Here is a 72089-nt window from a genome sequence, read left to right as displayed (position 1 = left end):
GTATGGATGAGAAAATATGGCCGAGCGTTGATTAGTCCTTCACCTAATTAGTGCAGCTGTTCTGGTGTCAAGAAAGTAGACCTTCCTTATTTCTTGTGTGACCCCTTTTACCTGCCGTGAAATATTTTCTTAAGTGTGAGACCTCCATGTGTCCGGAACATCTTGCTGCCCCTACGTCAGTGAATCACTCACTGATTGAGCACTACATATCTTTCGATGATAAGAAATATCAAACAAGAAGCCCCTGACATATTACGACTTTTCCTGAAAAAAGCACAAACCATAGCTGCAAAGAAAAGGATCCATCTGTTTGTAAGCATCAGGGATTATACAGTTGTATAGCAGAAAAGCCCCTCCTCAGAAGTACTCAGCCCTCTTCCTCAAAATCCAGCTTCTCCACCATGACAGAAGATCATCTCTCCACTCTACTCTCAAGATCACATCTAACCACCTGTACACTTGACCCTCTACCATCGCACCTCATCCCCAACCTCACCGCAGTCTTCATCCCACCCCTAACCAATCTCTTCAACCTATCACTAACAACTGGTGTATTCCCTTCATGCTTTAATGCTTCGATAACACCCATCCTCAAAAAGCCCTCCCTTGGCCCTTCCTCTGTGTCAAACTATCGCCTCATATCCATTCTCCCCTATGCCTCAAAACTACTGGAACAGCATGTCCATCTTGAACTGTCCTCCCACCTCTCCTCCTGCTCCCTCTTTGACCAGCTACAATCTGGCTTCCGACCCCATCATTCCACTGAAACTGCCCTAACTAAAGTCACTAATGACCTATTAACCACCAAAGCCAAGCGACACTACTCTATCCTCCTCCTCTTGGACCTGCCGACACAATAGACCACTCCCTCCTACTACAGATTCTCTTGTCTCTTGTTATCACTTGGCGCTATCTTGGATCTCCTCATACCTAACCGGCCGAACTTTCAGTGTCACCCATACTCACACCACTTCCTCATTTCACCCCCTATCCGTCGGTGTCCCCCAAGGTTCAGTTCTTGGACCACTGATGTCCTCCATTTACACCTTCGGCCTGGGACAGCTCATACAGTCCCACAGCTTTCAATATCATCTCTACGCTGATCATCCGCAGATCTACCTTTCTGGACCTGACATTACCTCCTTACTAACCAGAATCCTACAATGTCTGTCTGCTATTTCATCCTTCTTCTCTGCTCGATTTCTAACACTGAACATGGACAGAACAGAATTCTTCATCTTTCCTCCTCCTCACTCAACCCCCCTAACTAACATATCCATCAATGTCAATGGCTGCTCACTTTCCCCAGTCTCATATGCTCGCTGCCTGGCAGTTAAGGCCGCTTTACACACTGCGATATCGGTACCGATATCGCTAGTGTGGGTACCCGCCCCCATCTGTTGTGGGACACGGGCAAATTGCTGCCCGTGGTGCACAACATCGCCCAGAGCCGTCACACATACTTACCTGTCTAGCGACGTCGCTGTGACCGGCGAACCACCTCCTTTCTAAGGGGGCTGACCGTGCGGCGTCACAGCGGCGTCATAGTAGCGTCACTGAACCGCCGCCCAATAGCAGTGGAGGGGCGGAGATGAGCGGGACGAACATCCCGCCCACCTCCTTCCTTCCGCATTGTGGCCGGGAGGCAGGTAAGGAGAGGTTCCTCGTTCCTGCAGCGTCACACGGAGCGATGTGTGCTGCCGCAGGAACAAGGAACAACTTCGTTACTGCTGCAGTAACGATATTCGAGAATGGACCCCCGTGTCACCAATGAGCGATTTTGCACGTTTTTGCGACGATGCAAAATCGCTCATAGGTGTCACACACAACAGCATCGCTAATGCGGCCGGATGTGCGTCACAAAATCTGTGACCCCAACGAGATCACATTAGCGATGTCGTAGTGTGTAAAGCCCCCTTTACTCTAGACTCTGCTCTCTCTTTCAAGCCACACATCCAAGCCCTCTTCACCTCCTGCCGCCTCCAACTCAAAAATATTTCCTGGATCTGTGCATTCTTTTCCCAAGAAGCTGCAAAATCCCTAGTGCATGCCCTTATTATCTCCCACCTGGACTGTTGCAACCTCCTGCTCTGTGGCCTCCCCTATAACAGTCTTGCACCCTTACAATCTGTTCTAAACTATGCTGTCCGACTAATCCACCTCTCCCCTCGCTACTCCCCGACCTCTCCTCTCTGCCAATCCCTTCACTGGCTTCCCATTGCCCAACGACTCCTGGTCAAAACCCTAACCATGACATACGAAGCCATCCACAACCTGTCTCCTCCCTACATCTGTGACCTAGTCTCCCGGTACCTACCTGCACGTAACCTCAGATCCTCACAAGATCTCCTTCTCTACTCCCCTCTCATCTCCTCTTCCCACCATCGCATACAAGATTTCTCCTGTGCCTTCTCCATACTCTGGAATGCTCTACCACAACACATCAGACTCTCGCCTACCTTGACAAGCTTCAAAAGGAACCTAAAAACCCACCTCTTCCGACAAGCCTACAACCTGCCGTAACCCTCAGTTTGATACAGCGCCGCACAATCAGTTCTACCCTAACCTACTGTATCCTCACCTATCCCTTGTAGACTGTGAGCCCTCGCGGGCAGGGTCCGCTCTCCTCCTGTACCAGTCTGTACCTTGTTTAGTTCATGATTATTGTACTTGACCCTATTTTGTATACCCCTTTCACATGTAAAGCGCCATGGAATAAATGGCGCAATAATAATAAATAACAATAATAACAATGTGCAGTGAGATCTCCAGATGGAAAGATCAGGCGTCGCTGTCGGTCTCCGATCTGAGCAAATAGCTGGAAACCCAGAAAATGGCTCAGTCTTGGCAAACTAACAAATCAGAAGAGTTCATACTATTACTGTCACTACCACCATGATGACAGTGGTGACATCATCCACATCATTTGATGTCAGCCTTTAACATCAAGACGCTGTGTGGTGCTATCTGTATAAAGAAATAACAGAGCGGTACTTATTCTTCTGCAACCATTTTTGCATTGCTCCAATGCATCTACAGTGAAAACCCCCCAACATAATTTGCATATAGGGTTTCTTAAAACCTCATATCGTTTTGTGTATGCAGCTCCTATGCTAACCTTTGTGTCTCCATAGTTCCTGTCTGCAAGCAGGCACAACACAGAGCCTTCACCGCCTGGCCAATGGAGACTAAAGCGGGCTTTACACGCAGCGATATCGCTGGTAAAAGCACTCGCCCCCGTCGGTTGTGAGTCACGGGCAAATTGCTGCCTGTGGCGCACAACATCGCTTACACCTGTCACACGGACTTACCTGCCTAGCGACGTCACTGTGACCGGCGAACCGCCTCCTTTCTAAGGGGGCGGTCCGTGCGGCGTCGCAGCGACGTCACTAAGCGGCCGCCCAATAGAAGCGAAGGGGCGGAGATGAGCGGGATGTAACATCCCGCCCACCTCCTTTCTTCTTCATAGCGGCCGGGAGGCAGGTAAGGAGATGTTCCTCGTTCCTGCGGTGTCACACATAGCGATGTGTGCTGCCTTGGGAATGACCAACAACCTGTGTCCTGCAACAGCAACTATATTTAGGAAAGGAACGACGCGTCAATGATCAACGATTAGGTGAGTAATTTTGATCGTTAACGGCCGTTCGTGCCTTTCACATGCAACGACGTTGCTAGCGAGGCCGGATGTGCGTCACAAATTCCGTGACCCCAACGACATCTCGTTAGCGATATCGTTGCGTGTAAAGCCCCCTTAAGGCCCCAATTCATCAACACCCCCCAGTCTTAATGAGGTGACGTGGTGGAGTCAGACTCTCCTGACTCATTATGTGGGGCACACCTCCTTATGAATCTGAAGCATCTGACGCCTGCCGTGCACCCCTGAGCGCCACGTCAGAAATCTTACTCCAGTTTTTGACTGGAGTAAGATTTCTTGTGTAGGAACACCACAGTTCATCATTAAGTAGATGAGCTTCGCCATCACAGCCCCCATATCTTTTTCAGGCCCCACCCATTTGGCAAAATTTGGAGAAATTAACGTTTAAACGCCAAAATTTGCTACATTTTTGCGCAACTCAGTTGTGCCGGAATTGCTATGATGAATGAGAGCCTAAATGTCCGCTCCTTAAGCCAGCATCTTCCCTCACCTCCCACATTACAATGGAAGGCATGTTTTCTGCATCCTTCGCAAAAAGTTTTTCATCCGTTTACTTTTATCCATTTTTATTTACTTTATTCACTAAATAGCTTCAAAATGTTAGAACTCTTAATTTATACAATATCTTCTCTGAAACAGCTATAAACAATATAGTCCTGGCTACCTGAAGCCACCACTAGAGGGAGCACACTGCATACAGTTTATGTATTATATAATTAAACAGTAAGTGCCCTCTAGTGGTGGCTGCAGGCAACTCTAATTGTATTAATTAATGAATAACAGTCGTTTAATTTTTTTCTCCCCAACAAATGAACGTTCTGTGTTTTATATGGTTCAGTAAAGGTCTGTCCACTATAAATGAAATGTGCATGCGCTGTATATGGGTAGATCAGTCCACTAGGAACTCACTCCACAGACCAACTAATGCATAAAATGATGGGTACAATCGAGCGGGGGCCGAATCCTCAATAGGTCCATCGGTGGGATGGTATTTGGATGGTGCAGTTCCTTAAAGGAGAAGTCCAACCAGAAAGTATTCTTCCCCTGCCCCTTGTAAGAACCTCCTGCTGCCTATAACAATGTGCGGCCTATCATGTGACAACTAAGCTCCACCCATAATGGGAAAAATGTATGGGGTTGACTATGTTTTACATTTCCAAAAAATATCAAGTCTGGTGTCCTAGAGGGGCGTCAGTTTGTCACCTTACTATCAAGGACATTGTGAAAAATGTTCATCACTTAAATCCCGTAAGTCCTGTCCTGCCACCGTCGGAGGTCTGGCGCAGGTGATGTTGTTGTAGATATAAGTAGGAGGACTGGTATCATAACCCTCCGATACAGACTGTACAAATCTGGGCACAACGGTGGTATTTCTTAGGCAGATGTCTCTGAGGTCTTTTAGGGAACAGCCACAATCCCAATGGTTCCCGTGTAACCACAGCTGTTGGATTGGAGAACTCATGAATGAGGAGCTAATCGAGATGGTTTTCATCGGATTCCTTTGAAGGCCAAGATACCGAAGACGAGAAAAGGGCTGAAAGGTGTCAGTAGCCACAACATTCAAGAGGTTGTCCGAAAGATCAAGCCATTGTAGCCTTTGAAATGAACTGAAGGTCTCCGTAGAAAGAGTCTGCAGTTGGTTGTTGGCCAGAAGAAGGTATGAGAGATCCTTGAGTCCCACAAAGGATTTAGCTGAGAGTTGAGTCAACTTATTGAACCGAAGGTCCAGTTCTAGCAGATCTTGAAGGTCAGAAAAGCTGTTGTCATCAATGACTGAGATGTCATTACGCTGGAGAAAAAGCCTTCTAAGATTCGAGAGGCCCAAGAACATGTGAGGCTTTATCCTGCTGATACAACTGTTCTCCATGTGTAAGCTATGAAGCTTTCCGAGTCCTCGGAACGAATGTTCGTAAAGAGTCTTGAGGCAGTTCCCTGACAGATTCATCACCGCCACATTGAAGAGTCCCGTGAACGCTCCTGGACGGATCTCCTGAATGTTATTGTTATTCAAAGATAAGAACTCAAGTTGTCCAAGACCGTCAAACACTCGTTCAACGAGAATCCGGAGCTTGTTGTAGCTCAAATTGAGCTCTTCTAAAAACTGGAGATCCTTGAAGACCCTTGGGCGTAGGCTGATAAGAGAATTGTTGGACAACCTAAGAACATGGAGACTTAGTAAACCGGTGAAGGTGTCTTCAGAAAGGGCAGCCAGGCGATTTTGTGACATATCCAACCAACGGAGTGACTTCATGCCAAAAAAGGCTCGCAAAGCGATGGTGGAGATGATGTTGTGGTTGAGATACAATTTCTGAAGCTTATGTAATTTGATAAAAATTTGAGTTTTCAACCCTCGTAACATATTCCCACTGAGGTCCAGTTCCTTTAGTTCCACCAAGCTCACAAACAATGGAGACTGAACGTAGGATAGATGGTTTCCGGCCAAAATGAGCTCTCTAAGGTTAGGCAGGTCATGAAATACAGTGTCCGGAAGGGCCACCAATGAGTTCCAGCCCAAGTTTAGGTACCAAAGGTTTGAAAGACCCGCAAATAAGCCATCTTCAATTTTTGTGAAGTAATTATTATTGAGGCTCAAGGAGACCAAGTTCTGGGTGTGAAGGAAGGTGTTAGGGGCCAAGAACCGTAATGTGTTTCTTTCTAAATGCAAATGGGCCAAAACTTTGAGGCCATGAAGAGCGTGTGGTTCTAGACTAGTCAGGTGGCTACTCTGCAGGTTAAGAAAGTCCAGCTGGGATAAGTTTTTGAAAGCTTCTGTGGGTACGATGGTAAGATTGTTCCCATCCAGCCATAAGGCTCGGACATTTGTGGGCAGTAGATCTGGAATACGGGAAAGGTTCCGTGAGCTGCAGAAGACGCTGTAGTCTTCATTGTAGTCATAACTACAGATACAAAATGTTGGACATTTGGTCTCCGGAGATGATGACGCGGCGTCTCCTTCATTAGTTCGAGAGTCTGAGGAAACACAGGTCCTCGTCATAAAACTGCAGAGAAGGATCAAGGTTACAACCTCTGTGGAGAAGAAAACGGGACACGGAGTAAGTCAAAAGAGTGGTCTCTCCCTCATTCTTTACACTACAGCTCAGCTTCTGCAGATTAATGATGTTTATAGGCACAAACTCTGAATTCTGATAGAGTATAAAATACAATCAGGATGCTACTACCTATAGCTAGAGGGGAGGAGCCTCAATGAAGGGGATGAGCCTGGAGGGTAGCCTTAAAGGAGACTTATCACCAGAACAAAAGTGGCTGGTTTTTGTTCTTACTTTATTCCCACTGATGCCCTGAGTATTGCGTCGTTTTTCTTTTTTAAATCCGCCATACGGTTCCAGAGATATGGGGGCTTGTTTCTTTGTTGCTACTTTTTATGGCCTTCCCAATGGGGCGTGGCTCACAGTGCAATGATGCGCAACAGCCATAAGACACGCCCCCAGGGACTCCTGTAAGCCACACCTTAAAAATTGCCACTACATAAAAAGATCCATATCTCTGGAACCGTATGGCGGATTTTAACAAAACAAAAACCAGATTACTCAGGGGAACAGTGGGAATAAAATAAGAGCAAAAAATGGACACCTTTTACATGGTGACAGGAACACTTTAAATTTCGCAATGATGGTATGATGAAAGTAAGTGATGGGGGGGGCTGGCAGTGTCTAAGGGACCAAAGTCCAAAAACGTTGCCCAAGTTGACCTTATTCAATCCTATCCTTCCATGGGTCATCGTGCAGCTTTCCTATTTGTCAGTGACACCTCTTTCACCGTCTCACGGTCTGGCGATATATATATATATGTATCCCGCCAGTGCAGGGAACGTATCTATTACATTATAGGACAATATTCACTATTCACTCCTGAATTTTGGGAAGGTGTCAAAAACCGCTGGCATCATGCCGCCTGCTCCTGACTCAGCGTGTCATGTGAGCCCACAGGAGGGAATATTGGGGGGGGGGGGAGGACGGTAACGTGGATTATATTAACCCCTCACTTCCACAGCTGAAGTTTTAATGCTGAGATTAGAGGCGCCAATGAATACGAATTATCATATATGTGTGGAGCTCATCAGCAAGGAGGTGGAGCTTCTTATATGGGGTAATCTATGGGTAAGACCCCAAATGTACACCCCCAGCCCCCCTCTTCCATTGCCCATAGTCTGTCGGACCCTGGTGGGAGGATTCTTAGCACAATTTTAGGGGTACTTAACCATACTGTGTACGTATACAGATTTATGGAAGTTGGGGACCCCCTAAAATGAATTTTAGGAACTTTAGGGGTCCCGATGCCTTATATATATAACCATACAATACATCCAGCAGGTAGTGTGCGTGAGTGGGTGAGTTAGCAGCAGGCATTGGGGGCAGTTTCGGGCCACACCCTGGAGGGGAGACCATCAGCAGGTAGCCCTGGCTCTAGTAGCATTAGGGTATCGAGGGCGGCTGTGGTGGTGACAGGTCTCCTACTTCCCAATCCCCCCCCCTCAGCCCTAGGACATGGGTATTGGGGCGTATCCTGGACTTTTTAGGGTCACCTACCTGCGCCTGTAGGTCCCATACTGGCACATAGCAGAGTGGACACTGCGGCTGCGGGGGTCACTGCGAGCACTGAGCGGGGTGATAACAGCGAGCGCTCCTGGCCGGCTGCAGATAGGTTGGGTCCTGGAAAGCGCTCGCCTCGTTAACCCTCTCACTGCCGGGGTTAACACCTTGGTTACTAGGTGGCTGCCTATTCATAGCCCATGATATCATAGACTGGGGAATTAAAGGGATGTGTCCTGGAAAGACTTAGTGCATCGTTAACGGATTCACTACCTGGTAAAAGTAGAGGAGGACGGACGGGGGGTGCATTGTGACCCCCTCTATTAACCCATTCACAGCATGGATGGAAACAGTCAGCAGGTTGCTGTTGCTGGATCTGTTTCTTGCCGTGTGGCAATAATGAATGGTGGATCTGATCAGTTTATAATCCCTGCTGCTATCTATCCTGCTTGCTGACGGTTTCCATGCAGTGACATACACACTGGTGGCTGGCTATACAGTGGAGCCTCTTCCTGTATACTAGGTATATACCATCAGGGACGCAAATAAATGGAGGGAACGCGCCTGATTAATATCAACCGTTATGTGTACACAGGACCGCGGCCGCCAGAGGCGAAACCGGAGAGAACAAGCCGCTAATCACCACCATAGAAGCATGCAGTTACCGGGGTCTGCCAGCGGGGGCAGCTGCTCAGAGACAGTATCACACGGGAGAGGATTAGATACACAGCTCAGCAGACAGTATCACACAGGATAGGATTAGATACACAGCTCAGCAGACAGGATCACACAGGATAGGATTAGATACACCGCTCAGCAGACAGTATCACACAGGAGAGGATTAGATACACCGCTCAGCAGACAGTATCACACAGGAGAGGATTAGATACACCGCTCAGCAGACAGTATCACACAGGAGAGGATTAGATACACCGCTCAGCAGACAGTATCACACAGGATAGGATTAGATACACCGCTCAGCAGACAGTATCACACAGGATAGGATTAGATACACCGCTCAGCAGACAGTATCACACAGGAGAGGATTAGATACACCGCTCAGCAGACAGTATCACACAGGATAGGATTAGATACACAGCTCAGCAGACAGTATCACACAGGATAGGATTAGATACACAGCTCAGCAGACAGGATCACACAGGATAGGATTAGATACATGGCTCAGCAGACAGGATCACACAGGAGAGGATTAGATACACAGCTCAGCAGACAGTATCACACAGGATAGGATTAGATACACAGCTCAGCAGACAGAATCACACAGGATAGGATTAGATACACAGCTCAGCAGACAGTATCACACAGGATAGGATTAGATACACAGCTCAGCAGACAGAATCACACAGGATAGGATTAGATACACCGCTCAGCAGACAGTATCACACAGGATAGGATTAGATACACAACTCAGAAGACAGTATCACACAGGATAGGATTAGATACACAGCTCAGCAGACAGTATCACACAGGAGAGGATTAGATACACAGCTCAGCAGACAGAATCACACAGGATAGGATTAGATACACAGCTCAGCAGACAGAATCACACAGGATAGGATTAGATACACCGCTCAGCAGACAGAATCACACAGGATAGGATTAGATACACAGCTCAGCAGACAGTATCACACAGGATAGGATTAGATACACAGCTCAGCAGACAGTATCACACGGGAGAGGATTAGATACACAGCTCAGCAGACAGGATCACACAGGATAGGATTAGATACACCGCTCAGCAGACAGTATCACACAGGATAGGATTAGATACACAGCTCAGCAGACAGTATCACACAGGATAGGATTAGATACACCGCTCAGCAGACAGTATCACACAGGATAGGATTAGATACACAGCTCAGCAGTCAGTATCACACAGGATAGGATTAGATACACAGCTCAGCAGACAGTATCACACAGGAGAGGATTAAATACACAGCTCAGCAGACAGTATCATACAGGAGAGGATTAGATACACAGCTCAGCAGACAGTATCACACAGGATAGTATTAGATACACAGCTCAGCAGACAGTATCACACAGGATAGGATTAGATACACAGCTCAGCAGATAGTATCACACAGGATAGGATTAGATACACAGCTCAGCAGCCAGTATCACACAGGATAGGATTAGATACACAGCTCAGCAGACAGTATCACACAGGATAGGATTAGATACACGGCTCAGCAGACAGTATCACACAGGAGAGGATTAGATACACAGCTCAGCAGACAGTATCACACAGGATAGGATTAGATACACGGCTCAGCAGACAGTATCACACAGAATAGGATTAGATACACGGCTCAGCAGACAGTATCACACAGGACAGGATTAGATACACAGCTCAGCAGACAGTATCACACAGGACAGGATTAGATACACAGCTCAGCAGACAGTATCACACAGGACAGGATTAGATACACAGCTCAGCAGACAGTATCACACAGGATAGAATTAGATACACAGCTCAGCAGACGGTATCACACAGGATAGGATTAGATACACGGCTCAGCAGACAGTATCACACAGAATAGGATTAGATACACGGCTCAGCAAACAGTATCACACACGATAGGATTAGATACACGGCTCAGCAGACAGTGTCACAGGGGAGGATTAGATACATGGCTCAGCAGATAGTATCACACAGGAGAGGATTAGATACACAGCTCAGCAGACAGTATCACACAGGAGAGGATTAGATACACAGCTCAGCAGACAGTATCACACAGGAGAGGATTAGATACACAGCTCAGCAGACAGTATCACACAGGATATGATTAGATACACGGCTCAGCAGACAGTATCACACAGGAGAGGATTAGATACACAGCTCAGCAGACAGTATCACACAGGAGAGGATTAGATACACAGCTCAGCAGACAGTATCACACAGGAGAGGATTAGATACAGAGCTCAGCAGACAGTATCACACAGGAGAGGATTAGATACACAGCTCAGCAGACAGTATCACACAGGAGAGGATTAGATACACAGCTCAGCAGACAGTATCACACAGGAGAGGATTAGATACACGGCTCAGCAGACAGTTTCACACAGGAGAGGATTAGATACACCGCTCAGCAGACAGTATCACACAGGAGAGGATTAGATACACAGCTCAGCAGACAGTATCACACAGGAGAGGATTAGATACACAGCTCAGCAGACAGTATCACACAGGAGAGGATTAGATACACAGCTCAGCAGACAGTATCACACAGGAGAGGATTAGATACACAGCTCAGTAGACAGTATCACACAGGAGAGGATTAGATACACAGCTCAGCAGACAGTATCACACAGGAGAGGATTAGATACACAGCTCAGCAGACAGTATCACACAGGAGAGGATTAGATACACAGCTCAGCAGACAGTATCACGCAGGATAGGATTAGATAGACGGCTCAGCAGACAGTATCACACAGGATAGGATTAGATACACAGCTCAGCAGACAGTATCACACAGGAGAGGATTAGATACACAGCTCAGCAGACAGTATCACACAGAATAGGATTAGATACAAGGCTCAGCAAACAGTATCACACAGGATAGGATTAGATACACAGCTCAGCAGACAGTATCACAGGGGAGGATTAGATACATGGCTCAGCAGATAGTATCACACAGGAGAGGATTAGATACACGACTCAGCAGACAGTATCACACAGGATAGGATTAGATACACAGCTCAGCAGACAGTATCACACAGGAGAGGATTAGATACACAGCTCAGCAGACAGTATCACACAGGAGAGGATTAGATACACAGCTCAGCAGACAGTATCACACAGGAGAGGATTAGATACACAGCTCAGCAGACAGTATCACACAGGAGAGGATTAGATACACGGCTCAGCAGACAGTATCACACAGGAGAGGATTAGATACACAGCTCAGCAGACAGTATCACACAGGAGAGGATTAGATACATGGCTCAGCAGATAGTATCACACAGGATAGGATTAGATACACCGCTCAGCAGACAGTATCACACAGGATAGGATTAGATACACAGCTCAGCAGACAGTATCACACATGACAGGATTAGATACACAGCTCAGCAGACAGTATCACACATGACAGGATTAGATGCAGTGTTGGGGTGGCGTGCGGCTCTTGCGGTGCCCGTCAGGTCATGTCTTGTACTTGTGGCGTCTTTCAATCAATAAAAGTTTGTTTGATTTCTGTGATTTTGGCAGCGTCTTCTGTGTCCAGTGATGACCGTGCGGTCACTGCCCCGAGGAGAGCAGAAGCTCGTCACAACAGCCGCCGTGCAGACCCCGAGCAGCGCAACAAAGGGTTAATGGGTCCTGGAGGACAATGTATGGGGGGACAAGGGTATGCAGATATCTCCCCACCTACTGATAGGATTAGATACATGGCTCAGCAGACAGTATCACACAGGAGAGGATTAGATACACCGATCAGCAGACAGTATCACACAGGAGAGGATTAGATACACAGCTCAGCAAACAGTATCACACAGGAGAGAATTAGATACACGGCTCAGCAGCCAGTATCACACATGGTGGGATTAGATACACGGCTCAGCAGACAGTATCATACAGGAGAGGATTAGATACACAGCTCAGCAGACAGTATCACACAGGATAGGATTAGATACATGGTTTAGCAGACAGTATCACACAGCACAGGATTAGATACACGGCTCAACAGACAGTATCACACGGGACAGGATTAGATACACAGCTCAGCAGACAGTATCACACAGGATAGGATTAGATACACAGCTCAGCAGACCGTATCACACAGGAGAGGATTAGATACACGGCTCAGCAGACAGTATTACACATGATAAGATTAGATACACAGCTCAGCAGACAGTATTACACAGGACAGGATTAGATACACGGCTCAGCAGACAGTATCACACAGGAGAGGATTAGATGCACAGCTCAGCAGACAGTATCACACAGGACAGGATTAGATACACGGCTCAGCAGACAGTATCACACAGGAGAGGATTAGATACACAGCTCAGCAGACAGTATCACACAGGAGAGGATTAGATACACAGCTCAGCAGACAGTATCACACAGGACAGGATTAGATACACAGCTCAGCAGACAGTATCACACAGGATAGGATTAGATACACAGCTCAGCAGACCGTATCACACAGGAGAGGATTAGATACACGGCTCAGCAGACAGTATTACACATGATAAGATTAGATACACAGCTCAGCAGACAGTATCACACAGGACAGGATTAGATACACGGCTCAGCAGACAGTATTACACATGATGGGATTAGATACACAGCTCAGCAGACAGTATTACACATGATGGGATTAGATACACAGCTCAGCAGACAGTATCACACAGGATAGGATTAGATACACAGCTCAGCAGACAGTTTTACACAGGATAGGATTAGATACACAGCTCAGCAGACAGTTTTACACAGGACAGGATTAGATACACAGCTCAGCAGACAGTTTTACACAGGATAGGATTAGATACACAGCTCAGCAGACAGTTTTACACAGGATAGGATTAGATACACAGCTCAGCAGACAGTTTTACACAGGATAGGATTAGATACACAGCTCAGCAGACAGTATTACACATGATGGGATTAGATACACAGCTCAGCAGACAGTATCACACAGGATAGGATTAGATACACAGCTCAGCAGACAGTATTACACAGGACAGGATTAGATACATAGCTCAGCAGACAGTATTACACAGGACAGGATTAGATACATAGCTCAGCAGACATTACACATGATAAGATTAGATACGTGGCTTAGCAGGATCAGATACCGCGTCTGCGGCCAGTGATGGGGTAATGGTCTGCGGGTCTGTGTCTGCTGGTCAGGACACTGATAAGTGGTTCTCCCGCTGTTTGCGGATCAGGTCGGGGTCAGATAAGAGCGGCCGAGACGAGACATTTCCAGGATTTTGGTGGAACACAATGTTCTGGGGCGACTATCCCCTCCTGTATTATCCACGGCCATATCCCGGGAGCGAGGATATCGAGGAATATATCACCCTGCAAGAGGGGGAAGAAATATACACAGGGGCGTACATAGAAATCATGAGACCCCATAGCAGAATTTCTAATACCCCGCCCCAAAAGAATAAAAAAAATATTCGGCTGTGTCACAGAAGAGCGTAATTTCCCTCCTATTGAAGCCCCTAGATTCCCTTTTCATTGCAGCCGTAAAGTATGATGCCAACAGACACTGTATGATGGCCCTACTGTACCCCCTTCAACTACCACAGCTATAAATGGTGACCCCCAACACAGCAAGATCCCCAACTGTGACCCCCACACAGCCCTCCATACAGTATAATATCAAATATCTGTAGATAAAGTATAAAGGCTAACTCATAGCCTTCCAAATAACAGAATGGCCCCACAAAGCCTTCCATATAGTATAATGGCCCACACATAGTCCCATATTCCACCATATAGTATTATGCAACCCCCCTGTAGTATCAAGTAGCCCCCATATAGCATTATGCAGCCCCCATATAGTATTATGCAGCCCCCATATAGTAGTATGCAGCCCTTATATTCCTCCATATAGTATTATGCAACCCCCTTTAGTATCATGTATCCCCCATATAGCATTATGCAACACCCATATTGTAGTATACAGCCCGCATATAGTATTATGCAGCCCCCATATTGTAGTATGTAGCCCCCATATAGTAGTATGCAGCCCCATATAGTATTATGCATCCTCATATAGCTTTATGCAGCCCCATATAGTATTATGCAGCCCCTATATTGTCTTATGCAGCCCCAATATAGCATTATGCAGCCACCATATAGTAGTATGCAGCCCTTATATTCCTCCATATAGTATTATGCAACCCCCTTTAGTATCATGTATCCCCCATATAGCATTATGCAACACCCATATTGTAGTATACAGCCCGCATATAGTATTATGCAGCCCCCATATAGTAGTATGCAGCCCCCATATAGTAGCATACAGTCCCCATATAGTATTATACAGCCCGCATATAGTAGTATGCAGCCCCCATATAGTAGTATGCAGCCCCCATATAGTCTTATGCAGACCCCATTTAGTCTTATGCAGCCACATATAGCATTATGCAGCCACCATATAGCATTATGCAGCCACCATATAGTAATATGCAGCCCTTATATTCCTCCATATAGTATTATGCAACCCCCTTTAGTATCATGTATCCCCCATATAGCATTATGCAACACCCATATTGTAGTATACACCCCCATATAGTAGCATGCAGTCCCCATATAGTATTATGCAACCCCCTTTAGTATCATGTATCCCCCATATAGCATTATGCAACACCCATATTGTAGTATACAGCCCGCGTATAGTATTATGCAGCCCCCATATAGTAGTATGCAGCCCCCATATAGTAGCATACAGTCCCCATATAGTATTATACAGCCCGCATATAGTAGTATGCAGCCCCCATATAGTAGTATGCAGCCCCCATATAGTCTTATGCAGCCCCCATTTAGTCTTATGCAGCCACATATAGCATTATGCAGCCACCATATAGCATTATGCAGCCACCATATAGTAATATGCAGCCCTTATATTCCTCCATATAGTATTATGCAATCCCCTTTAGTATCATGTATCCCCCATATAGCATTATGCAACACCCATATTGTAGTATACACCCCCATATAGTAGCATGCAGTCCCCATATAGTATTATGCAACCCCTTTAGTATCATGTATCCCCCATATAGCATTATGCAACACCCATATTGTAGTATACAGCCCGCGTATAGTATTATGCAGCCCCCATATAGTATTATGCAGCCCCCATATAGTATTATACACCCCCATATAGTATTATGCAGCCTCATATAGCATTATGCACCCTCAGTTGTCTGGCCATCGTGATTACATAAATACTCACTTCTCCTCACTTCACTATTCCCCCACTGCTCCGGTCTCCTCAGCATGTCCACTGTTCTACTGCTCTGCACATCTCCGTACAGCAGGCGCGCAGTAGTGATGTCATCATGCTCCACAAGTCAAAGCGCTGCAGACACAGCTGGAGAATGATGAGTGAGACAGTGCTCCGCTCCTTCTCTCATCATTGCTTTTAAATGCATCGGTATCTGTGATGCTAATACAACTGAAAGTGTGGTCCTCGGCGGGGGGGGGGGGGGGCCCGGTCCCAGAGCTGGTATTGGGGCCCCTTTGACTCACTGGTCCCATAGCGGTCATGTGGCCTGCCACCATTGGTCGTATGTCAGTGTCTGCAGAACATCACATCCTAGAGAAGACACAGGGGGCAAAGACAGAAAAGCGAAGTGTGATGGCTGATAACAGGAAGATATAGATTGTAGTCTTGTCCTACAGTCACCTCCCCCAGTAATGGCTGACAACAGAGAGTAAAGGATTGCAGTCACCTGTGCTACAGTCTCCTCACCCACTACTGGCTGATAACAGAGAGTAATAGATTGTAGTCAACTGTCCTACAGTCTCCTACCTCAGTAATGGCTGATAACAGGGAATAATAGATTGTACTCACTGGTCGTCTAATCTCGTCCCTCATTAATGGCTGATAACAGGGAGTAATAGCTTGTACTATCCTGTTCTAGTCTCCTCCCCCAGTAATGGTTGATAACAGGGAGTAATAGATTGTAGTCACCTGTCCTACAGTCTCCTCCCCCAATAATGGCTGATAACAGGGAGTAATAGACTGTAGTAGTCACTATCCTACAGTCTCCGACCTCAGTAATGGTTGATAACAGGGAGTAATAGCTTGTACTCATCTGTCCTACAGTCTCCTCCCCCCGTAATGGCTGATAACAGGGAGTTATAGATTGTACTCACCTGTCCTACAGTCTCCTCCACCAGTAATGGCTGATAACAGGGAGTAATAGCTTGTACTCACCTGTCCTACAGTCTCCTACCCCTCCGCCCCCAGTAATGGCTGATAACAGGGAGTAATAGATTGTACTATCCTGTTCTACAGTCTCCGCCCCCAGTAATGGCTGATAACAGGGAGTCTTAGCTTGTACTCACCTGTCCTACAGTCTCCTCCCCCAGTAATGGCTGATAACAGGGAGTAATAGATTGTACTCACCTGTCCTACAGTCTCATCCCCCAGTACTGGCTGATAACAGGGAGTAATAGCTTGTACTCACCTGTCCTACAGTCTCCTCCCCCAGTACTGGCTGATAACAGGGAGTAATAGATTGTACTCACCTGTCCTACAGTCTCCTACCCCTCCGCCCCCAGTACTGGCTGATAACAGAGTGTAATAGATTGTACTCACCTGTCCTACAGTCTCCTCCCCCACTAATGGCTGATAACAGGGAGTAATAGATTGTACTCACCTGTCCTACAGTCTCATCCCCCAGTACTGGCTGATAACAGGGAGTAATAGCTTGTACTCACCTGTCCTACAGTCTCCTCCCCCAGTACTGGCTGATAACAGGGAGTAATAGATTGTACTCACCTGTCCTACAGTCTCCTTTCCCAGTAATGGCTGATAACAGGGAGTAATAGCTTGTACTCACCTGTCCTACAGTCTCCTCCCCCAGTAATGGCTGATAACAGGGAGTAATAGATTGTACTATCCTGTTCTACAGTCTCCTCCCCCAGTAATGGCTGATAACAGGGAGTAATAGCTTGTACTCACCTGTCCTACAGTCTCTTCCCCCAGTAATGGCTGATAACAGGGAGTAATAGCTTGTACTCACCTGTCCTACAGTTACTTCCCCCAGTAATGGCTGATAAGAGGGAGTAATAGATTGTAGTCACATGTCCTACAGTCTCCTCCCCCAATAATGGCTGATAACAGGGAGTAATAGACTGTAGTAGTCACCTATCCTACAGTCTACGACCTCAGTAATGGTTGATAACAGGGAGTAATAGCTTGTACTCATCTGTCCTACAGTCTCCTCCCCCAGTAATGGCTGATAACAGGGAGTAATAGATTGTAGTCACCTGTCCTACAGTCTCCGCCCTCAGTAATGGTTGATAACAGAGAGTCATAGATTGTAGTCACCTGTTCTACAGTCTCCTACCCCAGTATTGGCTGATAACAGAGAGTAATAGATTGTACTCACCTGTCCTACAGTCTCCTCCACCAGTAATGGCTGATAACAGGGAGTAATAGCTTGTACTCACCTGTCCTACAGTCTCCTACCCCTCCGCCGCCAGTACTGGCTGATAACAGAGAGTAATAGATTGTACTCACCTGTCCTACAGTCTCCTCCCCCACTAATGGCTGATAACAGGGAGTAATAGCTTGTACTCACCTGTCCTACAGTCTCCTCCCCCAGTAATGGCTGATAACAGGGAGTAATAGATTGTACTATCCTGTTCTACAGTCTCCTCCCCCAATAATGGCTGAGAACAGGGAGTAATAGATTGTAGTCACCTGTCCTACAGTCTCCTCCCCCAGTAATGGTTGATAACAGAGAGTAATAGATTGTAGTCACCTGTCCTACTATCTCCTCCCTCAGTAATGGCTGATAATAGAGAGTAATAGATGGTACTCATCTGTCCTACAGTCTCCTACCCCAGTAATGGCTGATAACAGAGAGTAATAGATTGTACTCACCTGTCCTACAGTCTCCTCCACCAGTAATGGCTGATAACAGGGAGTAATAGCTTGTACTCACCTGTCCTACAGTCTCCTCCCCCACTAATGGCTGATAACAGGGAGTAATAGCTTGTACTCACCTGTCCTACAGTCTCCTCCCCCACTAATGGCTGATAACAGGGAGTAATAGCTTGTACTCACCTGTCCTACAGTCTCCTCCCCCAGTAATGGCTGATAACAGGGAGTCTTAGCTTGTACTCACCTGTCCTACAGTCTCCTCCCCCAGTAATGGCTGATAACAGGGAGTAATAGATTGTAGTCACCTGTCCTACAGTCTCCTCCCCCAATAATGGCTGATAACAGGGAGTAATAGACTGTAGTAGTCACCTGTTCTACAGTCTCCGCCCTCAGTAATGGTTGATAACAGGGAATAATAGCTTGTACTCATCTGTCCTACAGTCTCCTCCCCCAGTAATGGTTGATAACAGAGAGTAATAGATTGTAGTCACCTGTCCTAAAGTCTCCGCCCCCAGTAATGGCTGATAATAGAGAGTAATAGATGGTACTCAACTGTCCTACAGTCTTCTCCACCAGTAATGGCTGACAACAGGGAGTAATAGATTGTAGTCACCTGTTCTACAGTCTCCTCCCCCAGTAATGGCTGATAACAGGGAGTAATAGCTTGTACTCACCTGTCCCACAGTCTCCTCCCCCACTAATGGCTGATAACAGGGAGTAATAGCTTGTACCCACCTGTCCTACAGTCTCCTCCCCCAGTAATGGCTTATAACAGGGAGTAATAGCTTGTACTCACCTATCCTACAGTCTCCTCCCCTAGTAATGGCTGATAACAGGGAGTAATAGATTGTACTATCCTGTTCTACAGTCTCCTCCCCCAGTAATGGCTGATAACAGGGAGTCTTAGCTTGTACTCACCTGTCCTACAGTCTCCTCCCCCAGTAATGGCTGATAACAGGGAGTAATAGATTGTAGTCACCTGTCCTACAGTCTCCTCCCCCAATAATGGCTGATAACAGGGAGTAATAGACTATAGTAGTCATCTGTCCTACAGTCTCCTCCCCCAATAATGGCTGATAATAAAGAGTAATAGATGGTACTCATCTGTCCTACAGTCTCCTACCCCAGTAATGGCTGATAACAGGGAGTAATAGATTGCACTCACCTGTCCTACTGTCTCCTCCCCCAGTAATGGCTGATAACAGGGAGTAATAGATTGTACTCACCTGTTCTACAGTCTCCTCCCCCAGTAATGGCTGATAACAGGGAGTAATAGCTTGTACTCACCTGTCCTACAGTCTCCTCCCCCCAGTAATGGCTGATAACAGAGAGTAATAGATTGTACTCACCTGTCCTACAGTCTCCTACCCCAGTAATGGCTGATAACAGGGAGTAATAGATTGCACTCACCTGTCCTACTGTCTCCTCCCCCAGTAATGGCTGATAACAGGGAGTAATAGATTGTACTCACCTGTTCTACAGTCTCCTCCCCCAGTAATTGCTGATAACAGGGAGTAATAGCTTGTACTCACCTGTCCTACAGTCTCCTCCCCCCAGTAATGGCTGATAACAGGGAGTAATAGCTTGTACTCACCTGTCCTACAGTCTCCTCCCCCAGTAATGGCTGATAACAGAGAGTAATAGATTGTAGTCACCTGTTCTACAGTCTCCTCCCGCAGTACTGGCTGATAACACGGAGTAATAGATTGCACTCACCTGTCCTACTGTCTCCTCCCCCAGTAATGGCTGATAACAGGGTGTAATAGATTGTACTCACCTGTCCTACAGTCTCCTCCCCCAGTAATGGCTGATAACAGGGAGTAATAGATTGTACTCACCTGTCCTACAGTCTCCTTCCCCAGTAATGGCTGATAACAGAGAGTAATAGATTGTACTCACCTGTCCTAGTCTCCTCTCCCAGTAATGGCTGATAACAGAGAGTAATAGATTGTACTCACCTGTCCTACAGTCTCCTCCCCCAGTAATGGCTGATAATAGAGAGTAATAGATTGTACTCACCTCTCCTACAGTCTCCTCCCCTAGTACTGGCTGATAACAGGGAGTAATAGATTGTACTCACCTGTTTCTATAATGGGGCTTGTTGGGTTTCCTGACATATATCCTTATTATTATTATTATTATTTATTATTATAGCGCCATTTATTCCATGGCGCTTTACAAGTGAAAGGGTATACGTACAACAATCATTAACAGTACATAACAGACTGGTACAGGAGGAGAGAGGACCCTGCCCGCGAGGGCTCACAGTCTACAGGAGGAGAGAGGACCCTGCCCGCGAGGGCTCACAGTCTACAGGAGGAGAGAGGACCCTGCCCGCGAGGGCTCACAGTCTACAGGAGGAGAGAGGACCCTGCCCGCGAGGGCTCACAGTCTACAGGGAATGGGTGATGGTACAATAGGTGAGGACTTATCTCTCTATATTTCAGCACTGTCTCTTTAAATGATTTACTGGTTACTAAGCAACAAAGCCCCGCCCAGGGACTCTATCAGCTGTTCCTAGAAGCTTGTGATTGCGTTTCCTAGGTAACCAGGCAGAACTGTGTGTGGAACGCAAGTCACTTCCTGTTTCCGGGTATAACAGGAAGTCATTGTTGCTTAGCAACCATAAAGCTACGGCTGCACATTAAGGCTTGTCTCGTGCATTGTTTTCCCTCCGCTTTATATACATCAGACTCTTTTTCTTTGGGTTATATAGAGTGAGATTCCTGCCAGAAAACCTACAGAATCCTGTGTCTCCCGGGCATGCTGGGAGTTGTAGTCTGCCTTTTATCGTCCCTCCATTATTATTAGATTTAGTATAGGTGACGTCGCCGTCCCTTTAATTATTGGGCCCCTCCGGAGCTGTAATCCTTGTGTTTCCCCTCCCTGTCGCTATCTGTTCGCCAGGTCTCCGTGGTAACCGCTCTCCCTGCTGTAAACATATCCTGCCCCGGGTGACTCCTGTGGCTCGGTGGTGTGTGACAACCATGGACGCCTCTGTAGACAGCGACGTGTCTCTGAAGGAGCAGGTCCGGCAGCTGAGCAACGAGAACGTGAGTCCTTCACAAATAACCTCCGGCTAAACATGGCGGCCGCGGGGGGCTGTGATCCGGGGGGTCCATCAGTCAGGTCTGTCCTGGATGGTCAAGATCTGGGGGCTCTTGGTGGGGCCCCAGGTTACGCCCTCAGACCGCACATATTCGGGGGCTCCCCACTATCGTAAACATGTAGAAAAGCTGATGAAGGGTCAACAAGGACTGCGAAACGGGTGGATCTCTATGCTCTAGATACATATAGGTCTTCTGTGGAGCCAACATGGGGTCCACACCAACGCCCATCATCAGATATGGGGTTGGGACGGTATTTACCTCGAAACGTGTTTCTGTGTCACTCCATCAATGGTCGGCCAGGATAAGGGGGTCTGTGACCCAACCTGACATGGACAACCAAGGACCTCCATAGTTGGGAGACCCTTCCACGCTCGGCCGGTGTTGACCTGAGTCTGTTTTTTTTCTCCCTCTCAGATTCAGCTGCAGGATCGTAACGAGAGGTTGTACGCCAAGATGACCGAACTGCAGGACAAGATGGGGAAACTGGCCGGGTCCAAGACGGACCTGTCCTCGCGGCTGGTGCTCAGTGAGGAGGAGAAGCTCAAGGTATGAGGGATCTGGAAGATGTGTTGGGTTGTTGATCAAGATTGTAGATAGTTCAAGTAGTATATTCTAGATCTAGTTTGTTAATATTCAATGTTCTAGATTAGTGTTATTTTCTAGAACTGGGTCATTATGGTTTAATATTCTAGATCTGGGTGGATAAGATGTAATGTTCTAGAATTAGATGATTCCTGTTGTAGTCTGTAGATCTGGATAGTTACCATTCATGTTCTAGATCTAGATGTTACGGCCATATGTTGTAGATCTGGATAGCTACCATGGCATGTTCTAGATCTGGATCGTTACGGTTGTATATTTTAGAAAGAGATGGTTATGGTTGTATTAGCTAGAACTGCATGTTTATGGCCATATGTTCTAGATATGGTTGTATATTCTAGAGCTGGGTGGGTATGGTTGTATGCTCTAGAAATAGATGGTTATGGTTGTATTTTCTAGATCTGGTTGGGCAAGGTTGTATAAACTAGAAATAGACGGTTACGGTTGTATTTTCTAGATCTGGGCCGTTATGGTTGTATATTCTAAATCTGGGTGGTTACGGTTCTATGTTCTAGAATTAGATGGTTAAGTTGCATTTTCTAGATCTGTATAGTTACAACTGTATGTTCTAGATCCAGATGGTTAGAGTTGCATCTTCTAGATTTGGATGTTGTAGAAATAGATTGTTATGGTTGTATTATCTAGAACAACATGTTTATGGCTAAAGGTTCCAGATCTAGATGGTTAGGGTTGTATATTCTAGATCTGGGTGGTAATAGTTTTATGCTCTAGAAATAGATGGTTAAGGTTGCATGTTCTACATCAGGATCGTAATGGTTGTGTCTTCCAGAAATATCTAGTTACAGATGTTTTTTTTTCTAGAATGACATGTTTATGGTTGCTTGTTCCAAATCTGGGCAGTTAGGGTTGTATGTTCTAGATCTAGTTGGTTAATGTTGTATGTTCTAGAAATAGATGGTTATGGGTGTATGTCCTAGAACTACATATTTACAGTTACATGTTCCAGATTTAGAAGGTTTTGATTTTATGTTCTAGATGTATTTAAAGTTGTATGTCTAGAAATGGATGATAATGCTTCTATGTTCTAGATCTAGGTGGTCACGGTTCTATAAATATTGGGTTACAGTTGTATGTTCTAGTTCTATATTGTTACAGTTGTATGCTCAAGATCTAGGTGGTTACGATTGCATGTTCTAGATTTAGATAGTTATGGTTCTATGTTCTAGATTTAGATGGTTACAGTTGTATGTTTTGATCCTAGTTGGTGAAAGTTGGGTGTTCTAGAACTAGATCTAGATAATTAAGGTTGTATGGTCTAGAAATAGAGTGGCTGTGGTTGTATTTCTCGAACTAGATGGTTTACATTGTATACTCTAGAACCGGATGGTTGAAGGTGCATGGTTTAGATGTAGATGGTTACGGCTGTATGTTCTAGAACTCTGCTGTCCCATTATGTAGAACCTGCCCCATATATTCTCTAACCCTCCATGTCATGGATTTGGGCACGGGAGATGCAGACGTATCACTCCGACTCTCTGTGTGCCACCCTTCATTGGGGTCTAGAAAGCTGAGATAGGAGAAGCTGTTTGATGAGACATTTAGGAAACTCCATGGTCATCGATATATCGGAACTTTTATTTTTACTGTACCCCCAAGTTCGGTAACTCGGTGTTCGGTGACTCCTACATTTCATCCTTCACAGATTTCTAAAGAGTTGATCGAACTTCAGATTGAAACCAACAAAATCAGGGAGCACTACGAGGCCGAGACATTCGAACTCAAGAATACGGTGAGTTGTACCCAAGAAGTTAGGAATGGAGATCATCTTCTGGCTGAGCTTTTTCTGGTACCCAGGAGCCAAGCTGGGTGGAAGTATCAGAAGTATCTGGTAAAATAGAAGGTTCCTTCTACTTAACCTGTAGATCTTGACATTGGAGAACCGGCTGATGACTGTGGAGCTTCACAAGGAGAAGCTGAGTGGAGAGTACGAGGCTTTGAAGGATCGTCTCCGATCGGTGGAGATCAACCGTAAGGAGTTGGCTGACGAGTACATCGTTCTGAAGAGTAATTACTTGGCATTGAGCAAAGAGCATGAGCATGAGGTGAGGAACAAAGAGGTTTAGTAACATTCCCTGCCCCATCAGCCATGTGTATCTATGGGGCTTCATGGAATCCTCTTGACGTCTTCATCCCTCTACTGACAGGTGGGCAAAAATGATGAGCTGAGCATGGAGCTTCTCAATCTGGTCAACCGAGAGAAAGACGACACCTACGCCCAGTCTCGAGCTCTGGTCAACGAGGCCACAGCAGAACTGGACAGGGTGCGAGCCATGGTTAACCGCCTATCAGCTCGTAAGATCAAGGTACGTAGGTCAGATCCACATCATTGCTGTGTCTGGCTTAAAGGGGCTTTCCATGTCGATGTATCAGATGCACGGTTGTCATGAAGACCTTCTCTGGTTCCTAAAGAGGCTGTCCTACCAGGACAGCACCTGTCCATAAAAGCACTGCACCTGACAGGAATGAGGAGGAGAGAAGTTTTCATCAGATACTCTATTCAGGCTTCAGGCCTACAACTTTAATACAATATATCTCGGCCTAGAAGTAAGATACAAACAAAAAGTTTTCAGATTCTGAACTTTTAGAAGTTACTTTTATGAGGTTTCCTTAAAGTCACTTAAAATCCCTAACATTCCCTTTAAGACAGGGTTGGTAAAAGGAATCACAGGTAAAACTGGCTTGTAGTTGACCTAAAACTCCTGAGATGTTGTGTTTTTCTCAGCCTGAAGAGTTGGTGGCCTCAGAGCACGAGCGGAAAAAACTGGAAAGAAATGTAAGTCGTGATTTCCCGCTTGCTCATGATATTGATAGAATGGCAGATACATGAGCAATCTTTCTCATTCTTGACTTCTTCAACACTTGGAACTTTACGTCTCTGCAGCTTTTCGGAAACCAGGATGAAATTAAGGAAGAGATTGAGAGCATGAAGAAGATCCATGACACTCAGCAGCATAAGCTAGAGGAGCGAGTGTAAGCAGCACCCAAGGGTCCTCCAAGATCCAGGAAACAAGTAAGACATCACCAGTCTCATATATTACCTGTAACCACAGGATCGCCATGGGTAAGGAGCTGCAAGAGGCGAAAAGAGCCATCCGCAACACACAGCACAAGATGGCCGAACAGTCCGCAGTGAGTGACGGGGCTGGGGCACCATTTTTAACTATAGCCTATGGTTCTTCTCTATCACCAGAGCAGAGGGGTATCTTAGGATACATGTCTGTCTATTCTTCAGGTTCTCTTGACGTCGCAAAGTCAGCTCAAGGAGGTTGAGGCAGAAAACTCGCGTCTCCAGATGCAACTGAAGGAGCTTAATGAGGAGTATCGCTCCAGACTCAACCGCTACATCCAGGACCTAGCGGTGAGGGTCCAAAAATATAGCTTCTCCTAAATGTAGGAGGGTGGCGGGGGTGTGAGAGGATTACAGGATGACAGAGGGGATGTAAATGATGGTGAGAGATGTAAGAAGACGGTAGGATGAGGGAATGTAAGGCGATGGCGGGATGTAGGATGATGGTGGGATGTAGGACGTTGGTGGGATGTGGGACGATGGTGGGATGTGGGACGATGGTGGGATGTGGGACGATGGTGGGATGTGGGACGATGGTGGGATGATGGTGGGATGTGGTAGGATGGTGGGATGTGGGACGATGGTGGGATGTGGACGATGGTGGGATGTGGGACGATGGTGGGATGTGGGACGATGGTGGGATGTGGGACGATGGTGGGATGTGGGACGATGGTGGGATGTGGGACGATGGTGGGATGTGGGACGATGGTGGGATGTCGGACGATGGTGGGATGTCGGACGATGGTGGGATGTGGGACGATGGTTCAATGTAAGGCGATTCTGGGATGTACGATGATGACGGGATTTAGAACGATCGTGTGATGTAGGACGATGGTGGGAGTGGGACGATGGTGTGATGTAAAACGATGGTGAGATGTAGGACGATGGTGAGATGTAGGACGATGGTTGGATGTAAGGCGATGGTTGGATGTAAGGCGATGATGGGATGTAGAACGATGGTGGGATATAGGACGATGGTGGATGTAGGACGATGGTTGGATGTAAGGCGATCATGGGATGTAGGACGATGGTGGGATATAGGACGATGGTGGATGTAGGATGATGGTGTGATGATGGATGATGGTGGATGTAGGACGATGGTGAGATATAGGATGATGGTGAGATGTAGGACGATGGTGGAATGTGGGACGATAGTGAGATGTAGGACGATGGTAGGATATAGGACGATGGTGGATGTAGGATGATGGTGGGATGTGGGACGATGGTGAAGATGTAGGACGTTGGTGGGATGTAGGACGATGGTAGGATCATGGTGTGATGTAGGACGATGATGGGTTGTAGGATGCTGGTGTGTTTATGGATTGTAGGATGATGGTGTGATGAAAGATGATAGTGGGATGTAGGATGATGTGGGATGACTGTGAGATGTAGGATGATGGTGGAATGTAGAATGACGGTGGGATGTAGGATGACGGTGGGATGTAGGATGACGGTGGGATGTAGGATGACGGTGGGATGTAGGATGATGGTGGGATGAAGGACAATGGTGGAATGTAGAATGACAGTGGGATGTAGGATGATGGTGGGATGTAGGACAATGGTGGAATGTAGGACAATGGTGGGATGTAGAATGACGGTGGGATGTAGGACAATGGTGGAATGTAGGACAATGGTGGGATGTAGAATGACGGTGGGATGTAGGACAATGGTGGGATATAGGATGAAGCTTTTGTTCCCTTGTAGGATTACGTGGATGGGAACCTGAGAAATGGTACAGGAGGGAAGATGGAGGCCACACGTATGAAGCAGTACGTGGACAGCATGCTCAGTGACATGAAAGCTTCGCACAGGTCTCGGGAGGAGCAGCTGGCGACGGCGACGAGGCAGTACAAGAAGAGGATGCAGAACCTCATCAAGAAACACGAGAGCCTGATGATTGCGTATCGGTAATGTCAGACCCGGATGAGACACTGTTGTGGCCCCGAGCAGGAATCCTAGTGAGGGCCCAGTATGGTCACTATGTCCGGTACTAGTGTCCATGTCCCAGTTAGTTCCTGCCGGGGCCATCACCAAGATGTCTCCTCGTGGTTGCCTGGGTAACCATGTCATACTGGGGGTTGTAGTCCCACCCCAGAGCTGGCATACAGACTCTGATGATGGTTTCCATCCATTTCCAGCATGCAGAGGGAGCAGATCATGGCTCTGGGGAGCAATGACGTGGACCCCGGCCCCCCAGAACATCACTTCTCCATCACTGACCCCGATCTACAGTCCCAGTCATCCATGGAGCTAAACCGACTGCGGGAGGACAAGGCCCGGCTGGAGTCCCAGATCCAGGACCTGAAGGAGAAGGTTGGTGCGATATGTAAATCATGGATTGTGGGCGGAGTTACCCATTCATTATGCAAAATACTTATTGTTCTGTTTTACGTTCCAGAGAAGAATAAATGACAATACGATGTCCAATCAACAGTGAGTAAAATCGCAACGGGCGTGGCTTAGAGGGCATGTCCATGCTTTTTCTACTGCTTGTTTTACCTTCATCTAAAAAAGTAATGCACTACCATGCACAACCTGTGAGCCGGGGTGGCGCTGATCCTGAGAAGAAGGCACCCAGAGGTGCAATTAATGACACTTGGGCATCCTACTTGTCCTGACGGTGACGTTTGTCCCTTTAATACGCAGACAGCGCAGTCAGCTGAGCGAGGAGAACTGGGCCGAGATCCGGAAGCAGCTGAGAGAGTTCACCCACAACACACAGGTATAAGAGGGCGCCCTGCACTGAACACGGCCAGATCTGCAGGAGGGACGGCCGCTGCTGCCACCTGGTGGGAGGACGGCATCTTACACCCAGAAGCTGCAGGATATGTCATATATTTCATTACTGAGCATCGCACGGGCCACAGCTCACATCACAGGTCATTGCTATTTTTTGGGTCAATTAGGAGGATTTAGAGAAGGAGAGAAGTCAACTGCTGGCGAGAGCGGTGATAGCGGAGGAGCAGGTGGCGGAGCTGCAGGAGTATGTGGACAAGCACCTAGGAAGGTGAGGACAGCTCCATCTGTATCATACTCCAGAGCTGCACTCACTATTCTGCTGGTGCAGTCACTGTGTGCATACATTACTGATCCTGAGTTACATCCTGTATTATACTCCAGAGCTGCACTCACTATTCTGCTGCTGCAGTCACTGTGTACATACATTACATTACTGATCCTGAGTTACCTCCTGTATTATACTCCAGAGCTGCACTCACTATTCTGCTGGTGCAGTCACTGTGTACATACATTACAGATCCTGAGTTACCTCCTGTATTATACTCCAGAGCTGCACTCACTATTCTGCTGGTGCAGTCACTGTGTACATACATTACTGATCCTGAGTTACCTCCTGTATTATACTCCAGAGCTGCACTCACTATTCTGCTGGTGCAGTCACTGTGTGCATACATTACTGATCCTGAGTTACATCCTGTATTATACTCCAGAGCTGCACTCACTATTCTGCTGCTGCAGTCACTGTGTACATACATTACATTACTGATCCTGAGTTACCTCCTGTATTATACTCCAGAGCTGCACTCACTATTCTGCTGGTGCAGTCACTGTGTACATACATTACTGATCCTGAGTTACCTCCTGTATTATACTCCAGAGCTGCACTCACTATTCTGCTGGTGCAGTCACTGTGTACATACATTACTGATCCTGAGTTACCTCCTGTATTATACTCCAGAGCTGCACTCACTATTCTGCTGGTGCAGTCACTGTGTACATACCTTACTGATCCTGAGTTACCTCCTGTATTATACTCCAGAGCTGCACTCACTATTCTGCTGGTGCAGTCACTGTGTACATACATTACTGATCCTGAGTTACCTCCTGTATTATACTCCAGAGCTGCACTCACTATTCTGCTGGTGCAGTCACTGTGTACATACCTTACTGATCCTGAGTTACCTCCTGTATTATACTCCAGAGCTGCACTCACTATTCTGCTGGTGCAGTCACTGTGTACATACATTACTGATCCTGAGTTACCTCCTGTATTATACTCCAGAGCTGCACTCACTATTCTGCTGGTGCAGTCACTGTGTACATACATTACAGATCCTGAGTTACCTCCTGTATTATACTCCAGAGCTGCACTCACTATTCTGCTGGTGCAGTCACTGTGTACATACATTACTGATCCTGAGTTACCTCCTGTATTATACTCCAGAGCTGCACTCACTATTCTGCTGGTGCAGCCACTGTGTACATACATTACATTACTGATACTGAGTTACCTCCTGTATTATACTCCAGAGCTGCACTCACTATTCTGCTGGTGCAGTCACTGTGTACATACATTATATTACTGATCCTGAGTTACCTCCTGTATTATACTCCAGAGCTGCACTCACTATTCTGCTGGTGCAGCCACTGTGTACATACATTACAGATCCTGAGTTACCTCCTGTATTATACTCCAGAGCTGCACTCACTATTCTGCTGGTGCAGTCACTGTGTACATACATTACATTACTAATCCTGTATTATACTCCAGAGCTGCACTCACTATTCTGCTGGTGCAGTCACTGTGTACATACATTATATTACTGATCCTGAGTTACCTCCTGTATTATCCTCCAGAGCTGCACTCACTATTCTGCTGGTGCAGCCACTGTGTACATACATTACATTACTGATACTGAGTTACCTCCTGTATTATACTCCAGAGCTGCACTCACTATTCTGCTGGTGCAGTCACTGTGTACATACATTACTGATCCTGAGTTACCTCCTGTATTATACTCCAGAGCTGCACTCACTATTCTGCTGGTGCAGCCACTGTGTACATACATTACATTACTGATACTGAGTTACCTCCTGTATTATACTCCAGAGCTGCACTCACTATTCTGCTGGTGCAGTCACTGTGTACATACATTATATTACTGATCCTGAGTTACCTCCTGTATTATACTCCAGAGCTGCACTCACTATTCTGCTGGTGCAGCCACTGTGTACATACATTACAGATCCTGAGTTACCTCCTGTATTATACTCCAGAGCTGCACTCACTATTCTGCTGGTGCAGTCACTGTGTACATACATTACATTACTAATCCTGTATTATACTCCAGAGCTGCACTCACTATTCTGCTGGTGCAGTCACTGTGTACATACATTATATTACTGATCCTGAGTTACCTCCTGTATTATCCTCCAGAGCTGCACTCACTATTCTGCTGGTGCAGCCACTGTGTACATACATTACATTACTGATACTGAGTTACCTCCTGTATTATACTCCAGAGCTGCACTCACTATTCTGCTGGTGCAGCCACTGTGTACATACATTACATTACTGATACTGAGTTACCTCCTGTATTATACCCCAGAGCTGCACTCACTATTCTGCTGGTGCAGTCACTGTGTACATTACTGATCCTGAGTTACCTCCTGTATTATACTCCAGAGCTGCACTCACTATTCTGCTGGTGCAGTCACTGTGTACATACATTACATTACTGATCCTGAGTTACCTCCTGTATTATACTCCAGAGCTGCACTCACTATTCTGCTGGTGCAGTCACTGTGTACATACATTACATTACTGATCCTGAGTTACCTCCTGTATTATACTCCAGAGCTGCACTCACTGTGTACATACCTTTTCTCTCCCCAGGTATAAGCAGGAGATAATGCGGCTGCGGAGGCTGATGGGCAGTGACGGGCAGAGAGCCTTCAGCGCTGACGCTCCCCAGTCACTGCTTGTCCGTCACACAAGGAGAAGCAGCCATGAGATGTGACTGCCCCCGCTGGCGGTGACTGGTACTGCACAGCACACTCTGTGACCTGCGGAGGACCCGCTGTATAATCAGCACTGATCGGGGGCGGAGCCTCCTCTCACTTTTAATTAAAGGTATATTTATTTTTACACTGAGGCCTGGAAAATATTCATTCTCTTTAGGATCAGCTTTTTGTGCTGCTGCATGAGGTGCCAGCTACAAATGGTGACGCCCCCTCCTGTCTCATCAAGCTCCTGCTCTGTCCCCCATGCTTTACACTGCAGCCCTGCTTCAGTACAAACTCACCAGTAACTCAATACATGGAGACTGTCATCAGACCGCTGCTCTGTCCCCCATGCTTTACACTGCAGCCCTGCTTCAGTACAAACTCACCAGTAACTCAATACATGGAGACTGTCATCAGACCGCTGCACTGTCCCCCATGCTTTACACTGCAGCCCTGCTTCAGTACAAACTCACCAGTAACTCAATACATGAAGACTGTCATCAGACCGCTGCTCTGTCCCCCATGCTTTACACTGCAGCCCTGCTTCAGTACAAACTCACCAGTAACTCAATACATGGAGACTGTCATCAGACCGCTGCACTGTCCCCCATGCTTTACACTGCAGCCCTGCTTCAGTACAAACTCACCAGTAACTCAATACATGGAGACTGTCATCAGACCGCTGCACTGTCCCCCATGCTTTACACTGCAGCCCTGCTTCAGTACAAACTCACCAGTAACTCAATACATGGAGACTGTCATCAGACCGCTGCTCTGTCCCCCATGCTTTACACTGCAGCCCTGCTTCAGTACAAACTCACCAGTTACTCAATACATGGAGACTGTCATCAGACTGCTGCACTGTCCTCCATGCTTTACACTGCAGCCCTGCTTCAGTACAAACTCACCAGTAACTCAATACATGGAGACTGTCATCAGACGGCTGCTCTGTCCTCCATGCTTTACACTGCAGCTCTGCTTGTGTATAAACTCACCAGTTACTCAATACATGGAGACTGTCATCAGACTGCTGCACTGTCCTCCATGCTTTACACTGCAGCCCTGCTTCAGTACAAACTCACCAGTAACTCAATACATGGAGACTGTCATCAGACCGCTGCACTGTCCTCCATGCTTTACACTGCAGCTCTGCTTCAGTACAAACTCACCAGTAACTCAATACATGGAGACTGTCATCAGACCGCTGCTCTGTCCTCCATACTTTACACTGCAGCTCTGCTTCAGTACAAACTCACCAGTTACTCAATACATGGAGACTGTCATCAGACCGCTGCTCTGTCCCCCATGCTTTACACTGCAGCCCTGTTTCAGTACAAACTCACCAGTAACTCAATACATGGAGACTGTCATCAGACTGCTGCTCTGTCCTCCATGCTTTACACTGCAGCCCTGCTTCAGTACAAACTCATCAGTAACTCAATACATGGAGGCTGTCATCAGACCGCTGCACTGTCCTCCATGCTTTACACTGCAGCCCTGCTTCAGTACAAACTCACCAGTTACTCAATACATGGAGACTGTCATCAGACTGCTGCACTGTCCTCCATGCTTTACACTGCAGCCCTGCTTCAGTACAAACTCACCAGTAACTCAATACATGGAGACTGTCATCAGACCGCTGCTCTGTCCCCCATGCTTTACACTGCAGCCCTGCTTGTGTATAAACTCACCAGTTACTCAATACATGGAGACTGTCATCAGACCGCTGCTCTGTCCCCCATGCTTTACACTGCAGCCCTGCTTCAGTACAAACTCACCAGTAACTCAATACATGGAGACTGTCATCAGACTGCTGCTCTGTCCTCCATGCTTTACACTGCAGCCCTGCTTCAGTACAAACTCACCAGTTACTCAATACATGGAGACTGTCATCAGACTGCTGCACTGTCCTCCATGCTTTACACTGCAGCCCTGCTTCAGTACAAACCAGTAACTCAATACATGGAGACTGTCATCAGACCGCTGCTCTGTCCCCCATGCTTTACACTGCAGCTCTGCTTCAGTACAAACTCACCAGTAACTCAATACATGGAGACTGTCATCAGACCGCTGCACTGTCCTCCATGCTTTACACTGCAGCTCTGCCTGTGTACAAACTCACCAGTAACTCAATACATGGAGACTGTCATCAGACCGCTGCTCTGTCCCCTATGCTTTACAATGCAGCCCTGCTTCAGTACAAACTCACCAGTAACTCAATACATGGAGACTGTCATCAGACTGCTGCTCCGTCCCCCATGCTTTACACTGCAGCCCTGCTTCAGTACAAACTCACCAGTAACTCAATACATGGAGACTGTCATCAGACCGCTGCACTGTCCTCCATGCTTTACACTGCAGCCCTGCTTCAGTACAAACTCACCAGTAACTCAATAAATGGAGACTGTCATCAGACCGCTGCTCTGTCCCCTATGCTTTACACTGCAGCCCTGCTTCAGTACAAACTCACCAGTAACTCAATACATGGAGACTGTCATCAGACGGCTGCACTGTCCTCCATGCTTTACACTGCAGCCCTGCTTCAGTACAAACTCACCAGTAACTCAATACATGGAGACTGTCATCAGACCGCTGCTCTGTCCCCCATGCTTTACACTGCAGCCCTGCTTCAGTACAAACTCACCAGTAACTCAATACATGGAGACTGTCATCAGACCGCTGCTCTGTCCCCCATGCTTTACACTGCAGCTCTGCTTCAGTACAAACTCACCAGTAACTCAATACATGGAGACTGTCATCAGACTGCTGCACTGTCCTCCATGCTTTACACTGCAGCTCTGCCTGAGTACAAACTCACCAGTAACTCAATACATGGAGACTGTCATCAGACCGCTGCTCTGTCCTCCATGCTTTACACTGCAGCCCTGCTTCAGTACAAACTCACCAGTAACTCAATACATGGAGACTGTCATCAGACTGCTGCACTGTCCTCCATGCTTTACACTGCAGCCCTGCTTCAGTACAAACTCACCAGTAACTCAATACATGGAGACTGTCATCAGACCGCTGCACTGTCCTCCATGCTTTACACTGCAGCCCTGCTTCAGTACAAACTCACCAGTAACTCAATAAATGGAGACTGTCATCAGACCGCTGCTCTGTCCCCTATGCTTTACACTGCAGCCCTGCTTCAGTACAAACTCACCAGTAACTCAATACATGGAGACTGTCATCAGACGGCTGCACTGTCCTCCATGCTTTACACTGCAGCCCTGCTTCAGTACAAACTCACCAGTAACTCAATACATGGAGACTGTCATCAGACCGCTGCTCTGTCCCCCATGCTTTACACTGCAGCTCTGCTTCAGTACAAACTCACCAGTAACTCAATACATGGAGACTGTCATCAGACTGCTGCACTGTCCTCCATGCTTTACACTGCAGCTCTGCCTGAGTACAAACTCACCAGTAACTCAATACATGGAGACTGTCATCAGACCGCTGCTCTGTCCTCCATGCTTTACACTGCAGCCCTGCTTCAGTACAAACTCACCAGTAACTCAATACATGGAGACTGTCATCAGACTGCTGCACTGTCCTCCATGCTTTACACTGCAGCTCTGCTTCAGTACAAACTCACCAGTAACTCAATACATGGAGACTGTCATCAGACCGCTGCACTGTCCTCCATGCTTTACACTGCAGCTCTGCCTGAGGACAAACTCACCAGTAACTCAATACATGGAGACTGTCATCAGACTGCTGCTCTGTCCCCCATGCTTTACACTGCAGCTCTGCCTGAGTACAAACTCACCAGTAACTCAATACATGGAGACTGTCATCAGACCGCTGCTCTGTCCCCCATGCTTTACACTGCAGCTCTGCCTGAGTACAAACTCACCAGTAACTCAATACATGGAGACTGTCATCAGACCGCTGCACTGTCCTCCATGCTTTACACTGCAGCTCTGCCTGAGTACAAACTCACCAGTTACTCAATACATGGAGACTGTCATCAGACCGCTCCTCTGTCCCCCATGCTTTACACTGCAGCCCTGCTTCCGTACAAACTCACCAGTAACTCAATACATGGAGACTGTCATCAGACTGCTGTACTGTCCTCCATGCTTTACACTGCAGCCCTGCTTCAGTACAAACTCACCAGTAACTCAATACATGGAGACTGTCATCAGACCGCTGCTCTGTCCCCTATGCTTTACACTGCAGCTCTGCTTCAGTACAAACTCACCAGTAACTCAATACATGGAGACTGTCATCAGACGGCTGCTCTGTCCCCCATACTTTACACTGCAGCTCTGCTTCAGTACAAACTCACCAGTAACTCAATACATGGAGACTGTCATCAGACCGCTGCTCTGTCCTCCATGCTTTACACTGCAGCTCTGCTTCAGTACAATCTCACCAGTAACTCAATACATGGAGACTGTCATCAGACCGCTGCTCTGTCCTCCATGCTTTACACTGCAGCCCTGCTTCAGTACAATCTTACCAGTTACTCAATACATGGAGACTGTTATCAGACCGCTGCTCTGTCCTCCATGCTTTACACTGCAGCCCTGCTTCAGTACAAACTCATCAGTTACTCAATACATGAAGACTGTCATCAGACCGCTGCTCTGTCCCCCATGCTTTACACTGCAGCTCTGCCTGAGTACAAACTCACCAGTAACTCAATACATGGAGACTGTCATCAGACCGCTGCTCTGTCCTCCATGCTTTACACTGCAGCTCTGCTTCAGTACAATCTCACCAGTAACTCAATACATGGAGACTGTCATCAGACCGCTGCTCTGTCCTCCATGCTTTACACTGCAGCCCTGCTTCAGTACAATCTTACCAGTTACTCAATACATGGAGACTGTTATCAGACCGCTGCTCTGTCCTCCATGCTTTACACTGCAGCCCTGCTTCAGTACAAACTCATCAGTTACTCAATACATGAAGACTGTCATCAGACCGCTGCTCTGTCCCCCATGCTTTACACTGCAGCTCTGCCTGAGTACAAACTCACCAGTAACTCAATACATGGAGACTGTCATCAGACCGCTGCTCTGTCCCCCATGCTTTACACTGCAGCCCTGCTTCAGTACAATCTTACCAGTTACTCAATACATGGAGACTGTCATCAGACCGCTGCTCTGTCCCCCATGCTTTACACTGCAGCTCTGCTTCAGTACAAACTCATCAGTTACTCAATACATGAAGACTGTCATCAGACCGCTGCTCTGTCCCCCATGCTTTACACTGCAGCTGTGCTAGGTTAGATCCGTTTCTGTATACAAATTCACCAGGAAGACGCTACATGGAATCTCTCATTAGAGAATGACGTCTGTTCTGTCCTCCATGCTTTACACTGCAGGTCAGTATATGGAAATCTAATTACCATGTTATGAAAGAAGATTATAAAAGGCAATTACCAGGGCTGAAGGGAGCAGCTTCTATAATGGGAGGAGCCTCTATAAGGGGGAGGAGCTTATAAAATGGGAATATATAATATTTACCAATTTATTTATTTTTTATTTGGCATAAATGTAAAAATAATTGTACATTTTAAAATAAAAGGATGAAAATTAATATAAATATCAATAAAATGCTTTTAAAATAGATATATAACGTTACAATCGTAAAATATATTAGTTTGGATTATACTCCAGAGCAGCATTCATAATTCTGCAGATTTCAGAGCTGAAATCTCCCAGAATCCCCTTCTTGTCCTATGCACTGTACAGTAATCCGATGTTAGGAACACATACCGCACCCCGTCCCCCTACATACAGTGCAGGGAGGTGTCTGTCATAACCAGCTTGCTGACTGTTTCCAGTGGTCACACCTCGGTGCCGAGTTCTGGGGTCGTCCCCGTCCGGCGGATGGTCCTGATGTCATAGGCCCAGGCTCGGTCTGTGCCCTCTCCGATGATGGCACTGGGCGCCCACGTGGGTAGAGGGAAACGTCCGGTCACCACCCGGGCGTCGGCGGGAAGCTCCGCCAGCATCTTGTTCTCCAACAACGTGAGCTGCGGGCGATAATACCGTTATACTCCGCACGGTCCCGACACGGATCAGTAAACAGCAGCCACTTACCACGCTGGGGGCCAGGAACACGGACACGTTGTCACAGTCGTGGAGCTTCACCTGCGCAGACGACAACGCGGTGTTACATGTATATGGAGGATGATTTATGCTCTGATTTACTGAATTCTGCTCGGTGCTGATGGCTGCCATGACAGTGGGGGTCTTGCTGAGACCCCCATGGCTGCCATATTGGGGCTCCTAGGAGCCTCAGGCTCGGCTTCATGGCACACAGCGAGCTTTAGGTTCAAGCTCAAGACAAAAAGTTCTGACTCTTGGAAGAAGAGGAGGAAAAACAAATAAATAAATAATAATAATAATAATACATAATATATAATAAATAATCATAATATATAAATAATAATATATAATAAATAATAAATAATAATACATAATATATAATAAATAATAATAATAACAACACATAAATAATAATATATAATAAATAATAGCATTAATAAATAATCTATAATAAATATTTAATAAATAATATATAAAAAATATATAATAAACAATATACAATAAATATATAATAATTCATAATTAATAAATATAAATAAATACTAATAATTCATAATAATAATAAATTATATATATATATATATAAAATAAAAATATAAAATAATAATTAATAATAAAAATGAAAGCTGGGAAAGGGTTAATGAGGCGGTGTCCGCACCTTCCACAGGTCCTCGCGTAGGTAGGTGACCCTCCGCTCGTACCCGGACCTCCAGGCGTAGAAGTAGGACAGGCGCAGCAGCCAGGGGTTCAGCTCGTAGCCCACGGCCGGGTGGAAGCCCCTCCTGGCGGCCTCCAGGACCTGCGGGAGGGAGACAGTCAGCGAGGAGGGCGGCAGCGTCGGTGTAACGGTACAGCGCGGTGTGAACGAGCCTCACAATCCGGCCGTCCCCGGAGCCCAGGTCCGCCATCTTCCCTGCGCGCCCCTTCAGCAGCGTCATCACGTTCTCCACCTGTCGGGCACTGGCGGGCATGTACGGCACCTGGGCACAAGAGGGGGAGAAGCTGCGGGCATCAGCCGGCCAATCAAATGGCAGGACGCGAGTGACATCACCGATACTCACCTGCAGCTTTAGCGGCACTTTCCGGAAGCCGGGCATCAGCACCAGCGCCCAGACCGAGTACGCCGCCAGTCCAGTGCACCCCGCGATCTGCAGCAGCCCCCAGGCCCCCAACCCCTGCCCCGCCAGCTCCGACACCACGTCCTGGGCCCCATCATCATCCATTCCTGCACAGGAAAGACAACTGTTAATATTACGTTACATGGGACTGCCGGAGACATCTACTACATTATTTGTACTCAGAGAGATATTACTGTGTTATCTGTGGTGTTACATAGGACTGCAGGTGTCATCTACTACATTATGTTGTTACATAGGACTGCAGGTGACATTACTACATTATCTGAGGTGTTACATAGGACTGCGGGTGACATCTAATACATTGTTGTTACATAGGACTGCAGGTGACGTTACTACATTATCTGTGGCGTTACATAGGACTGCAGGTGACGTTACTACATTATCTGGGTGTTACATAGGACTGCAGGTGACGTTACTACATTATCTGGGTGTTACATAGGACTGCAGGTGACGTTACTACATTATCTGGGTGTTACATAGGACTGCGGGTGACGTTACTACATTATCTGGGTGTTACAGAGGACTGCGGGTGATGTACGCATCTACGCCCCCTCCAACCTTCAACTGGCTGTCATTTACCGCCCTCCAGGGCCAGCCACTGCCTTTTTTGACCATTTCACCACCTGGCTACTACACTTCCTTTCCACCGACATCCCCACCATCATTATGGGTGATTTCAATATCCCCATTGACGCTTCCCACTCATCTGTCTCCAAACTTCTAACACTCGCTTCCTCCTTCAGCCTCACCCAATGGTCTTCTGCAGCTACTCACAAAGATGGCCACACGCTGGACCTCATCTTCACTCGCCTCTGTTCCCTATCTAACCTCTCTAACTCACCTCTCCCCCTGTCTGACCACAACCTACTCACATTCTCTTCCCTCTCTTCTCCAAGTATGCAACCCCCCCTCCACAAATTTTCATACCCTCGCAGAAATATCAAACACATTGATTTACACGCCCTTTCTCAGTCCCTTCTCCCCCTCACAGACATTGCATTTCTACATGATGCAGATGCCGCTGCAACTTTATACAACACTACAATCTCTGCAGCTCTCAAATCAGCTGCCCCCCTCATACACACTAAAACCCGCACAATCAACAGGCAACCCTGGCACACAAGGCAGACTAAAGAACTTAGACGGGCTTCCAGAATTGCTGAGCGCAGATGGAAGAGGTCTCATTCCACTGAGCACTTCATTGCATATAAAGAGTCCCTCACCACTTTCAAGTCCACACTCACTGCTGCAAAACAAACCTACTTCTCATCCCTCATATCCTCTCTCTCTCACAACCCTAAACAGCTATTCAACACTTTCAATTCTCTCCTCCGTCCTCCGGCACCACCTCCCTCTCCTCTCATCTCAGCTGAAGACTTTGCCTCTTTCTTCAAGCGGAAGATTGACAACATCAGAGCAAGCTTTGGCCCACAATCACCACGGCCCCTCATCGTAGCTACTCATCCCTCTTCCTCCAAATCCAGCTTCTCCACCATGACAGAAAACAATCTCTCCACTCTACTCTCAAGAACACATCTAACCACCTGTGCACTGGACCCGCTCCCATCGCACCTCATCCCCAACATCACCGCAGTCCTCATCCCAGCCCTAACCCATCTCTTCAACCTATCACTAGCAAGTGGTGTATTCCCTTCATGCTTTAAACATGCCTCTATTACACCCATCCTCAAAAAGCCCTCCCTTGACCCATCCTCTGTGTCAAACTATCGCCCCATATCCCTTCTCCCCTATGCCTCAAAACTACTGGAACAGCATGTCCATCTTGAATTGTCCTCATACCTCTCCTCCTGCTCCCTCTTTGACCGGCTTCAATCTGGCTTCCGACCACATCATTCTACCGAAACTGCCCTAACCAAAGTCACCAATGATCTACTAACCGCCAAAGCCAAGCGACACTACTCTATCCTCCTCCTCCTGGACCTGTCCTCTGCCTTCGACACAGTAGACCATTCCCTCCTACTACAGATTCTCTCATCTCTGGGCATCACAGACTTGGCCCTATCTCGGATCTCCTCATACCTAACCGACCGAACTTTCAGCGTCTCCCATTCTCACACCACTTCCTCATCCCGCCCCCTATCTGTCGGTGTCCCCCAAGGCTCAGTTCTTGGACCCCTGCTGTTCTCCATCTATACCTTCGGCTTGGGACAGCTCATAGAGTCCCACGGCTTCCAGTATCATCTCTATGCCGATGACACACAGATCTACCTCTCTGGACCTGACATTACCTCTCTACTAACCAAAATACCACAATGTCTGTCTGCTATTTCATCCTTCTTCTCTGCACGATTCCTAAAACTTAACATGGACAAAACAGAGTTTATTGTCTTTCCTCCTCCTCACTCACCTCCTCCAACAAGCCTTTCCATCAAACTTGATGGCTCCTCACTCACCCCAGTCTCACAAGCTCGTTGCCTTGGAGTAACCCTCGACTCTGCTCTATCCTTCAAGCCACACATCCAAGCCCTCTTCACCTCTAGCAGACTACAACTCAAAAATATCTCCCGGATTCGTGCTTTTCTTAACCAAGAATCTTCAAAAACATTAGTGCATGCCCTCATCATCTCCCGCCTCGACTACTGCAACCTCCTGCTCTCTGGCCTCCCTTCCAACACTCTTGCACCCCTCCAATCTATCCTAAACTCTGCAGCCCGCTTAATCCACCTCTCCCCTCGCTACTCCCCAGCCTCGCCACTCTGCCAATCCCTTCACTGGCTTCCCATCGCCCAACGACTCCAGTTCAAAACATTAACCATGACATACAAAGCCATGCACAACCTGTCTCCTCCCTACATCTGTGACCTAGTCTCCCAGTACCTACCTGCACGCAACCTTAGATCCTCACAAGATCTCCTTCTCTGCTCCTCTCTTATTTCCTCTTCCCACAATCGTGTACAAGATTTCTCCCGTGCATCCCCCATACTCTGGAACGCTCTACCTCAGCACATCAGACTCTCCACTACCGTGGAAAGCTTCAAGAGGAACCTCAAGACCCACCTCTTCCAACAAGCCTACAACCTACAATAGCCCTCAGCCCAGTAGACCACTGCGCAACCAGCTCTGTCCTCACCTATTGTACCATCACCCATTCCCTGTAGACTGTGAGCCCTCGCGGGCAGGGTCCTCTCTCCTCCTGTACCAGTCTGTCTTGTACTGTTAATGATTGTTGTACGTATACCCTCTTTCACTTGTAAAGCGCCATGGAATAAATGGCGCTATAATAATAAATAATAATAATAATAATAATAATGTTACTACATTATCTGTGGCGTTACATAGGACTGCAGGTGACGTTACTACATTATCTGGGTGTTACAGAGGACTGCGGGTGATGTTACTACATTATATGTGGCGTTACATAGGACTGCAGGTGACGTTACTACATTATCTGGGTGTTACAGAGGACTGCAGGTGACGTTACTACATTATATGTGGCGTTACATAGGACTGCAGGTGACATTACTACATTATCTGTGGCGTTACATAGGACTGCAGGTGACGTTACTACATTATCTGGGTGTTACAGAGGACTGCAGGTGACGTTGCTACATTATATGTGGCGTTACATAGGACTGCAGGTGACGTTACTACATTATATGTGGCGTTACATAGGACTGCAGGTGACATTACTACATTATCTGTGGCGTTACATAGGACTGCAGGTGACGTTACTACATTATCTGGGTGTTACATAGGACTGCAGGTGACGTTACTACATTATCTGGGTGTTACATAGGACTGCAGGTGACGTTACTACATTATCTGGGTGTTACAGAGGACTGCGGGTGACGTTACTACATTATCTGTGGCGTTACATAGGACTGCGGGTGACGTTACTACATTATCTGGGTGTTACAGAGGACTGCGGGTGATGTTACTACATTATCTGTGGCGTTACATAGGACTGCAGATTACGTTACTACATTATCTGGGTGTTACAGAGGACTGCAGGTGACGTTACTACATTATATGTGGCGTTACATAGGACTGCAGGTGACGTTACTACATTATATGTGGCGTTACATAGGACTGCAGGTGACGTTACTACATTATCTGGGTGTTACATAGGACTGCAGGTGACGTTACTACATTATCTGGGTGTTACATAGGACTGCAGGTGACATTACTACATTATCTGGGTGTTACATAGGACTGCAGGTGACGTTACTACATTATATGTGGTGTTACATGGGACTGCAGGTGACATTACTACGTTTTTTGTGCTGTTACATAGGACTGTGTGTGTGGGTGTCAGTATGATATGATTATACACGTCCTCCATGTTTTGGGCACATGAGCCTGTACAGGGGCCTCCAGTCAGCAGCACGACCTCCATTGCTATCAGCCCTCAGCACTCTAGGTCACGTGTCCGTCTGTATCTCTAGTAACCCGTTTTCCCGCCCAAACACTCCCACAATCCCCCGCGCAGGCTGTCAGTCTCTCCATCTGCCCCTTATCTTTCCCTATTGTGATCACCATAGCAACGACAGCGCGTCTCACCCCCTCTTACCTCGGCCGGCAGAACCGGAAGTGCACACGTCGTAATGCTGTCCCTCCGGAAACCATGTCTGACTGCTTCAGTTCCACGTAGGTGATGTTGTAACTGTTAGCTTTGTGAACTGATCTGCTGTGGACGGTGGTGTCTGGGATTTGCTGTGTCTGTGTGCACAGGAGGGGGCGCTGAGCCGAAACTGATCTAGAGACCCCCAAACCCCAGCAAAATCAGGAGAGGCTCCATTTTCTAAAGAAAATCAGGTTTCTATCTATTATGTCCCCTGATATCATCAGTATTTGCAATGCGCCCTCCTCTATGTCACCTCTGCGGCCGCTGCAGTGGTTCAATGGTTATTTTCCTCTTGTTTATTGATATTTTTATCGGCGTTATTCGGGGTACAGCGTTTTCATCGCTTTTATTGCATTTTTTGGGAAAGTGCAACCAAAAAAAAGTTTTTTTTTTTACAGCTATTAGCTTATGGGTTAAATTATTCTATGTTTTGATAAATCAGACGGTAATGGCGCTGCCGAATTTGATTATATTTACGTATAAAAGGGGATTATTAGAATATTTTGACTGTTTTAGTCTTTAGCCTGCGATTGCTTGTTCTATACAGTGTGTCCACCCATCTCCTGTATACACCGCACCTATATACAGTGTGTCCACCCATCTCCTGTATACACCACACCTATATACAGTGTGTCCACCCATCTCCTGTATACACCACACCTATATACAGTGTGTCCACCCATCTCCTGTATACACCGCACCTATATACAGTGTGTCCACCCATCTCCTGTATACACCACACCTATATACAGTGTGTCCACCCATCTCCTGTATACACCGCACCTATATACAGTGTGTCCACCCATCTCCTGTATACACCGCACCTATATACAGTGTGTCCACCCATCTCCTGTATACACCGCACCTATATACAGTGTGTCCACCCATCTCCTGTATACACCGCACCTATATACAGTGTGTCCACCCATCTCCTGTATACACCGCACCTATATACAGTGTGTCCACCCATATCCTGGATACACCGCACCTATATACAGTGTGTCCACCCATATCCTGGATACACCGCACCTATATACAGTGTGTCCACCCATATCCTGGATACACCGCACCTATATACAGTGTGTCCACCCATATCCTGGATACACCGCACCTATATACAGTGTGTCCACCCATATCCTGGATACACCGCACCTATATACAGTGTGTCCACCCATATCCTGGATACACCGCACCTATATACAGTGTGTCCACCCATATCCTGGATACACCGCACCTATATACAGTGTGTCCACCCATATCCTGGATACACCGCACCTATATACAGTGTGTCCACCCATATCCTGTATACACCGCACCTATATACAGTGTGTCCACCCATATCCTGGATACACTGCACCTATATACAGTGTGTCCACCCATATCCTGGATACACTGCACCTATATACAGTGTGTCCACCCATATCCTGGATACACCGCACCTATATACAGTGTGTCCACCCATATCCTGGATACACCGCACCTATATACAGTGTGTCCACCCATATCCTGGATACACCGCACCTATATACAGTGTGTCCACCCATATCCTGGATACACTGCACCTATATACAGTGTGTCTACCCGTATCCTGTATACACCGCACCTATATACAGTGTGTCCACCCATATCCTGGATACACCGCACCTATATACAGTGTGTCCACCCATATCCTGGATACACTGCACCTATATACAGTGTGTCCACCCATATCCTGGATACACCGCACCTATATACAGTGTGTCCACCCATATCCTGGATACACCGCACCTATATACAGTGTGTCCACCCATATCCTGGATACACCGCACCTATATACAGTGTGTCCACCCATATCCTGGATACACCGCACCTATATACAGTGTGTCCACCCATATCCTGGATACACTGCCCCTATATACAGTGTGTCCACCCATATCCTGGATACACCGCACCTATATACAGTGTGTCCACCCATATCCTGGATACACCGCACCTATATACAGTGTGTCCACCCATATCCTGGATACACCGCACCTATATACAGTGTGTCCACCCATATCCTGTCCACCGCCATTAACATGAGAACGGCGGCAGCTATAGGCATAGAAGTGGTGTCTAGGTATAGTAAAGTAGCCATGCGCTACACAATGAAACCACCTATAGCGCCACCTGGTGGAAAACAACGGAGTTAGCATTTTTATCTTGAAAACGGAACGAGAGAGAGAAAAAAAGTGAATTACAAAATTGTAGGGCATCATCAATTCAATACGAATCCACACCTTGCATTCAGAAATGCTATGATTAGAACGTGTAAACCTCACAAGACTGCGGACGTGAAGCGACACCTCATGGAGACCTTCCTACAAGTCATTGGGTATGGTGGCTGTATGGAGTGGCCTCCACTCACCTGACCTGACCCCATTGGACTTCTTTCTGTGAGGTCACATCAAACAGCAGGTGTATGCGACCCCTCCACCAACATTGCAGGACCTACGACGACTTATCACAGATGTGCAAACGTGTCACCCACCATATTGCACAACGTGCAGCAAGATACAGTATGCTGTGCAGAGCCCAGATGTGCATTGCAGCTGACGGGGGCCACTAATGAGCGCCATATGTGTGACCAGCATTCAATGTTTTGGGGGGGGGGTCATGGGTTCCATATCATAGCATTTGTGTATACAAGGTGTTGATTCGTATTGAATTGATGATGCCCTACAACTTTGTAATTCACTTTTTTCCTCTATCTTGTTCCGTTTTTGAGATAAAAATGCTAACTCCATTGTTTTCCACCAGGTGGCGCTATAGGTTTCATTGCGTAGCGCATGGCTACTTTACTATACCTAGACACCACTTCTATGCCCATAGCTGCTGCCGTTCTCAAGTTAATGGCGGTGGACAGGATATGGGTGGACACACTGTATACTGTGTTATCTCTGTATATAGGGCATATTATGAAGCTCAGCCTGTTGCTGGGCTTCACCGGAGTACCAAGATGGCAGCCACGTGGGCCCCAGCTGCCGTGGTCACCCATCGGTACCCTGTGTGGGGTGGGCTGGTGCCTAAATGGACTATTCTGAGGCAGCTTTCTCCCCGTTTAGTGGTCCCTTCGAGGCTTCCGTCTGAACCCCACCGCAAAACGGGTTTCGGACGCATGCGCCAATGGGGGTCATTGATGATAACGGTGCAGACGGCGTCACCGTGTGCTCTTTTGTGCACCATTTTCAGGAGTATACACCCTATTGGACGCAGACACCCAGGTGCAGTCTACTACGTCTGGGTGTCCGACTCCAGTAAGCGTATGCAACTGAAAATGGTGCACGACAGACGACATGGTGACACCGTCTGCACCGTTATAGTCAATGACCCCCATCGGCGCATATGTCCGGAACCCATTTTTCAGGGGGTTCAGATGGAAGCCTTGAGAGGACCACTAAACGGGGAGAGGAACGCAGTGTGAAGCGGCTAGTCGCTGCCGTCCTTTACTGCGACACAGCGTGTGAACGCCCATTTTGGACACTTCTCATCACAGCCCCCATTTCTCACCACGACCCCCACCCTATTTTTACATATATAAAATATATATATATATATATATATATATATATATATATATATATATAATAGTAATATAAAATAAAATATATATATTAGTAGTAATATAAAAATTATATATATTTTTATATTACTACTAATATATATATATTATTTTATATTACTATTATATATATATATATATATATATATATATAATATAAAAAATATATATATTATATATATATATATATATATTTTTTATTATGTAATATATATAAATATATATTATATATTTTTTATTATATATATATATAAAATATTATAAAATGAAATATATATATATATATATATATAATTATATATATATATATAATATATATATATTTTTTTTATTTTATTTTTTTAACTAAACCTCCTATGAGCATTTCTGTCCCCTGCAAGTATCAAAGCACCTCTTGAAAACGCGCCATCTTCACATGGGGTCTTCCTCGTTGCGAGCAAAACAGTCCCAGCTGCCCCGTCAGTCATCTTCTTGAGGGGGGGGGGGCGGTTGTGAAGAAAAGTCAATAGCGCCCCAAATCAAGACCAGATCCCCGGAGAAGCTTATATTTTTGGTTTGTCATATATCTCACTGCAGTCCCTGGCATTGGCACCAGGGGCCGCTCTTTACCACTGCACACATACAATCCAAAGACAACATCTAATGGCGCCTTCTACTGCGAAAATCCCTTACAGGGGGGTTTGTAATGATTTTGAGTGAAATAATAATGTATACTTCATTCACCTCCAGAGCTGCATTCACATTTCTGCTGGATATGATTTTAGCACACCTGAGCTCCCATGATACATTGCTCTCTAGGCAGGATTGAAAATGCAGCTTCGGCTGTGACTAGAGTATAAATGTACAAACGTCTACTTGTTATTAAAGGTTAATTCCCGTCATCCCCGTCAGCCTCTTCTATTGGCGCAGTAATTGTTTTGGATAATTCCCTCCGTCCCAAAAATCCAAGTTATCCAAATACTGGATCAATTAGCAATTCTTTGCCGTAATCCCCCTCCTAGAGCCGGATTAAATTGGGGGGCTTTTGTGACAATGGGTCGGGCTGTGTGACCCGGGGGATGCGTTGGGACTTGTCGCCTGCAGGTGCCTCGGGGGTCCTCGGCACGACCACCATTTTAAAGGGAGAAATTCACCCTCCGGGGTCAGTGCGAGTGTAAAAACGTAACCAAAAGTGACACTTCAAGGGAAATGGGATCCGGGCCACGTCCTCAGGTGTTATCTGTGTGTGGGGCAATGAAGGCGACAGGACAGGTGGGAGCTATTGTGATGTGGTACAAATAGCAAGATATGTTGCCATGGTGATCTGACACCAGTGCCTTGTGCTGCGATCTCTGATCCTGGTGGTCCACTATCCTCTGATCCTGGTGTGCCACTATCCTCTGATCCTGGTGTGCCACTATCCTCTGATCCTGGTGGTCCACTATCCTCTGATCCTGGTGGTCCACTATCCTCTGATCCTGGTGGTCCACTATCCTCTGATCCTGGTGGTCCACTATCCTCTGATCCTGGTGTGCCACTATCCTCTGATCCTGGTGGTCCACTATCCTCTGATCCTGGTGGTCCACTATCCTCTGATCCTGGTGGTCCACTATCCTCTGATCCTGGTGGTCCACTATCCTCTGATCCTGGTGGTCCACTATCCTCTGATCCTGGTGTGCCACTATCCTCTGATCCTGGTGGTCCACTATCCTCTGATCCTGGTGTGCCACTATCCTCTGATCCTGGTGGTCCACTATCCTCTGATCCTGGTGGTCCACTATCCTCTGATCCTGGTGTGCCACTATCCTCTGATCCTGGTGTGCCACTATCCTCTGATCCTGGTGGTCCACTATCCTCTGATCCTGGTGGTCCACTATCCTCTGATCCTGGTGGTCCACTATCCTCTGATCCTGGTGGTCCACTATCCTCTGATCCTGGTGGTCCACTATCCTCTGATCCTGGTGGTCCACTATCCTCTGATCCTGGTGGTCCACTATCCTCTGATCCTGGTGGTCCACTATCCTCTGATCCTGGTGGTCCACTATCCTCTGATCCTGGTGGTCCACTATCCTCTGATCCTGGTGGTCCACTATCCTCTGATCCTGGTGGTCCACTATCCTCTGATCCTGGTGGTCCACTATCCTCTGATCCTGGTGGTCCACTATCCTCTGATCCTGGTGCTCCACTATCCTCTGATCCTGGTGGTCCACTATCCTCTGATCATACACTAATTACGGCTCCATGATCGACTCCCCCTTTTATTCACGTGAACCGACCTTAAATGACCATAGATTCTATGGAGATCTAAGTTTAGCCTATTAAAACTGCGGGGGGAGATCGCCCGCTTCCAGATGTGACAACTTATCTCATATTTGGGGTCAAACATGACCCCAATTCTCTGGATAATGGGGTCCGGGGTTAACTGCCTCGCTATTTCCACCTCCTATAGACTATAATGAGGAGAGCAGCGGCCATCTTGCTACCCAGGGACCTGGCGATCTCAGACTCCGTCCCAGTGGGGGTCGTTCCAGAATATCAGTGTGTGGTGATTATTGGTTCTGATAGTGAAGATGTGTGACCCCCGAGAGCAGAAAACCCACCACATCCAGGACATTTACATCTCACTGGCCCCATCTGTTCCTGCAGGACAAGTGCGGACACGTCTGACCTTCTCCTGAGGCCCCAGCGGTGGTGTCCAGAGCGGTCACCAGGAAAGCCACAAGGACGGTCACCGGTGTAACAAGTCCGCTCATGACATTTCTTCCCCCATCCCCTGTGAGTGGTTATTACTGAGAAGTGGAAGAAACTGCAGCAACTCAGCCACGAAGTGGAGACCCCGTAACGTTACAGAGTGGGGGGCCGAGTGCTGAGGAGCAGAGGACAGAAAAGTCACCAAGCACAATGCCGAGCCGTACATCACCAAGCACAATGCCGAGCCGTACATCACCAAGCACAATGCCGAGCCATACATCACCAAGCACAATGCCGAGCCGTGCATCACCAAGCACAATGCCAAGCCGTACATCACCAAGCACAATGCCGAGCCGTACCTCACCAAGCACAATGCCGAGCCGTACCTCACCAAGCACAATGCCGAGCCGTACATCACCAAGCACAATGCCGAGCCGTACATCACCAAGCACAATGCTGAGCCGTACATCACCAAGCACAATACCGAGCCGTACCTCACCAAGCACAATGCCGAGCCGTACATCACCAAGCACAATGCCGAGCCGTACATCACCAAGCACAATGCCGAGCCGTACATCACCAAGCACAATGCCGAGCCGTACATCACCAAGCACAATGCCGAGCCGTACATCACCAAGCACAATGCCGAGCCGTGCATCACCAAGCACAATGCCGAGCCGTACATCACCAAGCACAATGCCGAGCCGTACATCACCAAGCACAATGCCGAGCCGTACATCACCAAGCACAATGCCGAGCCGTACATCACCAAGCACAATGCCGAGCCGTACATCACCAAGCAAAATGCCGAGCCGTACATCACCAAGCACAATGCCGAGCCGTACATCACCAAGCACAATGCCGAGCCGTGCATCACCAAGCACAATGCCGAGCCGTACATCACCAAGCACAATGCCGAGCCGTACATCACCAAGCACAATGCCGAGCCGTACATCACCAAGCACAATGCCGAGCCGTACATCACCAAGCACAATGCCGAGCCGTACATCACCAAGCAAAATGCCGAGCCGTACATCACCAAGCACAATGCCGAGCCGTACATCACCAAGCACAATGCCGAGCCGTACATCACCAAGCACAATGCCGAGCCGTACCTCACCAAGCACAATGCCGAGCCGTACCTCACCAAGCACAATGCCGAGCCGTACATCACCAAGCACAATGCCGAGCCGTACATCACCAAGCACAATGCCGAGCCGTACATCACCAAGCACAATGCCGAGCCGTACATCACCAAGCACAATGCCGAGCCGTACATCACCAAGCACAATGCCGAGCCGTACATCACCAAGCACAATGCCGAGCCGTACATCACCAAGCACAATGCCGAGCCGTACATCACCAAGCACAATGCCGAGCCGTACATCACCAAGCACAATGCCGAGCCGTACATCACCAAGCACAATGCCGAGCCGTACATCACCAAGCACAATGCCGAGCCATACATCACCAAGCACAATGCTGAGCCGTACATCACCAAGCACAATGCCGAAATTCGGATGGAGCGGATGACACTGCTCTATTGGCATCTGATGGACAAGTCTGGGTTTGGTGATTCCATGAGCATGTTACCCCCTGCCTGCATTGTGCCCACTGTACTGTTGGGAGGGAGGGATAATGCTCTGGGCTGTTATCATGGGGTGGCCTTGGACCATTAGTTCCTGTGAAGGAAAATCTAGATTCTGTAACACCAGGCATTGTGGACAATTATAGCCTCCGGCTTTGTAGGACCAGTTTGGGGTAGACCCTTTTATGTTCCCCATGACTGTGTCCCAGGCACATGGTCCATAAAAACATGGAGGAGGGGAGTTTGGTGACCGGCTGCAAAGGGCCCGGACCTCCGCTCCATCCAAGAATGGAGATTGTGACCCCACCCTCTCCCCAATATCCGGGTCTGACCTCACAAAAACTCTTCTGAATGATGGGGTAAAAATTCCCACAGACGCCTCCAAAATCTTGTAAAAATCCTTCCCTCAACAGCGAGAGGCGTTATACATCTGCCGAGGACGGCTCCATATTAATGTCTATGGATGAGGGAGAAGAGTCAGAAAAGCTCCGGAGGAGGATGTGGAGGGGGCACTGTTCTGCATTACTAGAGTATATGTATATAGAGTATACCCTGTACATGAGCGATCTATAGATAGTATATACTGTATATTATCAGTGTATAAAGTATTGTGTATGATCAGTGAATATATAGTATATACTGTACTGTATATTATCATAAGTGTATACAGTATATACTTTGTGTGACAGGTGTATATACTGTATATGATCGATCTATATATAGTATATATTGTAATTGATCAGTGTATACAGTATATACAGAGTAAGATCAGTGTATGCTATATATGATCGATGTGTATAGTAGCTACTGTATATAATCAGTGTATACAGTGTGTATATAGTATTTACAGTATATGATCGTGTGTATACATTATATACTTTGAAAGGTGTATATACTGTATATGATCTATATATATAGTATATACTGAATATGATCAGTGTATAAAGTATATATTGTGTATGATCAGTGTGCAGTATATACTGTACTGTATATTATCATCAGTATATACTTTGATCGGTGTATATACTGTGTATGATCGATGTGTATATAGTATACTGTATATGATCAGTGTGTATATATAGTATATAATGTATATGATCGGTGAGTGTACAGTATATACAGTGTGATGGGTGTATATACGCTATGATTAGATATCATGTACAGTATATATAGTATGTATAGTATATGATCGATGTGTATACAGTACATACAGTGTATGATTGGTGTATATGATTGTGTATACAGTATATAATTAGTGTGTATACAGTATACAGTGTATATATAGTATATAATGTATATGATCGGTGAGTGTACAGTATATACAGTGTGATGGGTGTATATACGCTATGATTAGATATCATGTACAGTATAGTATGTATAGTATATGATCGATGTGTATACAGTACATACAGTGTATGATTGGTGTATATGATTGTGTATACAGTATATAATTAGTGTGTATATAGTGTATATGTAGTATATAATGTATATGATCGGTGAGTGTACAGTATATACAGTGTGTGATGGGTGTATATACGCTATATGATTACATATATAGTGGCTGGTGGCGGTGAGTGGCCGGCGGCAGTGAGTGGGTGATGAGTGGCCGGTGGCAGTGAGTGGGTGATGAGTGGCCGGTGGCAGTGAGTGGGTGGTGAGTGGCTGGTGGTGGTGAGTGGCCGGTGAGTGGCCGGTGGCAGTGAGTGGGTGGTGAGTGGCCGGTGGCAGTGAGTGGGTGGTGAGTGGCCGGTGGCAGTGAGTGAGTGGACCGGTGGCGGTGAGTGGGCCGGTGGCGGTGAGTGGGCCGGTGGCGGTGAGTGGGCCGGTGGCGGTGAGTGGGCCGGTGGCGGTGAGTGGGCCGGTGGCGGTGAGTGGGCCGGTGGCGGTGAGTGGTCGGTGGCGGTGAGTGGTCGGTGGCGGTGAGTGGTCGGTGGCGGTGAGTGGCCGGTGGCGGTGAGTGGTCGGTGGGTGGTGAGTGGTCGGTGGGTGGTGAGTGGTCGGTGGGTGGTGAGTGGTCGGTGGGTGGTGAGTGGTCGGTGGCGGTGAGTGGTCGGTGGGTGGTGAGTGGTCGGTGGGTGGTGAGTGGTCGGTGGGTGGTGAGTGGTCGGTGGGTGGTGAGTGGTCGGTGGGTGGTGAGTGGTCGGTGGGTGGTGAGTGGTCGGTGGGTGGTGAGTGGTCGGTGGCGGTGAGTGGCCGGTGGCGGTGAGTGGGTGGTGAGTGGCCCGTGGCAGTGAGTGGCCGGTGGCCGGTGTCTCCCGCTGGTCTGCTTTGCAGCCGGGATTCCTGTGGTAATGAAGGCCATTCTCACGCTGAGGCCTCGGGGCTGTGGGAAAGTTATGAGCGGAGACAAAGGTGGGCCTAGGAGAGAGGAGGGGTACGGGGCGGACAGTGAGGGGCGCACACCTCCCTGCCGCCTGCCACATCTCCTATCTAGATGGCTTCTTTCTCACACATCTGGATGGAGACCCAACAGGTGCAGCATGGCCGCCATCTACCTCTAGCTCTGGGGGCTCCCAGTCAACAGGTGCAGGGATCTTACTGACACCCCAAGGACGAGCAGCTGCCAGGCGGGGGCACCAATCCCTCCACTCCATAAAAAAAGCATAGACCTGGCAATAAAAGGGTTACTATAGTTTATAGGCTGCATTACCCATAATCCCCGCTGTGCACATCTGTCTGTCTGCAGGGGAGCTGCGCTGCTGCTTGCGGCCGGTAGGCATGGGGGGCAATGCCGGACCCCCGCCAGCTGTGTGGACGTTATGGGTTATAGGATACAGTCTGACACCTTAATATTTCAGCTGGCGTTTGTTACCGACGACCGGGAGGAATCTTAACCCCTAGCGTGCTGCGAAAATACTGCCGTTGTACAACGCAACTTCCTAATGAGCTCTCAAGACTGATGTCTCAGACACAAACCTAAAAATTACAACCCCCCGGTCATGCCCCACAAAATAAAATCTACCCCATTATAGTCATGTTGCTGTGCTGTGATAGGTCATGCTAAGCCCCACCCACCTGCCACATTTTACTGGTGCTATAGCCTGCAGCGTCTCCAGTCTTGTCTCCCATGGCTGCAGCATCTCAGCTTTTGTCTCCCATGGCTGCAGCGTGTCTGGACTTGTCTCCCATGGCTGCAGCGTCTCTGGACTTGTCTCCCATGGCTGCAGCGTCTCTGGACTTGTCTCCCATGGCTGCAGCATCTTTGGACTTGTCTCCCATGGCTTCAGCATCTTTGGACTTGTGTCCCCTGGCTGCAGCATCTTTGGACTTGTCTCCCATGGCTGCAGCATCTTTGGACTTGTCTCCCATGGCTGCAGTGTCTCTGGACTTGTCTCCCATGGCTGCAGCGTCTCTGGACTTGTCTCCCATGGCTGCAGCGTCTCTGGACTTTTTTCCCATGGCTGCAGCGTCTCTGGACTTGTCTCCCATGGCTTCAGCATCTTTGGACTTGTCACCCATGGCTTCAGCATCTTTGGACTTGTCACCCATGGCTTCAGCATCTCTGGACTTGTCACCCATGGCTTCAGCATCTCTGGACTTGTCACCCATGGCTTCAGCATCTTTGGACTTGTCACCCATGGCTTCAGCATCTTTGAACTTGTCACCCATGGCTTCAGCATCTTTGGACTTGTCTCCCATGGCTTCAGCATCTTTGGACTTGTCTCCCATGGCTTCATCGTCTCCGTGCTTGTTTCCCATGGCTTCATCGTCTCCGTGCTTGTCTCCCATGGCTTCATCGTCTCCGTGCTTGTCTCCCATGGCTTCAGCATCTTTTGACTTGTCTCCCATGGCTTCATCGTCTCCGTGCTTGTCTCCCATGGCTTCATCGTCTCCGTGCTTGTCTCCCATGGCTTCATCGTCTCCGTGCTTGTCTCCCATGGCTTCATCGTCTCCGTGCTTGTTTCCCATGGCTTCATCGTCTCCGTGCTTGTCTCCCATGGCTTCAGCATCTTTTGACTTGTCTCCCATGGCTTCATCGTCTCCGTGCTTGTCTCCCATGGCTTCATCGTCTCCGTGCTTGTTTCCCATGGCTTCATCGTCTCCGTGCTTGTCTCCCATGGCTTCATCGTCTCCGTGCTTGTCTCCCATGGCTTCAGCATCTTTTGACTTGTCTCCCATGGCTTCATCGTCTCCGTGCTTGTCTCCCATGGCTTCATCGTCTCCGTGCTTGTCTCCCATGGCTTCATCGTCTCCGTGCTTGTCTCCCATGGCTTCATCGTCTCCGTGCTTGTCTCCCATGGCTTCATCGTCTCCGTGCTTGTCTCCCATGGCTTCAGCATGTTTTGACTTGTCTCCCATGGCTTCATCGTCTCCGTGCTTGTCTCCCATGGCTTCATCGTCTCCGTGCTTGTCTCCCATGGCTTCATCGTCTCCGTGCTTGTCTCCCATGGCTTCAGCATGTTTTGACTTGTCTCCCATGGCTTCATCGTCTCCGTGCTTGTCTCCCATGGCTTCATCGTCTCCGTGCTTGTCTCCCATGGCTTCATCGTCTCCGTGCTTGTCTCCCATGGCTTCATCGTCTCCGTGCTTGTCTCCCATGGCTTCATCGTCTCCGTGCTTGTCTCCCATGGCTTCATCGTCTCCGTGCTTGTCTCCCATGGCTTCATCGTCTCCGTGCTTGTCTCCCATGGCTTCAGCATCTTTTGACTTGTCTCCCATGGCTTCATCGTCTCCGTGCTTGTCTCCCATGGCTTCATCGTCTCCGTGCTTGTCTCCCATGGCTTCATCGTCTCCGTGCTTGTCTCCCATGGCTTCATCGTCTCCGTGCTTGTCTCCCATGGCTTCATCGTCTCCGTGCTTGTCTCCCATGGCTTCAGCATCTTTGGACTTGTCTCCCATGGCTTCAGCATCTTTGGACTTGTCTCCCATGGCTTCAGCATCTTTGGACTTGTCACCCATGGCTTCAGCATCTTTGGACTTGTCACCCATGGCTTCAGCATCTCTGGACTTGTCACCCATGGCTTCAGCATCTCTGGACTTGTCACCCATGGCTTCAGCATCTTTGGACTTGTCACCCATGGCTTCAGCATCTTTGAACTTGTCACCCATGGCTTCAGCATCTTTGGACTTGTCTCCCATGGCTTCAGCATCTTTGGACTTGTCTCCCATGGCTTCATCGTCTCCGTGCTTGTTTCCCATGGCTTCATCGTCTCCGTGCTTGTCTCCCATGGCTTCATCGTCTCCGTGCTTGTCTCCCATGGCTTCAGCATCTTTTGACTTGTCTCCCATGGCTTCATCGTCTCCGTGCTTGTCTCCCATGGCTTCATCGTCTCCGTGCTTGTCTCCCATGGCTTCATCGTCTCCGTGCTTGTCTCCCATGGCTTCATCGTCTCCGTGCTTGTTTCCCATGGCTTCATCGTCTCCGTGCTTGTCTCCCATGGCTTCATCGTCTCCGTGCTTGTCTCCCATGGCTTCAGCATCTTTTGACTTGTCTCCCATGGCTTCATCGTCTCCGTGCTTGTCTCCCATGGCTTCATCGTCTCCGTGCTTGTTTCCCATGGCTTCATCGTCTCCGTGCTTGTCTCCCATGGCTTCATCGTCTCCGTGCTTGTCTCCCATGGCTTCAGCATCTTTTGACTTGTCTCCCATGGCTTCATCGTCTCCGTGCTTGTCTCCCATGGCTTCATCGTCTCCGTGCTTGTCTCCCATGGCTTCATCGTCTCCGTGCTTGTCTCCCATGGCTTCATCGTCTCCGTGCTTGTCTCCCATGGCTTCATCGTCTCCGTGCTTGTCTCCCATGGCTTCAGCATGTTTTGACTTGTCTCCCATGGCTTCATCGTCTCCGTGCTTGTCTCCCATGGCTTCATCGTCTCCGTGCTTGTCTCCCATGGCTTCATCGTCTCCGTGCTTGTCTCCCATGGCTTCAGCATGTTTTGACTTGTCTCCCATGGCTTCATCGTCTCCGTGCTTGTCTCCCATGGCTTCATCGTCTCCGTGCTTGTCTCCCATGGCTTCATCGTCTCCGTGCTTGTCTCCCATGGCTTCATCGTCTCCGTGCTTGTCTCCCATGGCTTCATCGTCTCCGTGCTTGTCTCCCATGGCTTCAGCATCTTTTGACTTGTCTCCCATGGCTTCATCGTCTCCGTGCTTGTCTCCCATGGCTTCATCGTCTCCGTGCTTGTCTCCCATGGCTGCAGCTCCTCTGAACTTGTCTTCTATGGCTGCATCTCCTCTGGACTTGGCTGCTATGGAGCACATAGGGGACGTCATTGGTCGGTGGTTACACAGGAGCCGGCAGCAGTGGATCTTGATGATTTTCCCAAGTGCATTCAGCGGCAGGCCCTTCCTCAGGCCACCATTAATATCCTCAGTGATACCGGGATTTCTGCACATGGTCATACTCCTGACTGATTAAAATCTAGATGTTTTGGAATTTTTTTTTTTCCTTTTTTCATTATTTAGGTGAGGTTGCAGCAGGTGGAGGGTGAACCCTCCCAGAGATGTAATAATAGAGCGCAGCGCGGCGGGGATAATGGCCCCCGGCCTCTGAGCTGATAAGTAGCAGTGAATGCAAAGAATTTGTCACTATGTGTTGGGAACGATGGTCTTCATCCAGCTGTCGTCACCACCGCTGCCCTGAGACCCGGGGAGGGCACAGACCGCCAGCCCCATAACACCGTGCCCTGATGCTTTGTGCTGTTGAGTTCAGTCTATTGCTCCCTGTTATCAGTCATTTCAGGATGGAGAGAGTCTGAACGTAGTTAGAGTTCATTCTAGTTCCACAGCGAGTTTAATGCATTCATGATGTGAAATGCTCCCTATATACTGCGAATAAGCATCGGACGGCATTCACACGCTGACACGTCCCATCAGCTCACATACACACAATACACAGGACAGATCCCAAGAAGAGGCCTGCGAAAGAGAGCGGGTACTGTACATCCCCCGAGAGCAGCCCAGCGTCCAGCACGTCCCTCCATGACCCCGACCATTCACTGCAAATGCCTTACCCCAATGCTGAGGACAAGGCGTGCGCTCCTGTGTACACAGATATAGCCACTATAATACCGCCACCATGTGCAAGAATATACGGTAACTACTATAATACTGCCCCTATGTACAGGAATATAACTACTATAATACTGCTCCTATGTACAAGAATATAACTACTATAATACTACCCCCTATGTACAAGAATATAACTACTATAATACTGCTCCTATGTACAAGAATATAACTACTATAATACTGCTCCTATGTACAAGAATATAACTACTATAATACTGCTCCTATATACAAGAATATAACTACTATAATACTGCCCCCTATGTACAGGAATATAACTACTATAATACTGCCCCTATGTACAAGAATATAACTACTATAATACTGCTCCTATGTACAAGAATATAACTACTATAATACTGCCCCCTATGTACAGGAATATAACTACTATAATACTGCCCCTATGTACAAGAATGTAACTACTATAATACTGCCCCTATGTACAAGAATATAACTACTATAATACTGCCCCCTATGTACAAGAATATAACTACTATAATACTGCCCCTATGTACAGGAATATAACTACTATAATACTGCTCCTATGTACAAGAATATAACTACTATAATACTACCCCCTATGTACAAGAATATAACTACTATAATACTGCCCCTATATACAGGAATATAACTACTATAATACTGCCCCTATGTACAAGAATATAACTACTATAATACTGCTCCTATGTACAAGAATATAACTACTATAATACTGCCCCCTATGTACAGGAATATAACTACTATAATACTGCCCCTATATACAGGAATATAACTACTATAATACTGCCCCTATGTACAGGAATATAACTACTATAATACTGCCCCCTATGTACAAGAATATAACCACTATAATACTGCCCCTATATACAGGAATATAACTACTATAATACTGCCCCCTATGTACAAGAATATAACTACTATAATACTGCCCCCTATGTACAAGAATATAACTACTATAATACTGCCCCTATGTTCAAGAATATAACTACTATAATACTGCTCCTATGTACAAGAATATAACTACTATAATACTGCTCCTATGTACAAGAATATAACTACTATAATACTGCCCCTATGTTCAAGAATATAACTACTATAATACTGCCCCTATGTTCAAGAATATAACTACTATAATACTGCCCCCTATGTACAAGAATATAACTACTATAATACTGCTCCTATGTTCAAGAATATAACTACTATAATACTGCCCCTATGTTCAAGAATATAACTACTATAATACTGCCCCCTATGTACAAGAATATAACTACTATAATACTGCTCCTATGTACAAGAATATAACTACTATAATACTGCCCCTATGTTCAAGAATATAACTACTATAATACTGCCCCCTATGTACAAGAATATAACTACTATAATACTGCCCCTATGTTCAAGAATATAACTACTATAATACTGCCCCCTATGTACAAGAATATAACTACTATAATACTGCCCCCTATGTACAAGAATATAACTACTATAATACTGCCCCTATGTACAAGAATATAATTACTATAATACTGCCCCTATGTACAAGAATATAACTACTATAATACTGCTCCTATGTAGAAGAATATAACTACTATAATACTGCCCCCTATGTACAAGAATATAACTACTATAATACTGCCCCTATGTTCAAGAATATAACTACTATAATACTGCCCCCTATGTACAAGAATATAACTACTATAATACTGCCCCTATGTACAAGAATATAACTACTATAATACTGCCCCCTATGTACAAGAATATAACTACTATAATACTGCCCCCTATGTACAAGAATATAACTACTATAATACTGCCCCTATGTTCAAGAATATAACTACTATAATACTGCCCCCTATGTACAAGAATATAACTACTATAATACTGCCCCTATGTTCAAGAATATAACTACTATAATACTGCCCCCTATGTACAAGAATATAACTACTATAATACTGCCCCTATGTACAAGAATATAACTACTATAATACTGCCCTCTATATACAAGAATATAACTACTATAATACTGCCCTCTATATGCAAGAATATAACTACTATAATACTGCCCCCTATGTACAAGAATATAACTACTATAATACTGCCTCTATGTACAAGAATATAACTGCTATAATTCTATCAGGTGGTGTATGTGTGTTCTGTACATTGGTGGCTCTCACTCTCGTGGTGTAGTAGTGCGCTGTGGTCTTCTGTGCGGTGCGGTCTTCTGTGCGGTGCGGTCAGGCTTCTCTCCGGTCTCTCGGGCCTGAGTGTCTGTACTCCTGGCATCTGTCTCTCTCACTTCATCCGTCTTATCGCGCTCTGCCAAGTATGAGTGCAGCGTGACCTGTGTGAGGATTTGGCTGGATTTCTTTACCCTTTCTGGATTTTATCTGGATATCACATTCCCTGACCCGTCTATGAAATCTGAACTCCAGGGAGAATCTGTGTGATGAGTCTGCACCAAATCCCGGCCTGTGAGAAAGTATGTGCCCCCCTGCGCTGCGGCGCTCGGCTGCTCGCTATTATGTACGGTATTATGTAATAGCAGCAGCCAGCGCATCCGCCTGATCATGGGATGGAGGCACTACCACAACATGGCGGCTTGTCACCTCCCACACATATTTGAAGGCCTAAAATTCTTGATACCTGTCTTGACTCTCAAAGCCTGACTAATATTTATAGGCCTGACAAATATTTTCAAAGCCTGACTAATATTTATAGGCCTGACTAATATTTATAGGCCTGACTAATATTCTCAAAGCCTGACTAATATTTATAGGCCTGACTAATATTCTCAAAGCCTAACTAATATTTATAGGCCTGACTAATATTTTCAAAGCCTAACTAATATTTATAGGCCTGACTAATATTTTCAAAGCCTAACTAATATTTATAGGCCTGACTAATATTTTCAAAGCCTGACTAATATTTATAGGCCTGACTAATATTCCCAAAGCCTGACAAATATTTATAGGCCTGACTAATATTCTCAAAGCCTGACAAATATTTATAGGCCTGAATAATATTCCCAAAGCCTGACTAATATTTATAGGCCTGACTAATATTTTCAATGACTGACTAATATTTATAGGCCTGATTAATATTTTTAGGCCTGACTAATATTCCCAAAGCCTGACTAATATTTATAGGCCTGACTAATATTCTCAAAGCCTGACAAATATATATAAACCTGACTAATATCCCCAAAGCCTGACTAATATTTATAGGCCTGACTAATATTTTCAATGACTGACTAATATTTATAGGCCTGATTAATATTTTTAAGCCTGACAAATATATATAAACCTGCTAATATTCCCAAAGCCTGACTAATATTTATAGGCCTGACTAATATTCTCAAAGCCTGACTAATATTTATAGGCCTGACTAATATTCTCAAAGCCTGACTAATATTTATAGGCCTGACTAATATTCTCAAAGCCTGACAAATATTTATAGGCCTGACTAATATTCTCAAAGCCTGACAAATATTTATAGGCCTGACTAATATTCTCAAAGCCTGACTAATATTTATAGGCCTGACTAATATTCTCAAAGCCTGACTAATATGTATAAGCCTGTCTAATATTCTCAAAGGCTGACTAATATTTATAGGCCTGACTAATATTCATGAGGCTGGCTAATATTCATAACCCCTGACTATTATCTATGAGCTCTGACTAATATCCTTCATGCCTGACAAATATTTGGAGACCATACATTACTGGCTAATATTCATGTCCTCTAATATCTGTAAGCCTCATTATTATTTAGAGGCCTGACTAATATTTTTAGTCCTGACTAATATTCTTAAAGCGGATTAATATTTATAGGATTAGCTAATATTTAGAGGCCTTACAAATTTTCTTAAGGCCTCACTAATATTTTTAATCCTGATTATTCAAAATGATTGATTAATAAAATAGGCCTGACTAATGTTCTCAAAGCCTGACTAATATTCATAGGCCTGACTAATATTCAGGAAGGCCTGAATAGTATCTATAGGCCTGACTAATCGCTAAAGACCTAACTAATATTTATAGGCCTATTTGATATTCAAATGGGTTGAGTGATATTTATAGGCCTGACTAATATTTGTAAGGCCTGACATATTTACAGGAATAACTTATATTTATAGGCATCATTAATATACTTAGGTCTAACTAATATTCATAAGCCTGACTTATGTTCATAAGGCTTGATTCATATTTATAGGTCTGAATCATATTTGAGCCTTGGCCTAGGATAGGGGACATTTATCCTGGAAGGGTCGAAGGATGGAGGATATTACATCAGGAAGGGGCCCAGAATGTGGAAATGATGCCAGGAAGGGACCGGAAAGGGCTAAGGATAGGGTACATTATTCCTGGAAGAGGCCCAGAATGTGGAGAGTATACCAAGAACAGGCCCAGGATGGGGGACATTATACCTGGAAGCGGTCCAGTATGGGGGACATTACACCAGGGTGGGGCACAGGATGGATGACATTATTACTGGAAAGGGTGAAGGATAGGAGACATTATTCCTGGAAGGGGCCCAGAATGTGGAGATTATACCAGGAAGAGGCCCAGGATGGGGAACATTATACCTGGAAGGGGTCCAGGATGGGGGACAGTATACCTGGAAAGGGCCAGGATGGCGGACATTATACCTGGAAGGGGCCCAGGATGGAGGACATTATACCTGGAAGGGGCCCAGAGTGTGGAGATTATTCCAGGAAGGGGCCCAGGATGGGGAACATTATACCTGGAAGGGGTCCAGGATGGAGGACATTATACCTGGAAGGGGCCCAGGATGGAGGACATTATACCTGGAAGGGGCCCAGAGTGTGGAGATTATTCCAGGAAGGGGCCCAGGATGGAGGACATTATACCTGGAAGGGGCCCAGGATGGAGGACATTATACCTGGAAGGGGCCCAGGATGGAGGACATTATACCTGGAAGGGGCCCAGGATGGAGGACATTATACCTGGAAGGGGTCTAGGATGGGGAACATTATACCTGGAAGGGGTCTAGGATGGGGGACATTATACCTGGAAGGGGTCTAGGATGGGGGACATTATACCTGGAAGGGGTCTAGGATGGGGAACATTATACCTGGAAAGGGACCAGGGTGGGGAACATTATACCTGGAAAGGGACCAGGATGGAGGACATTATTCCTGGAAGGGGTCTAGGATGGGGAACATTATACCTGGAAAGGGACCAGGGTGGGGAACATTATACCTGGAAAGGGACCAGGGTGGGGAACATTATACCTGGAAAGGGACCAGGGTGGGGAACATTATACCTGGAAAGGGACCAGGGTGGGGAACATTATACCTGGAAAGGGACCAGGGTGGGGAACATTATACCTGGAAAGGGACCAGGGTGGGGAACATTTATACCTGGAAAGGGACCAGGGTGGGGAACATTATACCTGGAAAGGGACCAGGGTGGGGAACATTATACCTGGAAGGGGTCTAGGATGGGGGACATTATACCAGGATGGGGCACAGGATGGAGGACATTATACCAGGATGGGGCACAGGATGGAGTACATTATTGCTGGAAAGGGCCAAGGATAGGGGACATTATTCCTGGAAGGGGTCCAGAACGTGAAGATTATACTAGTACGTGCCTGGGATGGGGGAATTATAGAGAAATTAGCAAATTTGAAGTACCGAAGTCTCCAATTAAAATTTAACCTTTATTATTAAATTCATTAAAAAGGTCCTCAACCAATAAAAACAGACAAACAATACATATAGAGTTTGTCCCCTCCCAACAAGGAGACCCGTGCAGGCCAATAATTCAGCTAATACCGCTATAGTGATTGGAACTTGTCTCACCAAATGACTCGATGCCACCAACATCAAAGTCCAAAAAAGAATAAAAGAGAGATAATAAAAAGACTTGTGCTGATTTGGGCATTCCGGATGATATACTTGAGGATGTCAGGCTCTTATTGAGTTTGGATGTGATGGGGCCGGATGTGACGGCCATGGCCCCTTCACAGATCTCAAATTAAAGAGCACTAAAATGCCACCGATCCAGAATGACCTCTGTGCAATTGACGTATTCTGGAATCTGGTCTCGCATGAGTTGGAAGAGTTAAAACCCAATCATAGAGTGAGGTTTAATCTGACTGAGGCTAGTTTCACACTCACGGTGAACGGCATCCGTTGCATTGCGTTGTGTGACGGATGCTACGGATGTGTTGCATCAACGGATGCAACGGATGCTGCAAAACAACGGAATCCGTTTGTTTTTTTTTTTACAGTTTTACCGGCGGCAGACTATTGTGAACGATCAGGTGATCGCTCCCAGCAGCCGGCCGCCGGGTGATCAGCTGATTGCTCCCTGCAGCCGGCCGCCGGGTGATCAGGTGATCGCTCCCTGCAGCCGGCCGCCGGGTGATCAGCTGATTGCTCCCAGTAGCTGGCCGCCGGGTGATCAGGTGATCGCTCCCTGCAGCCGGCCGCCAGGTGATCAGGTGATTGCTCCCTGCAGCCAGCCGCCGGGTGATCAGCTGATCGCTCCCAGTAGCCAGACGCCGGGTGATCAGCTGATTGCTCCCTGCAGCCGGCCGCCGGTGATCAGCTGATCGCTCCCTGCAGCCGGCCGCCGGGTGATCAGCTGATCGCTCCCTGCAGCCGGCCGCCGGGTGATCAGCTGATCGCTCCCTGCAGCCGGCCGCCGGGTGATCAGCTGAGCGCTGTCACTTGCCGGCGGCCGGGCATGTAAATAAATAAAGTTTGTGATTTCAAAAAAAGAGCATGCGCAGTGAAATCCAGAGGATTCCGCTGCTCAAAACAACGTTACATGCTGCGTTCCTCCCGCTGGGCGGAAGCAACGCAGGTCCTTTTGGTACAATCCGTCATCCATACAAGTCTATGGGAAACAGCGGAATCCGTTAACTGTTTTCCAAGAGGGCGGATTGTAACGGAAGGAAAACAACGCAAGTGTGAAAGTTCCCTAAGGAGGAGATGAGGAGCCTTGACACTTTGGGAAAAGCAACGGACATTATTATTAAGCAATCTGACAAGGGGGGGGACACACTGTTGTGATGGATCGAGAGAAATACACTGAGATGTGTTATAATATCTTAGCGGATATGCTAAATTTCGGTCCAGTCCTCACCGCAGCATTCAAAGGAGCTGAAATTGATTCTTCAAACCGCCTTTGAAAAAAACTTGATAAGCAAATCCGAGTTTGATTTCCTCTTTCCAAAGCATCCAATGATGGCCACCTTTTATAGTTTGCCGAAACTGCATAAGGCTAAGTTCACATTTCCGCTAAAATGTATCAGTCACAATCCGCTGCTCTTGTAAACAACGGAATCCGTTTAGCGGATTCCGCTGCTCCCATAGACTTGTATGAGCAGCGGATTGTGACTGATGATGCTGCGTTGCACCCTCCGCCCGACTGATCAGTGGTGGAACGACTGACCGCCGGGCGGGAGGAACGCAGCATGTAACGTTTTTTGAGCAGCGAGATCCGTCGGATTTCGCTGCGCATGCTCTCTGGCTCCCTGCACACGTCACCAGCTTTGGTTGGTTACCCGATATTTACCCTGGTTACGGTGCAAGGAGCCAGCGCTAAGCGGTGTAGGCCCGTAACCAAGGTAAATATCGGGTAACCAAGGTAAACATCGGGTGCTTTGCTGTTACCCGATATTTAGTCTGGTTACGCGTGCAGGGAGGCCGACACTTCCCCGCTCGGCCCCGCCCCCTCCCGCACTCCGCACATGTGTACACACACACACACACACACCTGTCCCCAGCCATGCAGACAAGCACTGCCACTGACACCCTCGTCTGGCCCCGCCCCCCGCTCGGCTCCGCCCGCTCCCGCACTCCGCATGTGCACACACATACATACATACATACATACATACATACATGTGCACACACACTCACACATACTCACCTGTCCCCAGCCATGCAGACCGCAGCACTGCCACTGACATCCTCAGCGCCTGGCCCCGCCCCCCGCTCGGCTCCGCCCCCTACTGCATTCAGCATGTGTATATACACACACACACACACACATACACTCACCTTTCCCCAGCCATGCAGACCACAGCACTGCCACTGACATCCTCAGCGCCTGGCCCCGCCCCCCGCTCGGCTCCGCCCACCCCCGTGTTCAGCATGTGTATATATACACACACACACTCACCTGGCCTGCAGTCCCTGTGGCACTGACGTCCTCAGTGCCACGGCCCCGCTCGGCTCCGCCCCCCCCGAACTCCGCCCCCTCCCCCCCGCACACAACGGAATCCGACAAAGAATTCTGTTCTTTGTCATCCGTTGTACAGCGTTGAACAGCGCATCAGTCACATGCGTCAAGCGACGCATGTGACTGATACAAATCAACGGAAATGTGAACTTAGCCTAAGGGTGTTGATCCCCCTAAAAGGTAGACCTATAATATCCGGGGTTAGGGGTTTATTTGGATGATATCTTACAGCCATTTGTCTTAGGATTGGACTCCTACTTGTCAGATACGACGGACCTTTGAGGAAGCAATCTTCCTCGTTGCTATTGATGTGGAATCTCTATATTCATCCATACGTCATGACCTTGGGTTGATGGCAGGGGAACACAATGTGAAGAACACTCTCGCTTGCTCTTGGATATCCTCGAATTCTGCCTGACTCACAATATTTTTTCCTTTCCTTGATATTTGATTAATAACCCATTGGCTAGAGATATATGATGGGGGAATTATACCAGGAAGGGGCCAGAATGGAGGATATTAAACCATGAAGGGGCAAGGACGGGGACATTATACAAGGGAAGAGCCCAGGATGGGGCAAATTATTACTAAAAGGGGCCAGGATCAGGGACATTATTACAGGAAGGGGCCAGGATCAGGGACATTATTACATGGGGGCAACCCTGTTCATAGGATCTGGATCCCTACAATGTCCCACATATCTTGCGGACATACTGGCGGGGTCCGTATTTTGGGCTGGGGCTCGTCGGTTCTGGCCGCGGCTGCTGTGGCGGTCAGTGCCGGTCCCTCTATGATCACAGGGATTCTCCTTCTTTTGCCATTAGTCCTGATTTTGGCCCTCGGCCGCCCTCACGTCTGCTCCGCGCCCCTCCACATTTACTCCGCTTCCGCTCTGACATTTATATATAAACTTTGTTTTGAAAAAAAAAAAAGAATCTTACAATCTCCTTGCCCCGTGCGTGAGACGGGGGCGTCCTGGTCCCGCTGCGCGGTTTCGCGGCTTACACACCGGGTCAGGGGCTTTATTAACAGGAAATCAATGTATTTTTAGTTGGGAGAATAAATAAACGCGGCCGAAGAGAAATCCGCTCCACACTCCTGGGAAATGTAGAATAAAGCCCCCCCGGCCCCCCGGCAGCAGCATCCAGCCACCCATTATTTACAGTGCGAGCGGCTGCCATGTGTCAGCGACTGTGAGAACCGCGAGTGCGAAGCCGACCCAAGAGACCGCGGCAGCACATGGGGCGGTATCACACAGGAGAGGATTAGATACATGGCTCAGCAGACAGGATCACACAGGAGAGGATTAGATACACGGCTCAGCAGACAGGATCACACAGGAGAGGATTAGATACACGGCTCAGCAGACAGGATCACACAGAGGATTAGATACACGGCTCAGCAGACAGTATCACACAGGAGAGGATTAGATACACAGCTCAGCAGACAGTATCACACAGGATAGGATTAGATACACAGCTCAGCAGACAGTATCACACAGGAGAGGATTAGATACACAGCTCAGCAGTCAGTATCACACAGGAGAGGATTAGATACACAGCTCAGCAGACAGTATCACACAGGAGAGGATTAGATACACAGCTCAGCAGACAGTATCACACAGGAGAGGAATAGATACACAGCTCAGCAGACAGTATCACACAGGAGAGGATTAGATACACAGCTCAGCAGACCGTATCACACAGGAGAGGATTAGATACACAGCTCAGCAGACAGTATCACACAGGAGAGGATTAGATACACAGCTCAGCAGACAGTATCACACAGGAGAGGATTAGATACACAGCTCAGCAGACAGTATCACACAGGAGAGGAATAGATACACAGCTCAGCAGACAGTATCACACAGGAGAGGATTAGATACACAGCTCAGCAGACCGTATCACACAGGAGAGGATTAGATACACAGCTCAGCAGACAGTATCACACAGGAGAGGATTAGATACACAGCTCAGCAGACAGTATCACACAGGAGAGGATTAGATACACAGCTCAGCAGACAGTATCACACAGGAGAGGATTAGATACACAGCTCAGCAGACAGTATCACACAGGAGAGGATTAGATACACAGCTCAGCAGACAGTATCACACAGGAGAGGATTAGATACACACCTCAGCAGACAGTATCACACAGGAGAGGATTAGATACACAGCTCAGCAGACAGTATCACACAGGATAGGATTAGATAAACAGCTCAGCAGACAGTATCACACAGGAGAGGATTAGATACACAGCTCAGCAGACAGTATCACACAGGAGAGGATTAGATACACGGCTCAGCAGACAGTATCACACAGGAGAGGATTAGATACACAGCTCAGCAGACAGTATCACACAGGAGAGGATTAGATACACACCTCAGCAGACAGTATCACACAGGAGAGGATTAGATACACAGCTCAGCAGACAGTATCACACAGGAGAGGATTAGATACTTGGCTCAGCAGACAGTATCACACAGGATAGGATTAGATACACAGCTCAGCAGACAGTATCACACAGGAGAGGATTAGATACACAGCTCAGCAGACAGTATCACACAGGAGAGGATTAGATACACAGCTCTGCAGACAGTATCACACAGGAGAGGATTAGATACACAGCTCAGCAGACAGTATCACACAGGAGAGGATTAGATACACAGCTCAGCAGACAGTATCACACAGGATGGGATTAGATACACAGCTCAGCAGACAGTATCACACAGGAGAAGATTAGATACATGATTGGTGACATATATGACTCTCGGGTGATGTGAGGTGGGATCGTGCCCCCGGGTCCAGGTAATGTGTGAGCCCCTCGTGTGAGCAGTGTGTATGTGCAGTTCCCATTGCCGGGGGTGCGGGGATTAACCCTCACAGGGAAGAATCCTGCTGGGAACCAGAGTAATAGTAAGTGATTGCAGTACATGGGGGGGGAGCCCCCGAATATATTCCCAGAGACCCGTCCATTGGAAAGTACAGGACCATATGTTCCATATTACACACAGGCGCTACAAGCAACAAGGCCGGGAAACTGTGACCGATGATTTATGTGAGAACTTACAGTAAATGGAGTGATAATTTTACAGAGAAGGTAAAATAGAGAAGTATAGACATGAGATCTACCAAGGAGTCCATACATTACTGATCCTGCATTATACTCCAGAGCTGCACTCACTATTCTGCTGGTGCAGTCACTGTGTACATACAGTACATTACTGATCCTGAGTTACCTCCTGTATTATACTCCAGAGCTGCACTCACTATTCTGCTGGTGCAGTCACTGTGTACATACATTACTGATCCTGAGTTACCTCCTGTATTATACTCCAGAGCTGCACTCACTATTCTGCTGGTGCAGTCACTGTGTATATACATTACATTACTGATACTGAGTTACCTCCTGTATTATACTCCAGAGCTGCACTCACTATTCTGCTGGTGCAGTCACTGTGTATATACATTACATTACTGATCCTGAGTTACCTACTGTATTATACTCCAGAGCTGCACTCACTATTCTGCTGGTGCAGTCACTGTGTACATACATTACTGATCCTGAGTTACCTCCTGTATTATACTCCAGAGCTGCACTCACTATTCTGCTGGTGCAGTCACTGTGTACATACATTACATTTCTGATCCTGAGTTACCTCCTGTATTTTACTCCAGAGCTGCACTCACTATTCTGCTGGTGCAGTCACTGTGTACATACATTACTGATCCTGAGTTACCTCCTGTATTATCCTCCAGAGCTGCACTCACTATTCTGCTGGTGCAGTCCCTGTGTACATACATTACATTACTGATCCTGAGTTACCTCCTGCATTATACTCCAGAGCTGCACTCACTATTCTGCTGGTGCAGTCACTGTGTATATACATTACTGATCCTGAGTTACCTCCTGTATTATACTCCAGAGCTGCACTCACTATTCTGCTGGTGCAGTCACTGTGTATATACATTACTGATCCTGAGTTACCTCCTGTATTATACTCCAGAGCTGCACTCACTATTCTGCTGGTGCAGTCACTGTGTATATACATTACTGATCCTGAGTTACCTCCTGTATTATACTCCAGAGCTGCACTCACTATTCTGCTGGGGCAGTCACTGTGTACATACATTACATTACTGATCCTGTATTATACTCCAGAGCTGCACTCACTATTCTGCTGGTGCAGTCACTGTGTACATACATTACATTACTGATCCTGAGTTACCTCCTGTATTATACTCCAGAGCTGCACTCACTATTCTGCTGGTGCAGTCATTGTGCACATGCATTACATTACTGTAATTGCTGATTATTCTTTGGCTTTTCAGCGTTGCGCCATTTCCAGTCGTCCTATGACTTTTCGGGTTTTTGCTGACGCCTCAGGTGGGACGGGTGGAAGAAGCGGAGAATAGTTGCAGTAAATGATGTGATGCACGAGGGTAAGAAGTGCAGATGTCCCGGAAACAAGGTGTCAGCGTAAATCTCCGGAATTCCCAAATGTAAACTCCCTGGGATATATATATAAATATATATTAGGGGTGGTAACAACAAGGGGACATAACCCCATAACGGCCCGGACATGAGGATACTTCCCAGTTGAAAATGTCAGGGTTTTTTTCCCCCAAAAATCTGATAAAAATTAATTTGAAGGGACCGGTCAGCGCTCCAGACCTGAGCGTTTTAGTAAATATTACCATTCCTGATTAGATTACCATTCCGAAAAAACTTTTCTCGCAGCGTTTGTGTTGTTCCATCCCTCAGTTATTCCTCCTGGAAATATATGAATCATCTCTCAACTGGGCCTTGCTACGAAAGGGGTGTGTCCGTACACAGTCCAACACCGTGAGCTCTGATTGGATGGCGTGAGAGAGTGCGGGGACACGCCCCCAGCCCAGCTGGTAACACCAACATTAGTCCATCCATTTCCAGGAGGAATAACAAAGGGACGACACATCATAGAGCGATGGAATCAATGATAATGATGGCTTCCTTAAAAAGACAAATGGAGTTCCCCTTTAATTTTCCCTTTATTTAGTTCTGGACAGGCAGGGGTTAAGCCCCTCTTTTCCGTGGATGATTCTTACATGGGGAGGAATTCCAGAGCAGAGGAAGACGATGGACTCGGATTTCATGGGAAGCTGCGCTCAGACCTCGGAGAGACTTTTTTTTTTTTTTTGCACAAATCAAATGAAAATTGATGCGTGAAAATGTGTTTTTTATGCTGAGAACTTGGGAAAGTGGAACAAAACCTCAAATTGTGCCCACGGTGCTGTCCCTCCGGGGCCCGGACCCCCGCTCTGATCATCACGGGAAAATCCTAACCTCCTGCTTTGGGTTTTATTTTTTTTTTCACGATTTCATGTGCCAGATGTTTTGGGCAGGAATATCTCATCGTGTGAACATTTCCTACCTCCCAGGTGCGCCTGTCCCTTTAAGAGCGATTCCCACAATCGTCAGCCACACATGTAGCGCTTGTACCGATGAGAACCAGCGCTTTTATTATATACTAGCTGTACTCCCCGGATTCACCCGGGTTAATAACTGCTGTTAACAAAATAGAATGTATTAACAAAAATGTATTCTGCACAAAAACCACAAAACAAACAGATAGAAATGTAATTATTAAATTGTTGCCTATATTAACCAATCAGAGCTCAGATTAATTAACTGTAGCAAAATAGATAGAAATGTAATTATAATGTCTGTCTCCCCTCTGTATATATCTCTGTCCCTCTCTCTATCTCTTTGTCTGTCTCTTCCCCTCTCTTTCCCTGTCTGTCTCTTTCCCTGTGTCTGTCTCTTTGTCTGTCTCTTTCCCTGTCTGTGTCTGTCTTTTAACCTGTCTCTCTCTTTCCCTCTCTTTCCCTGTGTCTCTCTGTC

General features: G+C 47.1%; 3 protein-coding genes across 3 annotated transcripts; 1 reads left to right on the top strand and 2 right to left on the bottom strand.

Moving 5' to 3' along the window:
• Positions 1-4218: 4218 nt before the first annotated feature.
• Positions 4219-8307, bottom strand: IGFALS (insulin like growth factor binding protein acid labile subunit). The gene is made up of 2 exons (XM_075319492.1): positions 8203-8307; positions 4219-6682 (listed from the first exon to the last, which is right to left on the bottom strand). The coding sequence occupies exons 1-2, from the start codon at positions 8219-8221 to the stop codon at positions 4866-4868; spliced, it is 1836 nt and encodes a 611-aa protein (XP_075175607.1). The 5' UTR covers positions 8222-8307; the 3' UTR covers positions 4219-4865.
• A 13470-nt stretch (positions 8308-21777) lies between these two features.
• Positions 21778-31471, top strand: CCDC78 (coiled-coil domain containing 78). The gene is made up of 15 exons (XM_075319491.1): positions 21778-21859; positions 22331-22462; positions 24180-24266; positions 24400-24579; positions 24682-24840; positions 25260-25310; positions 25419-25507; positions 25588-25666; positions 25770-25895; positions 27309-27511; positions 27743-27917; positions 28003-28037; positions 28251-28326; positions 28511-28611; positions 31240-31471. Exons 1-15 carry the CDS (start codon positions 21794-21796, stop codon positions 31361-31363), a joined length of 1683 nt encoding a protein of 560 aa, XP_075175606.1. The 5' UTR covers positions 21778-21793; the 3' UTR covers positions 31364-31471.
• A 5384-nt stretch (positions 31472-36855) lies between these two features.
• On the bottom strand, positions 36856-38643 carry ANTKMT (adenine nucleotide translocase lysine methyltransferase). The gene is made up of 5 exons (XM_075319490.1): positions 38482-38643; positions 38296-38400; positions 38079-38219; positions 37412-37462; positions 36856-37344 (listed from the first exon to the last, which is right to left on the bottom strand). Exons 1-5 carry the CDS (start codon positions 38641-38643, stop codon positions 37156-37158), a joined length of 648 nt encoding a protein of 215 aa, XP_075175605.1. The 3' UTR covers positions 36856-37155.
• Between the last annotated feature and the right edge of the window lie 33446 nt (positions 38644-72089).

Source organism: Anomaloglossus baeobatrachus, chromosome 7 (assembly GCF_048569485.1).
Source record: "Anomaloglossus baeobatrachus isolate aAnoBae1 chromosome 7, aAnoBae1.hap1, whole genome shotgun sequence".
Taxonomy (NCBI): Eukaryota; Metazoa; Chordata; class Amphibia; order Anura; family Aromobatidae; genus Anomaloglossus; species Anomaloglossus baeobatrachus.
The sequence above is the reverse complement of the archived record's forward strand: the minus strand, read 5'-3'. Positions and strand labels throughout refer to the sequence as shown.

Coding starts and splice junctions, on each gene's coding strand:
- CCDC78 (XM_075319491.1), top strand. CDS start 21,794: ATGGACGCCTCTGTAGACAGCGACGTGTCTCTGAAGGAGCAGGTCCGG. Junction 21,860..22,330: donor GGCAGCTGAGCAACGAGAAC/GTGAGTCCTTCA, acceptor TCTCCCTCTCAG/ATTCAGCTGCAGGATCGTAA. Junction 27,918..28,002: donor TCCAGGACCTGAAGGAGAAG/GTTGGTGCGATA, acceptor TTTACGTTCCAG/AGAAGAATAAATGACAATAC.
- ANTKMT (XM_075319490.1), bottom strand. CDS start 38,643: ATGGATGATGATGGGGCCCAGGACGTGGTGTCGGAGCTGGCGGGGCAG. Junction 38,401..38,481: donor AAGTGCCGCTAAAGCTGCAG/GTGAGTATCGGT, acceptor TCTTGTGCCCAG/GTGCCGTACATGCCCGCCAG. Junction 37,345..37,411: donor TGTTCCTGGCCCCCAGCGTG/GTAAGTGGCTGC, acceptor TATCGCCCGCAG/CTCACGTTGTTGGAGAACAA.